The 72089-nt window shown below is 36.8% G+C and overlaps 4 protein-coding genes and 1 pseudogene across 4 annotated transcripts; 1 reads left to right on the top strand and 4 right to left on the bottom strand.

Annotated features, from left to right (window-relative positions):
* Positions 1-1849: 1849 nt before the first annotated feature.
* LOC114524175 lies at positions 1850-3382 on the bottom strand (annotated as a pseudogene).
* A 1432-nt stretch (positions 3383-4814) lies between these two features.
* On the bottom strand, positions 4815-22771 carry LOC114524174 (terminal uridylyltransferase 7-like). Its single transcript, XM_028545304.1, has 21 exons — positions 21963-22771; positions 20548-20713; positions 19951-20039; positions 19320-19371; positions 19020-19089; positions 18742-18778; positions 18271-18360; positions 18057-18173; positions 17467-17526; positions 17306-17367; positions 16362-16474; positions 15667-15717; positions 14895-14969; positions 13402-14022; positions 12962-13048; positions 11966-12315; positions 11047-11238; positions 9203-9374; positions 8138-8632; positions 6583-7535; positions 4815-6211 (listed from the first exon to the last, which is right to left on the bottom strand). The coding sequence occupies exons 1-21, from the start codon at positions 22125-22127 to the stop codon at positions 5174-5176; spliced, it is 5055 nt and encodes a 1684-aa protein (XP_028401105.1). The 5' UTR covers positions 22128-22771; the 3' UTR covers positions 4815-5173.
* An 18171-nt stretch (positions 22772-40942) lies between these two features.
* On the bottom strand, positions 40943-49019 carry LOC114524231 (kelch-like ECH-associated protein 1). The gene is made up of 6 exons (XM_028545371.1): positions 48323-49019; positions 47456-47635; positions 45786-45972; positions 44602-44874; positions 44042-44114; positions 40943-42374 (listed from the first exon to the last, which is right to left on the bottom strand). Exons 1-6 carry the CDS (start codon positions 48893-48895, stop codon positions 41987-41989), a joined length of 1674 nt encoding a protein of 557 aa, XP_028401172.1. The 5' UTR covers positions 48896-49019; the 3' UTR covers positions 40943-41986.
* Positions 49020-50613: 1594 nt separating this feature from the next.
* Positions 50614-61044, bottom strand: LOC114524141 (succinyl-CoA:3-ketoacid coenzyme A transferase 1, mitochondrial-like). Its single transcript, XM_028545261.1, has 18 exons — positions 59445-61044; positions 58322-58433; positions 57845-57935; positions 57608-57650; positions 57392-57484; positions 56751-56900; positions 55960-56066; positions 55736-55796; positions 55312-55419; positions 54775-54886; positions 54184-54278; positions 54027-54075; positions 53864-53936; positions 53520-53595; positions 52764-52853; positions 52009-52089; positions 51780-51881; positions 50614-51380 (listed from the first exon to the last, which is right to left on the bottom strand). Exons 1-18 carry the CDS (start codon positions 59526-59528, stop codon positions 51333-51335), a joined length of 1575 nt encoding a protein of 524 aa, XP_028401062.1. The 5' UTR covers positions 59529-61044; the 3' UTR covers positions 50614-51332.
* A 1824-nt stretch (positions 61045-62868) lies between these two features.
* On the top strand, positions 62869-64024 carry LOC114524142 (tropomyosin-like). The gene has a single exon (XM_028545262.1). The coding sequence runs from the start codon at positions 63119-63121 to the stop codon at positions 63854-63856; it is 738 nt and encodes a 245-aa protein (XP_028401063.1). The 5' UTR covers positions 62869-63118; the 3' UTR covers positions 63857-64024.
* Positions 64025-72089: the final 8065 nt, after the last annotated feature.

The following is a 72089-nucleotide window of genomic DNA, read 5'->3' as shown; positions in this document are numbered from 1 at the left end:
GATTTTCTTTCTAAATAGCTCGTGTGCTCTTTGTATTGAATGGTTTTTAGACTCACTTGGAATATACATATGCATGCATTAATATTCAGTAGAATAGTGGAGTATCTGAGTACTTAATGCAGCCAATGCAAATACAATTAAACAGCTGCATGCACGGATGGCTTGCAAACGTATTGCACAGTATCATAAAATAGAGTTAAAAAACCGCCATAAAAAAGATAAAAAACTGCTTTTCTGAATACCGGTTAACAGTTGAACCGTTCTATGCATGGATTTAACACTACCGAGTATATGCTTTGGAAATTTTAACTGAAAATTATTTAAAATATCAAGAACAATCTGAATATTTAACACTATTTTGGCGGGTCGTGCCAATAAATTGACTGCCGTGTATCAGACGAGAGATTATAGCTTTTCTGAATTGAACAAAAGTTTCTTCAGTGCGTGAGCGTGTGTATGTGATGTTCAATGTATAGATTATGAAGATTAGTATAAGATAGATTAGAAATTACATAATAAGGGAATCGCTAATTAAAGGTGACATTTTTCTCTGTCACGCAATATGTCCTTAAAACCTTGCATCATCAGCCAACAGCTAGTACTTAAAATTTTTTCATCATTAAAAAGGTTTAAAGAAGGATGTGTACTATATACATAATCTTGAAACGATGCCAAAATGAAGAAATTCCCTCGGTACGCCTAGAAAGAAAGGACACTTAAATCGAAGCTACTTTTGTATTCATCGCAGTGATAATAACGATGATATTCAGATATTTATATTTGGAACCACTATAAAAACTAGCTCTTCAAGACTTAGTTCACTACATGATGTAAAAAACATTAAAGCTAAACAAGACTTCAATGCTTATCATCTTATTCGTAGCTTGTAATATCAACCATTTATATTGACGCTAAGATATCACACACAGGTATGCAGTCCCTATAAGCAAAGAATGACTCTCTTACCATAAACTAGTTATATTTCCGACCTTGGTGAAGCTAATGGTTACGGTGCGATTGTTTTGTATTTTCAATGACGTTAAGCCCAATTTCACAGGTCACAAATTAAAATTTAAGGGGATATGGTAATTAATTTGGTAGTTTCATTAGAATGTTTCAACATTTTCATAATTCTACAGCTAAAGTGTACTCAAGAGTCCAAGTCTCCAACAGATATTAAATAACTCTACTTCTCTTCAATGCCCTAATGAATTAGCATCCAGTAATTTTGAAATGTTGAGCTCGCTATTGACGATCCAAAAACCGCTCTCAAAATCTTTATGAGTATTAAATAATGCTGACGAGCTATTCAACATTTTCCACTAACTACCCGTTAAGTACCGTTTTTCGGTTAAATTCTAAATTTGCATGAGCTGTGGAATAAACGAGGCTTAAAAATTAGCTCTGAAACTGCTCGAAAGTAATGGTCGTCTCTTTCAGTCAATGTTCCTAAAACGTCAAAAAATGTGATCGTAAGTATGATCGTTTAAACATTTTACAGACATGTTAACACAAAAAATATGGTCATTTTTGCTCTAAATGGTATAAGGGCTGTTTTTAAGACCTTAGGGAATATTTCCCTATACGGACCTCCAATCTGGTAAATAACACATATATATATATATATATATATATATATATATATATATATATATATATATATATATATATATATATAAAATTTCAGGCTTTAAACTTTGCTCTGGGATCGACGGACGTTTCTTTCTTATTGCAATACTTCGTATAATCTCTTAAAATCGTCATTCTATACAAAAATCCTTATTACCTTTGTTAATTAATACCTTTGTTACAGTTTGATTAAGAGAAACTGACGCTATAATTATACAACTTAATCTGTAGTTTTGGGTCCCTGAACGAGCGGTGAACTCGCTCCGGAATACTCCAGTGCAGTGCAATGCCACATTGGCTCTTGATGTGTCTCCAGCATTCCGTCTTTCCTCACGAATACATCAGTCATTATATATTCCCCGTGCTGTTGACATCCTTCGAAAACCATTTTTCCAGGCCCCTGTGGCAAGTCATTGCCGAAACGTCCCTGATAAGTGTAGTGCTGGTTCGTCACATCTGCATATCCCTCACGTTTTCCACATGACCATGAGCCTTTGAGAATAAGAATGCATTTTTTCTCACACGGACGTTAATTTTACAATCGCTCGCGTGAAACAAAGAAATTTCGTTTCAGACGAATCAGCAAATTAATCTTGCTTGCATGTTCAGTAAACTAATTAGAACGCTAAAAAGCTGAACTGAGAGCTTATTTTCTTCGACAGAAGAAATGCACAATTAGAAATATGGAAAATGTGCGTCAAAGAAAGAAAGATAATAATTGCAATTCTAGAATCCACGAGTATAATACCAACTTTATTTCTTACCTAACTGATGATTAACCCTAAAAGATTACATTAAGAAATAAATTCGTGAATTCTGGACATGGAATTATTGCCAAAAGAGCAATGGTATCACATAATTAAAGAATGTCTTATATGGATGGGAAATCTCTCACAGAAAAATTGTTTCTACGGCAAGTCTGAAACCTGCTGGCATTTCAGTGGATGTAGACCAACAACCGATCAAAGGAGACAGTACTATACCTCTATACTGTGTATCAGTTTTCTTGTGATAATACACTCCCTGTCCGTCTTTCAAGTTTTGTTTCCAGGATCCTTCGTACCAGTCTCCATTAGCATACGTGTATTTTCCCTTTCCACATCTTTCTCCTGCATTCCATTCTCCCTCGTACATTGACCCGTCTGGGTAGATAAACGTACCCTTTCCGTGCTTTCTTCCACGAGAGTACTCTCCCTCGTATCTATTATAAAGCAACAATGAAGGTTTAATTTTAATTTTTTATTTTTTCACAGGCCCGTAGGGCGAGGTAGGCAAGGGCAAACGAACTAGCGAAACTTTCAATCTAACACTGCAAGATAAACCAAAAACGTTGATTCGAATTCAAACCTTATGATATGGCCCGTATAGGGAAATATTTACCGAGCTCTCGAAAACGACCCGAGGCCAAAGGACAGTTTTGTGAATACGGAAGATCACCGTATGGTTGGCTTGTTTGCACAATTTTTACTGTGCAATTATATTAATCTATACCGATCTTGTTTGTAGGATTTTCATTTTTCATAGTACAAAATTAATCTATTATTTACCACACGAACCTTGCTCCATTTTTAAACTTGTATTTCCCAAAGCCGTGTCTCTTCCCTTCGCGATACTCGCCGACATATTCATCCCCAGTTCTTAGCGTTGCTTCGCCCAAACCGTGCCTTTGACCCTCTTCATTCCGAGCACCGTTGTATATGCCAAAACGTAATGCGGGGTCTAAATCGCCATCAGCACTATCATAATCAGACATTTTCGAAGCTTTCAAACTATCGCCACTTTCGCCACGCGACTAATTACATTAAATGGAACAAAAGAATCGTTACGTGCGATAATTAGAAGAGTTAATTAGCTGGAAGAACATTTCTGTCACAAATGTCGCGTATGCGCGCGCATCACCTGACCGAGGATAATGAATTTGTTTATTAAATGTGTAACAGGGCACTGTAAAAAACGGGCGGGGAAACGGCTGTACTACCCCTGATCTATTTGCGATCGCGTACTCCCCGATATTGACGACAATTAAATTTTTTTGAATAATGAAACTAATTTGGACCAGCCTACCAACAATAAGTTGGATTGTTATATACATAGGTGCTTTGTATTTTAAATGTGATTGGTTCATTCGTAGTCACATGACATTAAATATAACGATAACAAAACTTGTTGCAGTGCCAGTACTATAGGAGAATGAGTCGTCAAATTTGCAAAAATATACTCTTGCTGCTTTAACAATCTGCGTAGACACAGAAAAAATACTGTTCACAACAATAGCGAAACGTGTCTCAATTCAATTAGGAATTGAAGCCTTGCACATGATTTGACCACGTCAAGTTTGACGAAGACTGATTGAAACACTACAAAAGAAAAAGATCCTTGGATACCGCGGCTAATAGAAGCAAAGCGATGAAGTAATACAGCTGTATGCAAGAAAGCTTTATTTGCAGTGCTTTCAATGAGCACTTGAATAATAGAGACCTTTAGCTTAACCAATATGACAAACCGCAAACAGCTAATTTCAAATAACATTTAAAATTAGATTTTTGGCAGTTTCTCGGCCACAATTTTTCTCAGTAGTTATACTCTATATGTTTGAAAATAATGCACCAATTTTCTCGGTCTCAGAAACCTAGCATTTGTTTTGAAAATTCGAAATGAATTACTCTGTTTGCCGTTGGGTTGTCGTAAACGTCAAGCTAAAGATCTCTATTATCATGCATAAACTCCAGAAAGAATTTCTATAGAGCGCATTTTGTAGATGGGACACCGGAAGAAAGATCCGGCAGATACGAAGGAAATTCAGATAGATATGGTTGTGACTTGAGTAGATGTATGACTTACGCCTTCTGCGTATAGATACACCCAGTGGCGTAGCCAGCCCGACAATTTAGTCATGCTATGCTAATATTTTGGTGTTCATCGATTGTGAAAACAATGAGTTTCTAAAGAAATGAATAATGATAATAACATAAAATTTACATAGCATGACTAAATCGTCAAGCTGGCTACGCCACTGGATACACCTGTGAAGTCGTTATGCGTAGAAAACGCATAGACATTTAAAAAATCTACAAACATGCATTCTGGCATTCTCGAAAATACAGTTTCTAAAATCATTTTCTATCTTTTGACCTTGTTTACTTCTATTAATGGAAACATATACACAAACATAATAAAAGCGATGGGATCTAAACTATAATTTATTTCCTGTTAATATTTACACACAACTTCAACGATGTTAATAAAGAGATTGCAGTTGGACATTTTTCTGATTAAATTTCGTTAGCTTGAAAAATGTTCGAATCAAAATATTCTTGGTGAAATAGTGCGTGGGGGAATCTACGGTTATACTGTAAAATTCCTGCTGAACACACCGACTTCAAGTTTTGATAAAAAATTCCTGGTTTTAAAGTCACAGCTAAAAACATGGTAACGTCTATTCAATAAAATGGATGATTTTGTGTAGCGAGGTAAAAAAGGAACAAAATATGAACTAAAAAAGTCAACTTTCCTCTTTCTATATAGGCTAGCTTTTTGCGTAACATCATTTGGCGTCATCAGTTTTAGGTGATTTCTTTTGTCGCGATCTTTTTCGCCTGGGGTTTCTATTTAAATTACCCCCAGGACTTTGCTCGTGAGGCATCTTGGCATTCACCTCCCGGAGATCTCCGGTAACTTTCACAACCAGTTGGGTTTTATCCACGGTCGGCGTGTTCTCATTATCACCTGTCGTTATGAAATGCCTTCCATTTGGTGTATTTTGGTTTTGCCTCTGTTGTTGTTTTGAATGTTTTTGTTGTTTATGCGCGTCTTGGTTTTCCTGTTTTTGATGCTTGCCTGGTGATTGTTGTTGTTGTTGTTGTTGTTGTTGTTGTTGTTGTTGCTGCTGTTGTTTTTGTTGCTGTGATTGTTGTTGGTTTTGTTCCGGAGCTTGTCGTCGAGGTTGCTGTTGTTGTTGTTTTTGTTTCCGTGATTGTTGTTGTTTTTGCTTTTGTTGCTGTGATTGTTGCTCTTGTTGCGGTGATTGTGATTGTTGTGGTTGGTGTTGTTTTTGTCTGTCTTGCTGTGACTGTTGTTGTTTTTGTTGCAGTAGCTGTTGCTGTGGTTGTTCCTGTTGTAGCTGCTGCTGATGTTGTTGATGCTGACGAGAATGTTGCTGATGCGTTTCATGTTGCTGTTGCGGATGCGACTTCTGTAAAAATGCGGGTGCTAATGGTCGTGGATTTCTATAACGAATCCTAATCTCTCGTGGTTTCCTCCGTTCTCTTTTTTGCCCTACTGGCAATTGCTCGCCGTGTTGAACATTTTGAACATGTGTTTGGTTTTCTGGTTCGCTAGACTTTTTCTCTTGCGGTGAAACGTTATTGGAGTGAGTTGAAAGCTTCGATATTTCTCCTTCTTCATCTGGATTATGAGATGGTAGTCCCCGATGGAATGCAATGTTGTCTTTAACAAGATCATTTTCTTTCATACAACCGCTATCCTTCTCCGCTTGGCCGCCTTCCTGTTTCCGTTTGTTTTTCTGTCTATTTTTTGAATTCAACGTGAACGTGTCACCTTTGTTGGTGGTTTTTGGATTCATCTACATCAAAATAAATCACCTTGGATAACTTTTTAGGCACAAGAAAAAGAATCACTATTGCTATGTAAAGGCAAATGCAATGATTTATACCGTTCAGGGAATCGATATAAACGTTTTCTTCGCACATATTTATATAACTTCAAAAATACAACAAGAAATTGAAACAAAATAATAACACTTCCTCCTCATGATAAAACACTGTTCGACATAGCAATTTGTTGAATTTTGGATTCTTGCAGGAAAAAGTGTAGAGTTCAAAGGTCACAGACCACACCAAAAATTCAGGGCAAAGTTGTGGAGGATGGCAAATTCATAATATCTCGTTTGTTTCTTGAGATTGGATATGAGTATATGAATCTACATATTCTTACCGTAGCTATATTTTGGACCTTCGGGGGTTGTCTGAATTCGACGTTTGCGTCATCACTGCCAAGTCCATCGTCTCTACTTGCCTTTTTCAAGGCCGAACTTTCGTCTTGATCAGCACTCTGATCGGGAGAACTCCCCTCATTTACATTCATCGTGCGTAGTGCATCTAACAAAGAGGGGATTATATCCGGTACTTTTTCAGTTGGAACAGGGATTGTCTCGCCTTTTTCTGCTACTTGGAAACCATAAGTCTTGTCCTCCTGTGGAGATTGAGGATGGTCATATCTTTCTAACTCCTCGCATGAGATGACACGCGGACTACGGCTCACTGGTGACAAGGGATTGTGCTCGACTCGTTGGGGAGATTCAAATGGTTGGTAAACAGGCGGGGAGTTGATCAGAAGCATGTTATCTCTCTGGAATGCGTCAAACTGAAAGGGATTGTCTGGACTTCCAAATAGCTGCGCACCTGGACCTATTGCACATTGGGGACCAGCAGGTACGAATCGAGGTCCACTGGAAACCTCAGAAAATATCGGCCGAGTGCATGGGATCATAGAATTAGACGGGTGCAGTCCACTTAAGGGTGACATTGGTGGTCTAACAGGCAAAGACTGTTTGTCAGGAGGTGACCCTGGCGCCATATTCCTGGGCATCATGTCGTGTGATGGATATGGCAAACGGTTTCTCGGAAACATACCCAGAGGTGGCATTGCCGCGACTGGAGAGCGAAGTCTCACGGCCGAAGGGGGTTGCAAATAATTCCACATGCCGGGAGGGGAGTTCATTCGCATCGGGCGTGGTTGCGTGGCCGAAAAAGGGAACGTAGGTAATATTGTCTGTTGTGGCTGTGGATAGGCTGTAGAATTTTGGAAAACTGGAATGTTGCTCGGGTTGTTTACTTTTGTAGGGGGTGTCTGTCTCACGGGAGGATGTTGAACAACTTTGGTTGCTTCTTATATAAAACAAAGACAAGAAGAGCACATTTGAGCATTTTTTCTTCGATTAGCAATATCAAGGTCGACTACATATGCAACCCATAAAATATTTCTGTGGCGATAATTAGAATGTAATGATCGAGTTTAGGTAGTTTAAGGTATTTTAAAAAACTTTGCAATACATTATGTAATTGAAAAAGTTTGTATTGGTGTATTTATTAGCCTTTTGACGGACATGATGTCAAATCGGGAATTGCCAAATCAGTTTTCTTTTGTTTCAGTTGCACGAAATTCCCGATTTGACGTGACTTTAAAGGCTAATGAATCCATCAAGACAATTGTTTTCAATCACAAAATGCATTGTAAAGTTTTTTAAAATACTTTAAACTTTCTATATATCACAAATCCGCAACCATGATATAGGCACTTTGAATCTTGGCCTGCAAATTCTATTATAATGCCTATATAATGGAGTTAATATAACTTCTCATAAGTAATTGCAAATTCCTAATACCGTAAAGAGAACTATGAGGCAGTACCCCTGCTGTAGGTATAGGATTATATAATGAGTTTATAAATCGCGCAACCGATTATTTTGCCATAAAGGGATAGTGTATACCTTGGATTTTGCTTTTGTTCAACATTTCTTGCTTAATTCCTTCTGGAGGTCTCTCAATGCTTTTCCGATCGTTGTTCTGTTCCTTTTTCTCGGGTGCGCTTTGTGCATCTCCCTCGCGGTTGCCTTTGGAGGCTTTCTCATTTTGTTCACCTTTTTCCGCTTTCTCCTGATGAACCTTCTCTTGCTTACCTTGTTCGCCTTTTTCATCCTTTGTCTTCTGGCCTTTCCCTCGCTTTGATCTATTATTAAAGGGACATTCCTTAGCCAAATGACCGATCTTTCCGCAGATGTTGCAATTTCTTCCAGTCGGAGGCAGGCGTCCATCGGTGAGGTAAACCGTGTCGAAGAAAAAGCGCTGTCGATCCTGAATACCTCGTGGTATATCTTCACGCGCGGTTCCGAAGCGCTGACGAGCCCTCTCGAACGTTGAACGAATGTATTTCACCATGCCCAGAGTGAGGGCGGCTCCAAGGTTGTGCGATAAAACAAAGGGATCTATAAGTAGAACGATATTGTGTTTAAAGTTTAATTTACGAAAAATGTAGCTGCGCGCCAGAGGTAGCTAGGCACTAGGTGTCAGCATTTTCACATTCTAGAAAGCTACACGCGAATACAGGATCGTAAACCGTTTACTTTCACATCTGAAGATGATTAACCAAAAACATTGGTCTGACGCTGTGATTACATTATGATGAGGCGGAAACTGAGCTACAATAGTGTTAAAAACCGTGTGTTTCGAGAAGTTTCTGTCAGTGATAAAAAGCACGCAATAAAACATTCAATAATTTGATTTTTATCTTTTAACATGTTACATTTTGTAAGGGAATCCGAAAATTCGCATATTTAACCAAAAGCGCAGTGACCACAAAGCCATGTGCTCATATAGTATAGCTGTACGTCGATAAGATATATGTTTACTGGAAACATTTAATTTTAAAATGTTTGCTTTTTACGGAGAGGCTAATATTTGTGATCTTTTGACTATACATGCACTCTAATTGATGCTGTATGGTTGGTCATGTTACTTCCATGTATATACACTATACAAAAGCTTCGAACGCTAACCTTCAATACATATTTGTCTCCCATTCCAGAGCTTTTCAAACTTCGTCAGGGGCCTGAGGTAACGAACACACACAACATTGCGACGATAATCAAATTCTTCTGTGTAATAACGAAGAAATCCCAGCCATAATTCACCGAAACTCTCCTTATTTTGTGCTGTCCATTTTGTTCTCTGAAAATAGTTAGTGAGAAGATTCAGCTAGCGTCGTTTATTAGAGAGTTTAAGATTAATAAATAAAACGCCAAACGCCAGGCAAAGAAAAATTTTGTCTCAGAAGTATTAAAGAGCAAATTGACTCTAAAACTCCAGGTACAACAAATGTTACAAATTATCGGAAAGAACTGAGTATTAAACGAAGAAGAACGAACAAAAATTATCAGAAGACGTTATCATACGTCCAGGGTTTGGGGACAGATTTTACTAAATTGTTAGAAACAGCTAGGACGTTTCAATTTATCTACGAAGCTCAAGGGTAAAAAGAAATAGTTCAACAAACATTCCAACACAATTTGAGGGAACAAAAAAAATTTCTCGTATTTTGACCGGTTTGATGATACTATATAATAATTAACGCAGCTTCAGTTTTTTATGAGACACCCTGTATGTATGACAGGATTGCTATAAGAAAGTCAATAGTATATGAATTCTATAACCCAAGGATACAAATATTAATTCTTTGTCATTAAAGTGCCCCTGACACAAAATGCGATTTTTACACTGTGGAAAGGACTCCGAGTATGTGTCCGAGTATTTCGCTGAAAGAATTTTTCGATTTCATGAAAACGTCGCAATTTTAGAGACGTTTGAAAGCCTCAAAATTGGGGGTTTCGGTGGTACATGTTCGTGGTAATAAGGAAACTGGAACGAGGGTAATTTTTGACGTCACACAAGTGAGTCTGAGTGCTTCGTGTTTCTGTATCATATGTATAAGCATACTGACTTATTTATGTCGATCGTTGAGAGAATATGGCATAGGAAACATGTGTTAAACAACAACATGTGTTAAATTCGCGTCCTGGTCGCATACAAGTGACTCCGTAACATTTACTGTATCTATCTGCAAAACTATAAACAGACATTTCGCTTAGTGACGACATTTATGGATTCCGCACTTTCACCTTTATAAGGACAAAAGTCAACACATCGCGGTCAATATGTGGCGACATTTGACTATTGTGATGACTGGCAATATTCGCTATATATTACTCGTCTACCGATATTTCAAACGTTATACGCAGTTTGTTATGAGTTTGCTCTGTGCCTTTTGATAGGTTTCTGGCCATTTCTGACCGTCATCTAGCGGCTTTTCACAACATGCTAAACCGGGTATAAATCTAAGTCGTTGTCAACCTATCATATAGCATGCGCGCATCAAACCTGAACGCTGGTATTCTTCACATCTTCTTTTTCGACGGTGCAAGGTATAAACTTTGACCCTAACCCTGATAGCTAGTATAAAAATTGGATCCTGCGGTCGACAATATTTGAAATACTGTGTATTAAAAACAGCATAGGACCTTAGTGAGTTTGCAGCGAACCACTTGCGTGACGCCACTAAAATCGCTAGTTCCAGTGTTCTGTTACGACGTCCATGGGTTCAAAAATATATCGATTCAAACGGCTCTCGTTTTTACAAAATCGAAAAATTCTTTCACCATAACACTCGGACAAATGCGTACTTTCCATGGTGCAAAAATTGCATTTTGCGTCAGGGGCACTTTAAACAACACATTGATTACTTTGTCTTTAAAGAAATAATCAAAAGTAAATAAACGGCGAAAAGTTGCTGTACGCAACAATCCTAGTTGTTCAAAAACTTAACACTGCTGAAGGATTCGCTTACCAAGTTTTTTAAATCGGAAAAGAACCAGCAGTTGTGTCCTTCAACAATATTCTGTGGTTGTTCTTTGCCATCATACAGCTCTTGCAAAACAGGTAAAACTGGTGGGCGACGTTGTTGCAGAAAATGTAATAGCATCAGAATGTAGGCGTACGACGAGAGACTGCCTTTTGAAGCATCACCGATATCACATAGCTGTATATACAAACAATTAGAAATCGTAAACTTTCCCTCTAAGCAGATACGGCGCAACGTTGACATAGGAATATAAGGATGATCGTAATGTACTAAATATCCTGACCTGTAGGAAAATCTCGTGCATGATATAATTTATAAGATAGTAACTCTTCTAAGGTTTTCCGCCATCCCCTCTTTTCGGCAATGGCAAAGAAGAATATCATGCTGCGAAATGCTTGAGCAATTAGATTGGGGTTTTTCACAAGTGGTTAGCTAGTTCAAAAAGGTTAGCAATGTAATCCGCTCCTAGCAATACGCAGTGCAATGAGGAGAAAAAGGAGAATGCAGGTATACAATCTGAAGTATGCAGTAGACCATTCTCAAGATAATCGTTCCCGGCCCTTCTGCACGTTTCTGGACAGTACGTTGGCTAAATAGTGCAGATACAGTTGACCTAACAAGTGCAGTTCACTTTCTTAACACCCTTGGGAGCTTGAGAATGAAAGATGGTCAAGACTGATCCAGTTTGCTACTCTAAAATTTGTCTAAAAAATAGCAACCATTGACTATGCGCTATCGCTATTGGAAGATAGTTCAGACTAATCAGGTTTGCTTGTCCATAATTTGGCCAAAGAATATAGACTACTCTGTTACTTGAAATATGGTTTAAAAATCGAAAAATAGAACGATCATCCTGCATGGGAAAGGCTATACCATATGCATGGTGAATAATGTTGCAACTAACCTTTACAAAAATCTTGAGTGTACACCCCAGGACATGGACACGAGGATCAATTTGAACGTATGCCGCTAACAACTTTGTGTTCCACAGAGCTACTTCGTTATACAAACTAATATCTGCTTCAACCTTCGCATGTTTGATGAAAAATTTTACAATGGGCACTTTGGCGCCAGTGATGGGGATTACGTCCGAGCACTCGGGGTTCTTCCTAAGCATTGCCGCGAGTCGTGTGATGTATTCGATGCAGTCTATATCGCTCTTTTTCTTGCCTTCCAATGTCATACAAAGATCCATATCACTGCCCGTGAAACCAAAGCCATTGCAAGACGAGCCAAACAAATGCAGCATAGCGTCTAGAAGATAAAAGATGCACAGTAAGCATTATATACCATTTTACAAGCGAAACATAAACATTGCATATAAAAATTAACCAGATCTGCTATGAAAGTTTCCATGCCTCTAATACCTAAGCAGCTAGACGTTGGTCCCAAGATAAACGAGTCGCGTTTTAACTTCTGCCAGTAACAATATACTGACGTTTCCAGCAACACTCGTCGCTCCTCGTTTCTTTACATCGTGAATATTGATTAAGGCCTGACGGCACATGCGCAGTTGCGGCGTATAATACAAAAATCGGGTGTTCCGGGGGTAGATTCTTTAAAAACAAAACCCACACCAGGGAAAAGCAATGTTTCAAAATTTACAGCAACGGGCGAGATTCTTCAACATTTTTATGAACTTAGAAAAAGGGATAGAGAATTAATACATAAAACAAGTAAACTGATTTAAAAACTTTACATTACTGATCACGTACGAAAAATTACTATAAGCATAAATCAACACTATAGTTCCCCGGAAGTTTACACCATGACTGACTGACTGCCTGCCTCGTTTATTGCGTATTGCGCGCGCTTTTCTTTATAACTCTCGCAGCATTCTCGTGTGTTAGGATCAGGCCATCCAAACACGGAAACCATAAAGTAATTGTTTAATACTTACCCGGGATATGGTTCCTAATATAGGTTTCCAGTGCACGGAGATAAAATTGCCGTTTTGTAACGTCCTCTTGAGTGATACCGAAATCCTCTAAAATAAAAACATGGAAACAGCTTATATACTCACGGAGGCGAAGGCGAATGTGGGCTTGTGATCACCGAGTCTGTGGCGATTATTTGTTTTAGTATAACTTTAGTGTTGAAAAGTTTAATTTATTAATACACTATTTTCGCAAATGAAATCATTTAGTAAATCCAAAAACTTTGCATGTATATGGTATGTGATTCACTTCGACGAATTTTAGGGAAATGTGGCTCAGAGACCGGTCGATATTACAGAATTTCTATTATGTTTAACTATTTGGGCAAAGAGCACGTGAAATTTAAGCTCGTCGTTAAGAGCAGAATCAGACGCTCGTTTTATACATGCTACCTACATCTTACCTTTGCAACAAAAACAGACTTTGGTCAAGACATCTTTAAACCAATCAGGCATAAGTGGCAACGGCTTTACCGTTCTGGTGACCTGATCAGCGGTACAGTTATCAACAATATGATCCTCCTCGCCGCAGAACGTACATGTCGTGTCAAGAGTATTTCCTTTACGAAGTACCGAATCGTCAAAAATATATTCGGCATTTTCCCAATCGCCGAGCAAATCACAAGATGGAGCGGACAATGCCTCCTTTGCAACCTTCGAATCGATATTAGCAATCTCGCGGGGAGAACAAGGATCTTCCAAAAGTGACTGGTCTGTAATGATTGTAGAATCAGCACCGTCGTTATCACTTATAGAACTGTCGTTAATCGTATCCATCGCAAAAATACCATCAATCAAATCTTCATTGTCACTTCCATTACCAGCTTCATGGCCGTTTTCATCCTCAACTTCACCATCAATTTCATCATCAAGTTCAACTTGTCGCCTATCTTCATCGCTGTCAATATGTTCAATCTCGGGATCCTGAGGGCGAATTCCGTGCTTCGAAGCACTGCCTTTTTCCATATCATTAGGATCGTTTATCCGGTGATGGTCATTGCTTTGAATTTCTTTTAACTGAGAAGCTAAATCAACAAATATTGAGAGGTACAGTCTACCTAAACTTTAGAACTGAAAGTATGTATACATATATTCTCAAACATCCTTTAAAGTCATTCTCAAAGTCTTGAAATATATTGCTAATATCATGGCAAAATTGTCGTCTTGTTTTCTCTCATATTTCGAGGTTGAGGTTAAAAGTTGTTTTCTGGAACATGTTGTTCCTGGTTATATTTCACCAAATTGCCTGCTAGTAAAGATTCGCAGAGTTTGCCATCACAATATTAATTGATGGCCTGATAGAGACGGATCATTCGTCTAGACGAACTTGGGCAAGCGAAAGATAGTTGGTCTTCTAGTTCGTCTGTGTGTAAACACGGGCAAAAATGAAGGCGGATCATCCGTCAACGCGAATTATCCTCATAGTTTGTCTATTTAGATGAATTTGAATGAGTAGTTCGCCTTGACGTGTGTTTATACTCAGACGGATAATCCGTCCCTAGTATAAATCGGGCCAATCTAAATAATTGCACTTGCCCATTTACGTATACCGTAAAATCAATGCACAAACGTTTAATTTTGGGCAATAATCAAATAGGACAAAAGTATTATTCTAGGCCTTAAGAGAAACAAAGAACAGCAAAGCGACTGCAGTTCACAATTATATACATGTACTGTACACTACGACAGCGGAAAAAACAATCAAACAAGAAATGTCGAATATATATTTCTTTGATGCATGCTTAAGCTTCTCCGTCAATAATCTATTCTATTCTGCGTAAACATCACAAGTATATTTGTGTTATGTTTGCAAGATGAAGAAGTTCTAAGATTGTTTCGTTTCATATTTAGGGCGATGTATGTATACACACGTAACGAGTTTTGTTAATTAACTAACCTGTCAATGGAAAATCGGGATGGCCAGAAAAATACACCAAAGCCACGTTCAAATGCTCGATTATATATCGATATGCTAAAAACAAGGTTGGATTGCAAGTTTTTGTATTCGACAATGCAAAAAAAATTGGTCGAGTACTATAACTCAGTTATCTACCAGCAGATACCTGAATTTTGCGTGATTGCGCAATTTAACTATTAGCCAATCAAATTGCTTTTACCAACTGCAATGTATAATAACATATTTTACTATATTGCTTTTCAAGATCCTGTATTCTGATTGGTCGACGCGCGGTCCGAAAAGCCCATATCTGGACCGTGGTCTGTATCTATATTCCCTATCTGGACTAGTGTCCCGGATGTCTTATGCAGTTCAGCCATATCATAGTCAGATTATCGACCTCGCTTGTTCGATCTGTACTGCGAAATATCAGACCAATGCTAAAAAGCCTCGGTCTGATATTCCACAGTAAAGACCGCACGCTCGGTCAATAATCAGTTAATATACCTATACATTGTATATAATTATCATATATACAAATATATTCGGACGGTTCTATGGTACCTGCCGCACATGCCGCTAAAATGAAAACAGCTCCTCCTGCATGAATTCCCCATATCTTTGTTTTTGTACATAGTGTTGGTATAAATAATAGGCACTCCCTTATTTTTCAAAAATATGTCTAACGATGCGGTCGATGCCGTATACGAATTCTCAAAGGCTTCTATTGCGCGACCACCCTGAACATAGCTCGCTTAAATTTAGGACTTACCGTTGAGTTTTATCAGTGTGCGTGCAACATTTCTTTTTAAAGAAAATGGATCTGTAAAAAATTTTGGTCGGACGATAAGAGTATGAATTACTAAGTACAAATTCCTTCGAATTAAATCAATCCCCCCCCGGCTGGGCCCGATATTTCACAATTACTTCTATTATTATATTAGCATAATATTTTCAATGAAATTTAAACCCGGTTTGGACGTATTGTTTGGGCTCATTTTCGCTTATAAGTTTAGCTCATGATATAACACGACATCGAAGCCGGGCGTAAGTGAATACACCCTTATTATTGATCAAAGTACAGTAAACCTATTCATTAAGCTATGCTATCAGCGAGGTTCATGATCATATACTGCGGTACAGTCAACAAGTGTACGCTATAGGCATGTCTGGATAAGTAATTATATCTTCTTTTTCTTAGGTGGATTTGGCTGCAGGGGATGTAGTATAGTTAGCTATACCAACTTTTTTTCATCGCTGTTTTTAATAAATATAGCAACACGACAACCCCTTATAAATCAGCATGTTGTTGATTAACGCATGACGTTGTTAACTAGCAGGTCAATCAAAACGACTGGTGATGTTTACGACGATGACTAAATTACAGATTAAAAAAGATTCAACAGAAAACAACATTCAAGCTAAGTCTATTATATACCACTTATATTATGCACCCTAGCATCGTACCTTCGATGGCTAACTTGAACTTTTTCCCCCAGGATTTTTCTGATCTTTTTAATTCTTTCTTTCGACGAACATTTACGATGCATAACTCGTTTCTTTCGTAGTTGGTGTAAAACCTGCAATACGATATATTTTTTATGACTGATTCAGAAAAGATCAAAGTGTTCATCAACAGAATAACAGAAAAAATTAAGGTGGAAATGCAAGCTAATTATTGTCGTCGACACGCTTTTCATGGCTACTTGACTTAATATAGCTACGTAGAACCTTTAAACCTTAAAAATAAAGCCCCGTTCATACTAGTCTTTATACTTTTAGCACGATACGGTGACCTTGGTACTCGTATTCGATTTCATTAGTGTTCAAAGGCCGAGTACAGGTGTACGCGGGTACCCATTTTAACACCATTTTAACAGTGCCGATAAATCGAATATACCATACAACCAGTCCAGGGGCCGGTTGCATGAAAACTGGATAGCGCTATCCACCGGATAGTGGATTTTTCCATCGCTCTAAAATCGCCTATTGTTGGTTGAAACTTTGATTAAACCTTAGTGTTCCTAAATTGAGGATCTTCTTTAATAATTGTTGCTGCCCAAGCTAAAATTTTGTTGCTTTTCAAGCATTTTTAGAACGGTTAAAAAAATCACTATCCGGTGGATAGCGCTATCCAGCCTTCGTACAACTTGCCCCAGAACAATACCTGTACAATACAGTTAACCATACACAGCATGCTGAATCGTAAAAGGCTAAGCAAAGCATGCTAAGGGCTTGTTTTCATATAATCGTAATTGTCGTGAACAAGTCATTTTGAATGTGAAAATTTGTTTTTATTCTGGTAAAGGAGGTAAATGCGAAAAACAACTATTTAGATGCAGATATAAATGCGTTCATTGATAACGAAATGCTTTTTACAGAGAAATAAAAAAAACTAGTATATAACACACCTGAGCAATCCGAGCCAAAGTTCTCCAAGAGACAGTGTATTTGTCCTCTTCCACATCTTTTGCTGAAAAGCAAGAAAAATTGCTTCCAAACGCTATTACACGCTGTATGGGAGGTTTGCTTCTCACCCTACTGTGTCATAACAATATTATTTTGAACTTACCAGAAGCACAAGTAACCCTGAGTCGCCTTCTTCGAAATATTTGGGTAATTCGTTCCCAAACTGCGAAAAAAGATCACATATTTTAGTCGTAATAGTCGACAATAGCAAGCTAAGAAAAATCAGGGGCATTAACAGATTACATACATAGAAATATGATTACATATAATATTAACCAGGCGTACGATGGCTGTATACAGTACAAAAAATGTCTGACAGTTTTTTTGTACAGACCGGAGAGTCACATTAATTAAAGCAATAGAAAACATTTTCCGTGTTTATATACAGTTATAGAAACACGCGTGGGAGTTTGGAGAAACGAGAAATAATCAGTTGGTAAAAGAGCCCGTACGTCGAGTTTTTTCACGTTACTTCGAGTTCTCCAAAACTCCTAGGCGTGCTTAGCTATAACGGTATATAAACACGGGAAAATGCTTTCCATTTCTTTTATAATAATTATAACTGAATAATATGAACTAGTGTTTATGTTCAGAAAAATTCGAAGCATGCGAAATTTTCGCAATTTTTACATCTCACATTGTTATGAGCATAACTCATGCGCAGAGCTTGACTTCGACTTAATATTTCCGTACCTTTTCATGGATGACAGGTAAAACAGGAGGTTGGATTTGTTGCAGATAATGGATAGCCATTAAAAAAAACGAGTAAGGTGGCAAGGTGCCGGCGTTTGGACGATCCACCTGACAAATCTGAAAAGATACGCAATGTATATAATGCAGGCTTTTGGTGACTGTAAAGGCACTCAAAAACATTTGTTAAGTGACATTGAAAATTATCATTGATTACCTTTGCCCATAGTCTAAAACAATGGCATAACGGTCTGACACGGCTGTCTAGGTCGCCATAAACTTTGAGGAGTGAAGTAGTAAAAAATGCCTGATGAAAAGAATATATCAGTAAAGTTCTATCCGTACGTACACTTTTCGAAGAGTGGTAGCGCCTTTTCACGCGGAATGGTACAAATTTATTTACGAAATTTGCACAGCTTTTTTTCATTTTCAACATTTCGCAACCCAACTTTCTAATTTGACAAATTTTGGGATGCTCTTTGGCTAGCTGTACATCCCGTGCAATGCATGCAGTACTGATAAATACTTGTGGTTCAGTATTTAGCTTAATCTAGGGAAATGAATTAAATATCAGTTTGGCAATTGGCAAATACTGCAATATTTGTAGCAAAGAGGGATGCGCTTCGAGCATTAATTATATAGCTATCTTAATTCTGTAATTAGCTATTAAATTACGAGAGATACTTACAGAAGTGTTTCCAGCGCTAACTTTGCATGTTAGTCCACTAAAAATCGGAAACAAATACGAGATTGATGTGAGTTAAATGACGGTAAAAAACACAACTAGTGAATTTACATAAATAGTTTCATCACGTACAGACATTGTACTTTACAGCACATTAGTACAGTTGTTATCAACTTATTGCGATGTTATGCTCTACGCCTAAACTGTTGTAACTGTATTAATATCGATGATTCGAAAAATGTCACATACATATTTTTCAACATTCTTGCATGTGGCTATACCTGTCAACATCTTTAAAATTGATAACGGGCCATTTACTTTCAAACTGTTCTTTAATTTCAGTGAATTGCTCTAAATAACAGCAAATTTCACGTTAAATGTTACCTGAGGCATATCGTTTTTAAGTTGGTCGGTATAATTGTCATGTTCCTTAGCTTCGGTCAGAACAGTTTAAACCACTGAAAACAGTGCATTTCGGTGGATCAGAAATAGACCTTTAATTTTCTAACATATTATGCCCAAAAAATTGATACCAGCCGTATTACCGGCGGAAACCAGCAGTACTACTTTAAATAACATACCGCAGCCTTGAAGTACTTTTAAAAATGCAATAAAAATTCCAGGAATTTTTTCCTGCAATTAAAGCAAAGGAAACTGGTGACAATGTGAAAATGCGCATACAGCACTAATCTGGCAATGAAAAAAAAACTACATTTTCCATTTGCTCAATAGTACAGAAAGGCCAAACAAAAGAAATCTCTAGGAAAGGTGAAGACTGCCTACAACTGCAGTTGCATGGCCTCGACCGTTTGACAGAGATTAAAAGGTGGGGAAGCCATGAAAAATTGATATAAAAATATAACATGAACAAGACACTACAAAATGTTTTTGTGCACTTGCCCCGTCTTCACAAAAAGTGAACTATTTCAGTTGAAATTAATTCAGTTGAAAAATTAATTACTATACTTTGTTGTGATTTTCCACACTGAAGTGATTTCCTTTTAAAATTTTAATGTAAGGCAGTGTATTCTTTGTTGGATTTAAGAGGTGAAAATTCCTGACATAAACTTCAGTTGCGGAATGCGGATAAAATCGGGACCCTTACTACAGGAAAAAAGAACAGATTATGGTAGTTCACAAGTTGAACTACCATAATCTGTTCTGTTTCGATCTATAGGTTCTATATTTTCTACACTTTCTTATGTACTCCACCTCATTTTCTTCATCCATGTCTATATTAACATCACTAGTTTTTAAACCAAGACCACTTTTCGAAGAACCATATAGCCGTAGAGTGCAACCTATATATTGAAGACATTGATGGTAATCAAATTTCCCGTTGTGCGGTACATAGACTTTAGAACTAGTGACCAGTTAATTAGTTCTAACTAGTCCTTGAAAAACGAAATAGTGTTTCCAATTGAAATTATAAGAGGCATTTCAATCTACATGGCTACTGTAAAAGGACTGTCATGTAAAAGGACTGTCATGCAGAAGGACTACAATTAAAGGACTGTTAGTCAAAAAGCTTTCCTAATTTATGTACGCTAATGAACAAAGTGAAATGTTTACTTTGTCAAAATGTAATTTTTTACATAATTTTTTATTGAGACATTTAAATATAATTGTATAGTTGAAATACTCTTGAAAATTTTGCTGCGGGTTCGATTAATGTGTTTAATTTCACCAATGATTTTTTTAAGAAAGAACAAAAAGTTGGGGGTGATGTTCACATGAAATAGATACACAAAAGAGATTTTTATAGGCTCTTACAGTGCATTAGAGACAAATCCATAGCAAAACCAGTACCTTTAATTTTCTGTTCAAAAAGTTTTCTGACATTATTGAAAACCATCCATCTCAAATCCAAATCTTCTTTTAACAGGCCATAGTCTGAAGATACACTGTTCAAATGCTTGCCCAGAGCAGCTAGATGCCGTGGACCTGGTACTGGCAAATTCTGTACCACAAATTCCTAAACACAAATGATATTGAGATTGCATGAAAGAAGGTGCATGATATAAATGCCATATGCCACATTAAGGCAAATGATCCTTGAAATAAGATCCGAACTCTCATTTGCATATATGATTTGCCGTCTCTGCATGAGTTTGCCATTCATGCTGTACATCTGTAACAAATCATCCAGGCTGTTTAAAATGCTTGGTGAAACTCACCAATACCAAATCAGATGGATAGATAAATAATACCAAATAGATACATCTACCATCCATTGGACGGCTATTTGTTATATCAAAATGTGATCTACAACAACATCTGCATCAGCATGACTCAAGGCTACAAAACTTGAGCTTAACTACAAGCCTTGCTTAAAGGGGTCAAAAGAATGGCCATGCTGTTGTTTGACACCACAACTTATAAATGCACCAATTTTCTTAATTCAGGTACTTTGCTTAGTGAGCATGCCATCAATAACCTTCTAATGGAAAGGTGAATAGCTACATCTGTTAGATAAACTTAATTTACCTAGAGTAGTATAGTAGCTTTCTAACATTTTGTATGTACCTGGTTACGGTACTGTAGGTGTTCTCTAGTGCCCACTTAATGTATAAAATCACAAAAAATATGATATGCATGACATTGATGACAACATTAGTAAATGGACTACCAGAAATTTACTTTAAATCAACCAAACACATTTTTCTTTTTTAAATCACCCTTCACACATCCACATTTGAAAGTTTAGTTTTGAAAAATTTCTGCTATTTTTTGCTAAGCCTAGAACGCAAGCTTGTCAACTTTTTGGCCTATAATAGTTGCGCTGGCACTGGCTAAACAGTCTTTGCAATGGCGAACAAGTGGTTCAGATGGCCAGATACAGTATATTTTTGCTCACAGGTAAAGAGAATTATTTTTCATGGTAAAGGAGGATTTTTGCATTAATATTCCTTGTCTTGGAAAAATGTCATGCGATAAGCTTTGCTTTTGTGGAGAAATTTTTTAGTTAGTTTAACTATAAAAAAGTTTTCTCTCGGTTTCTTCCTAGAGTAGAGAAACATTAGTTGAGTTGGTTTTCGAAAAACATTGTTTTGTATGAAGTGCATGTTGGGTACTAGAGCCATATAAAGGTATGGCAGCTCCTTTTAAAGATGACTTTTGGGTTGCCTATGCAAACGTTTCAATCATGACAGACTCTTTATTTCAGTTATTATCAGGTTTATAGGATTATAAGACATCACAATAAATTCCTCTCCTCAACTTACCGGTACCAACTTCAGTGGTTTCTTCTGTCTCTTTCCACCGTTTTCTTGTGTCTTCTTCTGTCCCCCATCTATTGTGTTTTCAGCATTCTCATTTCTGCTCTGCTTATTTGCCCTTCGTTTTTTATTTTTCCATGGACGTTGGTGAGTATTCGTTTCCCCTTCCATATTCGTCAACAGTACAACTCTCAAATTCCGGTCCAGTAGAAGGAATGCTTTGAAACAGCAGCCGAATCGAAGGATTCGGCCATATTGCGGTGGCTTTTAGACCGTCAATCACTTTACTGCAGTTTGTAGTTACAATAGAATATCACCGAATTTGTATGCGTATTCCAAGTTTCCAACTGAGTTGATTTCCAACGGTTTTACCTTAGCTCCATTCTGGTTAATACGAAATAATAACGAAAGAGACAAGTGTACACACTTCCAAGAAATCATGAAATTTTTATAGTTTAGTTCATTTTAGATTACAAACAACATGGCGAGTCTTGAGCCCACACACACGTCAAAGCGTATAATAGATACTTCATGTGACAAATTGCAATTACGAACAATTACTCTTTCGTTTTGTGCAAGGGCCAGAGAACTCAATTTCTTTACACAGAGGAAATGGACTAATTGAGTTCACTGACAAGGGCAGACAGAGCAAATAGATCTCGAGGCGCGGGGCCCGCGGGGGTAAAAATTACCCTATCGAACAGCTTCTTCCGTCTGCTTGTGACTTATTTGCGAAGTTTCATTCCTTTTACGTTCATGTGCACCAAGCGAAAATCCTATATAGTCGTTAGGATTTTTATATATCAGTATTACAGTCGCCAATAGAAGCGTTCCGAAAAATGTTGACCAGTTTTTCGGAACGCTTCTATTGGCACGACTGCGGGCCACAATTATTGGGCTACTATTGGTATAGCAGATCAGCCTCGTTATCATTCTTTTATGAAAAACGTGCTCAGCGTTGCCAGATCGTGAACAAAGTTCAGATTTGTGAACTTTTTGCTCTCTTCATGAACTTTTTATGAACTTCGAAGACTTGTGAACTTTTTACGAACTTTTTAAAATTGGTAAAAAGAGTTGTTTCTCATGTTTTTAAAAAGAGTTGTTTCTCATTTTTATTTGGTATTTATCATCTTTGGGGGAATTGCGGTGAATCCGGTCAATCCAATCTCCAACAATTTCCGACGATATCCCGACATATTCTGACGTTTTCCGATCTTAAAATTTAGATATGTGAACTTTTTGTCATTTTTGTGAACTTTTGACGTAAGCGAACACGAATATTTTGAAATTTCGAGGTCGGTAACAAAAGTTGTGTTTCGTATTTCGAGTTAAGCCCCGGGGCTAAACTCGAATAATGAAATTGTGTTTCGTACTTCGAGTCATAGACAATCCAGAAGACATGTCTTCTAGATTGTCTATGTTCGAGTTAAAAGTCCTCTGCAAAAGAGGGTGTGTCTCGGGCGTGGTCGGGGCTTAACTCAAAAAGGGCTTAACTCGGGGGGCTTAACTCGAAGGGCTTAACTCGAACTTTACCGACCTCTGAAATTTCATCTGGCAACACAGAACGTGCTTTCGAAGTTCGCCGGAACTCGTTTTTGCATTGCTCTTTGTTTATCTGATATCCACCTACTGTGAAGAGAAAACGGAAGGCACGTAAGATTTAGCGAAAGATATAATGTTCCAACGTATATCAAGGGGGCGAAAAAGTTAAAGAAACTAGACAAGTTCTTTCTACCTCAGGGGGTCAAAAAAGGTTAGTGTTTTTGACATTTATCTGTATTTTCTTCCTTTCATAACTTCCGACTTCATGGTAAAGTTTGTATTTGGGTTTAGTATGGCAAGATTACATACTGAAAAAAATAATCTAAGAATCTCGAAGACCTCGAAGTAATTTTCAACACTTTTTTCTGCAAATTTTAAATTTTGATATTACGTCCTTATATACCTGTTCGGGGTATTTCAAACTTGCATTTCCTTTTTGCATGGCGTTCACTGAACACTTAGATCTGCTTTTCTTTATTTTTCCACCCGAGTAAGCCTGGTTTTCCTAAAGCTTTCAACATTTTAGTTAGCTCTTTTAGCTTGAATAAAAGTGTTCTTTAATATTCGATCAATGCATGTGATTTTTCTTCGGTTGCTCTAAAAATCTAGTCCTGATGGCCGTTTGGCAAGTGAAATTCTGTCTTAATTCCAAAAAGGCTTAAAAAATTCAACTTGGATAAATATCTATATTATAAGAAATCGCTATTTATATATCATCCCGTTACGTGCATCCAAATATTCCGAGTCCGACGATTTCATTTCTAAATAGAAAGAAAGGCGAGTTGTTTAGTTTTCTAATTAAACAATATATTTTTGCGCCATAACGGCTGGAAATAATCATGTTTCAAAAAAATGCATGACGGTATTGACGGTAGGAACTAGGAAACCGTTTATTTACAGCCTCGTACCCAGGCGCTTTAATGGTTAATATATTTTCAGCTGGGGCCGGTTGTATCAAGCCCGTTTAGCTTAAACGGTGGTTAAGTGAAAATTTAATACCACTCTTACAACTCTCTTGAATGAGTTAACCTGAATATTATGTACTGAATATGTACTTGTAAACAGTATCTTTGTATTAAGGTTAAAAACATTTAGTTTGCTTCGTGAATAAAACAATAGACTTGCTTTCTATTTTGAACTTATCCAGCGTTTAAGCTAAACGGGCTTGATACAACCGACCCATGACCTCTCAGTATACAATAACTGAATGCAATTAACGTTATATATTTTACTATTAGACCCCGTTCACACGATGCCGTTTTCATTTGAATACGGTATTAAATTATGCCGTTTCGGCCTTATCGCGAAGTACGAAAACAGAACATTAACCAGTACTGGACGCCCCTTGTGGAAATGGACGCCCCTTGTGGAAACCAACTTTTGTTGACAAGGCTAGCGTCATTAAATAAGGTTTTACAACATACATACCGTGTAAACGCGTGTGCCATTAATTTTTGCCATTTAAATTTGACGGAGAGAAATGGATTTCATCCAATTTGGATGCTTGTGTGCAGCTCTTTTCATTGAATATAATTTTGATCATTTTAGCAACATAGCTGTGTATACAGCCAAGCGGAAAAACTTTCCTGTCCTGGAAGAATGGTAAGACTAAGACTAAAATTAATGTCGACTTATTAGTAATTAATCCACTTGTTCTTTCTCTCCTAGTTCTTTTCGGTGTCATGTTTTCTGGCAGCGATATTCTTGTTTAAAATCTTATTGGAGAAGAAATACCACATGACAAACCATTATAATGTTGCACCGTCATCGTGTAAACGCGATCACTAAGCGGAACATTTTCGAACCTGCAATTTTGCATGGTTTTCATATTATGCCGGCATCGTGTAAACACAGCCTAGTCCTTAGTCCTCTTTAGCGTGCATTACAGCCAGTGGACTCAAATAAGACTGGAACGCACACTCTGTCGGACGTTTGAAGCTAAGATGGCGGACAATGAAGCCTTTCTTGTAGGTACAGTGAACTCAAATAAGACTGGAACGCTCACTCTGACTTTCCCTCATTAATGAGTGAAGCCAAGATGGCGCATCATGAAGCCTTTCTTGTAGGTGTGATCCAGGCCTCTGGCGCGGAAATTTCAAGGCAAAAATCATAACTGCCGCCATTTTACCAGCGAAACTTCCGCGTGGAGGCCTGGATCATACCTACACAGTGAACTCAAATAAGACTGGAACGCTCACTCTGTCGGAAGTTTGAAGCCAAGATGGCGGACACTGAAGTCGGATAGTCCCGTCTTGATCTTGACAGATAAATCATACACGCATTAAAACACTACAGAGTATATAAAAAAGCAATAATATGTGTACGTTTAAAAACAACGCAATGATAATGGCTTTCTATTTATAGTGATAGTGCAAAGACTCAGGTGTGTCAAATGTATATGTGATGTTGCTACTCTGAGTCACCAACCGGGCAAGCTGAAAAATTAGCTTGACCGCGGTGGGAATCGAGCCTGCGACCTTTGGTTTGCTAGTCCAATGCTCTTCCAACTGAGCTACAAGATCAAGACGGTTCGAGTATAGTTGATATTTCGAAACTTTCTCAATAGACCTTTCCCCTTTTAGAAGCACGCGGCTAAGCATGACGGTAGTTGATTATCGAATTTCATTTTACATGGCGTTAAGCGTAGGAGTGATATTTTTTTCCGAAAGAAATCGTACCGATTTTAGCCCTTTTTCTAAACGAAAGTCGCATCAATTTTTTCTTACGAAAAATATGAGTCGCAGGTATACGCAAATCTAAATTTAGAAGCAATCGGGCTAGTTTAAACGACAAAACGGCCTTTCAAATACCATGGTGTGAACCGCCAATTTAACGAAAATGGCCTTCGAATCAAGCTCGTGGTGAGTTACTCTATCAATACGCGATCAAAACATTATTCTAACATGGAAATATAATTCCCATTAGATTCGAACCTAATCCGTCCGTCATTTCAAATGTCGCATTTCGCATGTGCTGAATTCAAATAGTTGCGGGCTCTATTCCTTATGATCAGCGACAGTCCATAGACGGCGATGTTCGGCGATGCTGACTTGGTAGCAGTCGGCGAGTATCGCAGAAAGGCGGTTTTCATCAACGTAATCTGTCGGTCCTTCGTGTATTTTGGACAAGAAGGCGGGACAAATGAGAACACTGGGTTCGAAATTAGGATGATTAGCATTTTACGATGGTCGGCGAAGTCCGTAAATGCGGGTTTATCAATCGCAGCCGCATTTTATCGTCGGGGACAGTCGCAGATGCATTACGATGAGCGGTTTTCACCAATTACGATGCTCGGCATCTGTCGTAATTTTGATATCAGCGAGCATCGCCGATTATCTGCGAGTGATGAAAACCAGGGGCCGGTTGTTCAAAAGCTGGTTAACTTAACCCAAGGTTAACGCAAATTTTTACATCAATTTTTTTTATCGCTTGTCCATAAAACTTGAATATTTTAACCATGAGTATTTTCTGGTTCAATAGAAATCATATTTTGTAAAGTTTTGAAACAAGCGGGGGTGCAGAAGCACGTAATTAAAAGAGCGGATTAAAATTTAACCCAGGGTTAGCGCTAACCTAGCTTTAAGCAACCGGCGCCAGGCGTAAATAAAAAATGTCATATTTCTAGAAATCCTTTTCTTGCTATTATTTTCCTCATATTCTTGCCTAAATATATTGCACTTTATGCAATATCAAACTGCTTCGCAGCCGCTTGCAGCAAGCCTTGGGATTCTTCGTTTTGTTCGTGTACTGCGCAACGATTACAAACAGACGCGGTAGGCAAATGTATTTTGTCAACTTTCATGCATACGTAATACAATACGATTGTTCTGGTTCATTTCTTTTGTCTACGGCCTCCATATTTCCTTGCGCCTTTCAATATCATAACATGCATGACGTTCTTTGCCTTTTTCTTCAAGCGAATTGAATTCGACACATGCAAAAGTGCGACCTTTGAAGCCAGGTCGCACCGAGCTCGCATAATGCGACCGGACTGGAACAGTCGAATTTAGCATCACGGTCGACCGCAATTAAAGACAGCGAATTCGATTGTTGCATACGTCGCATCTCGCGTACAGATAATTCAAACAATTGTATTCGACACATGCAAAATGCGGCGTTTGAAACAGGCCTTAGTCAGTCTACGACGTTGTATTTTCACTTGTTGGACCAGGAACTGGTCCCTAACCGCTGCTAATCTTGTTGTTGTTGTTGTTGTTGTTGTTAGGGGGCGACGCTCTTTAAAAAAACCCTAAGGCTCTACCATTACTTGTTTGATCGGAATGAAACTTGGCACAAATATTCTATATATATATTCTATATATATATATATTAATAGCGCGTGCGGAATTACGGTCATCTATTAAAATCAATTACAAGAAAAATTGGTGTTTTAATTTAACTTCTCGAAAAATGCAAATTAAAATGCTTAAATCCAGCCAAACGTTTACCAAATCAGCATCATTTTGGATCGTGTGTCTCCTGGCATCTTTCTGGCTTTCAATAAGATCTAAATCTGTTGTGAACATCATCAAAAATACTACTGGAAAAAATATTCTTATTTCCTCTGAACTTGCCATCTTGCCAGACAAAATGTGTTTCATCTGGGCTTCTACGCGTGATAGAAAGTTGCGAAAGTTGGCTCTTCCAGACAAACATCGCTACGGACTGGATTTTCAAATATCTCGCAAATGTTCTCACGTTGTACTACTTATTCTTCTTGCTGGTGACATAGCAACCAACCCAGGTCCTACAGCTGATTCCCGTGTAACGACCAACTCAAAAATACCCGGGTTAAAAGTACTGTATTTAAATACCAGAAGCCTAAAAGCATTTGTTTATCCAACTGGAGACAAATCAGTAAAAATGTGTAAAATCTCGTTACTGCAACAATTGACATATAGCGGTAATTACGACGTTGTATGTGTATGTGAGACCTGGTTAAACAATTTAATCCTAAGCAATGAGATCTTACCAAATTATGGATCTATCTTCCGATATGACAGAGCTGGCAGAATTGGTGGTGGTGTTCTTGTTGCTGTAAAGACTGGTATACAAGTGAATCGCAGACATGATCTAGAACCTGATAATACGGAACTTATCGTGACTGAATTAATGAAATCTAACAACAAACCAGTCATACTTTACACCTTTTATCGCCCTCCTGACTCTAAACCCGATGTCCTTCAACAGTTAAATGTCTCTATTCAAAAAAACCCTGAATCAAGTCGTATTGTGTTAGTAGGCGATTTTAATCTACCATCAGTTAAATGGTCGTCTGATCAAAATACACCCATCAACACCGGAGGACCTGCTGAAAATGAAACCTTTTGCGAATTAGTAGACGACAACTTCCTTGAACAATACATACTTGGCCCTACCCATATTGCTGGTAATAAACTGGATTTATTGTTGTGTAACTCTCCTGAAATCATCGGCGAGGTCTCCGTTTTCCATCCTGAGACTTGCGGTTACCCAACAGATCACTACATCGTGGAATTTGAAGTTAAGCTGAAGTTTAAAAGAGCTAAGCCAATAAAGCGCCGAATATTCGACTACGGAAAAGGAAATTTCGATGAGCTATGTAACTTTCTGACACGTTTTCCTATCAATGTTACCCCAACTGACAATATTGATGATGACTGGGAACAATGGAAGAATACTTTCTTATCTGCTGTGAGACGGTACATCCCGATGAAAACTGTCAAAGACACAAATAGTCCACCATGGATCGATAAAGAAGTGCGTCGTCTAATCCGTAAGAAGTACAAAGCCCTAAAGCAATACCGCATGAACAAATCTGCTGATCGAAAGTGTAAATTACGAAGCGTTACTCAGCAAATCAAATACCTGATTCGAAGTAAACACCGAGACTATCTGGGTAAAATAGAAAGTTCGCTCAGTGACAACCCTAAACTATTCTGGAGTTACCATAAATCAATTCTTCACCACCGAACGGGTCAGAGCAATGAAATAACATATAATGGTGTCACAGCCAAGACGGCGAAAGAAAAAGCACATCTGTTTAACACTTACTTTTCCTCAGTATTTCGTCCTCCTTCTACCACCTGCAACTACACGCCTCGAATTACTGAAAGTGAAGAGAACATCTCGGAGATAACAATTGATGTAGACGAAGTTGTGCAATTTTTGCGTGCCCTTGATACCTCGAAAGCATGTGGCCCCGACGGCATACCACCTCGCCTCTTACAAGTATGTGCCTTTGAAATTGCACCAAGCGTCTGTGAGTTGTTTAACCGTTCTTTGCATACTGGTCATGTTCCATCTGAGTGGAAATTCGCAAATATCACACCCATCCATAAAAAAGATCTTAAAGAACCGGCGGAACATTACAGACCAATATCTTTGCTGCCCATCATTGGCAAAGTTCTAGAGCGTTGCGTGTGCATCAGACTACATGATCATGTTAGGCACCTTATCACGAAAGCACAACACGGCTTTCTTAGACGGCGATCTTGCGTTACTCAACTTCTATCAGTACTACACGCTATCGGACAATCCCTTGACAAAAACGTTCAAACTGATGTTATCTATCTCGATTTTGCGAAAGCATTTGACTCTGTTGATCACCAAATTCTTCTCCACAAACTTGCTTCATATGGTGTGTCAGGCAAGTTATATGAATGGTTCGCTGATTATCTCCGTGGTCGTCGTCAAAGAGTAGTTGTTGATGGAGCTACATCAAATTGGGCGCCTGTTACATCTGGTGTGCCGCAAGGCAGTCTCCTTGGCCCTATTCTGTTTGTGTTATTCATAAACGATCTTCCCGACATATTACCAGACGAGAAATTGGCAGCTTTGTATGCAGACGACACTAAATTGTACAAGTCAATCACATCAGTACATGATTGTGAAAATTTGCAACAAGCTTTAACAGATCTTGACTGCTGGAGCCGTAACAACAACCTCGATTTTAACGAGTCGAAATGTAAGGTGTTGACAATTACAAGAAAAAAATCCCCACTGACGTACGCATATCACATGAACTCAAAGGAACTTACTCGTGTGCATAAGGAAAAAGATCTTGGTGTCATCGTAAATGACAACCTGTCATGGGACGATCATGTTCATACCATCACCACGAAAGGGAACAAGATGCTTGGGATACTTAAAAGAACTTGCCCTCTACTGACTAATGCCACAGTGAGGCGTACGCTGTACTTAGCGCTCGTTAAGTCTCAGATGAGTTACGCTACCGAAGTCTGGTCTCCACCTACCATAAAAATAAGATCCAGAGTGGAAAGTGTACAAAGGAGAGCCACATCTTGGATACTGCAAGCTAAGCGCGGAGAAATAACTTACGCAAAACGGCTAATGACACTTGGTTTACTACCCTTATGCTACGACAGAGAAATAAAAGACTTAGTGTTCTTTTTTAAAGCGCTCTATGGTCATATTGATCTTGACGTGCATACCTTTGTTTCATTCGTCAACAATGGCCGAACGCGACTTAGTCATAATCCATCCCTTACACTCAAAGTTCCTTTCTGTAAATCCAAAACATTTCAATCCTCATATTTCAATCGGCTTGTCAAGTTATGGAACCATGTCAGCAAAATTCTTCCCTCCACCACCTTCACCAGCCTCTCCTCCTTCAAAAGATCTCTGAAAGCCACATACGCAAACTTGCTTACGACAACATTTGACGTAGACATGCCATGCACGTGGACACTGGTGCGGGACTGCCCGTGCCACAAATCTTAATAAATAGTTGTATTAGACGGTTCCCATTATTGCGTTAGCTGAATACACCACATAATGCTTTGTGAGTATTATCATTATATATCATTATACCTACTCTTGAATCATTCTTGTGGTGGTGTTCACGGTGTGTAGTGGGGATCTACTTATTTATGGATATTATATATTTGTGTGTGTATTTGTGAACGTATTTCGTACGTGCAGGGGTTGCACCTTGCATGGGACTTCGCGTCCCGTTTGTGCATACTCCTTTTGAGTCAGAAACTTACTCGTTATACATAATATTAATTATATATGTAATGTACTCAATAAATATTAAAAAAAAAAAAAAAAAAAAAAAAAATATAAGCAATATTCCGCATCGATTGACGGAGTTCGAATTTTTTCTTTTGATTTATGAAGCAAGTTACAAGCAATTCTTGCCTATATTTGCAGCTATATACATATCATTAATATTCAGCCTATATACAGGGTGTCCCAAAAAAACCGAAAACTATTGAAATCACCCATAACAATGCCATTGTTAGAGTTTGAATGCCTAAACACTCTGTTGGACACAGTTCCTGGTTCACTATAGTACGATCGTACTTGTTGTGTAAAGTTTTGCTTGTTTTTGTCCTGCAATAAACTGAATAAAGTACGTTCTAAATTTATTCTTAAATTCGAGAATTTCGGCCACAAAATCCTTTTTTCGTGGTCAGATTTTTAAAATATAATTGTAGGTTAAGCTAATTTTTTTAATAAATTCTATAGTATATTGTAGGTAGCATCTAAAATGTAGTATTTTAAATTAATTGAATAGGTAAATTATTCTAGTTATTAAATAGTATAGTTTAAAATATAAGTATAGAGATATAAATTTATTTATATATATATATATATATATATACATATATATATATATATATATATATATATATATATATATATCTGGCAAAATGGGAGATGAGCCTAGCACCTCAAAGTATATAGACAATATGCAAGCTAATTGAAGCACAATAGCCTGCAAAGTTAAAAGTGGAGGGGTCAACTGCTGTGTTCTACAATGCAATAATAACAAAATATGAAATCCTGAAATTTCATTTCACAAAATTCCAAAGCATGAGGTAATAAAAAAATGGATTAAATTACTAAAGACAAAAGGTTTGAAAAACATTCATCCAAATTGTTAAAGCTCGCAGACAGCTCTTTAGGTCAGAAATTGTCTCCACTACAATTGAGGATAAAACATCTACTATAAATGTTAATGAAAATGTACGCACACACAGTAAATACATAAGTACATGTTACTAAAGATTGTGCCCCTATTTCAAATGAAATTAAAATGAGAGAGGAAATAAATACTTTACAAGCGAAGTGTGACTCTCTTCAAAAAAGAGTCGACGAAGCGAAAAAGCGTTTATTTAGACTGACTAGAAAGATTTGTTGGAACTGACCAGGGGCCGATTGTTCAAAAGCAGGTTAAATTTAACCCTGGGTTAGCGTTAACCGGCTTTTGAACAACCGGCCCCATGACTTCAAGTTTTAATACAGGATTTCCGGACTATGCAACGTTTAGTGCCTTTTTTTATTACCTTTCACCAACATGCCACAATTTGAAATATTATGGGTCCAATAACTGCCAATTTGTGAGATTTTCATATACAATAAAATTCTATCTGTTCATTCGTGGAAAAAAAACTCAAAATAGAATTCTGTTAACCCTGGTAACATTGTTTTCTGACAAAGTTCCATGTCTCCATAAATTCTTTCAATATAAAAGTCTTTTTCTGTATAAACAACAAAATCAGCCCATTGGAGCTCCAGTGTGGCCAAACCTCCTTGAATTTGATAACAATAATTATGATTCTTTTTCAGCTGAATTTTATCATTAATTTTAGAAAGGTAAAAGTTTCTGTCCTTGCAAGCTTCATCAATAGTGATATCAGTTTTTGAATATGGACATTTAATTTCTCCAAGTCCGATTGGTTGACTATACATCATGCACAAAGAAATCTGGGCTGGCCCCTAACCAAGGTGATGTTTTATTAACAATAAAACCACAAGATGAGCAGACATTCACACAATTTTGTTTATGTGAAATATACTTCAATGCTTCACTTTCATTTTGTTTTCCCCATGCACAAGGCTTAGGACATGATGATGACTTTGCACCACTTGTTAGTGTTTTAATGATTGATTTTGGCAAAATTGTTTTTTAATCACCAATCCAAAATTTGAGGCAGTGATATGATGGTTTCTTTCATTATGCCACCTATCACAAGAGACCTGTCCGCACGTATTTCTTTCTATTTCCAAAAACTGGCCATGGTTTACTTCCAAACCAGCAGCATGTGCTTTATGTTTTGAAGGAACATCTGTTAAATCAATATTTTTGGGTCCCAATTGCTTCAGTATTTGGTTTCTAACATGAGTGTCATTTAGGTTGCATGGAGCTTGTTTAGTGCAATGTTTTTTAGAAGGAAGCTTATTGTGTGTTTCTTCAAACAAAACTGGTTGACAATCATTAGATTGTAAAACAGTACTTAAGTACTCAGCCTTTCCTTTGCATTTAAAACTATCAACCAATGTTTTGATGTTGTTTTGTGAAATAGATTCATTAGATGGTGTTGGATTAAAGTCAGAATTTTTCTTATTTCTATGTTTTCGCTTTGAATCTTTTTGATAGGTTGATTATTTTTAATATTATATCTTCAAAAAGTACAGTGTCATCAGTGACTTGCCCACTAGGAACATTCTATTATTGCAAAACCTGGGTACATGTCAAAACATCTGGGAGTTCTAGTAGTTCTATTTGTACATATAATCAATAATTTGATATAGCATAGCAGCAACATGTTTACATCAGCCTCCCTTTTCTGCCTTACATGAACAACATCTCCAGTAACTTGGTTTAGGTGCACATAAACATAACTTAACTTCTTCATAGATGCATGTACATTCGCTTTCAGTAAAAACAATTTTTCCTTTGCAAATTCTGTTGAAATATTAGGCTTTGCTTGTACATTGCTAATATATCCTTCTTTGAATAGCCGATATCCTAACTTCTCATCTTTTTAGTGCCAGATTGCTGAGACTCCAGGCTTAAGTGTTCTTGGAGTTTATTGTGTGTAAATGGAGGGAGTAACTTGAGATCATTGGTCCATGGTTGAGTTTCTACTTGCATATTATATATATATATATATATATATATATATTAATATATATATATATATAAAAAAATGTGTAGGTTGATAACACAAGTAGCTGTATATAAAAAAAGGTTGTCTCGAAAGCAATGAAGATCAGACAAAGGATATCAAACAACACTAAATCTAATCATTTTGCAAAATGATTAGATTTAGTGTTGTTTGATATCCTTTGTCTGATCTTCATTGCTTCCGAGACAAACTTTATATATATATATTAATATATAATTATATATATATATATATATAATATAATATATATATATATATTAAATTATATATAATATATATATATATATATATATATATATATATATATATAAATTTATATTATATATCTCTATATTTATATTTTAAACTATAAACATATATATATATATATATATATATATATATATATATATATATATATATAAATTTTATATTATATATCTCTATATTTATATTTTAAACTATACTATTTAATAGCTAGAATAATTTACCTACATTCAATTAATTTAAAATGTATTTAAAATGCTACCTACAATATACTATAGAATTTATTAAAAAAAATTAGCTTAACCTACAATTATATTTTAAAAATCGGACTACGAAAAAAGGATTTTGTGGCCAAAATTCTCGAATTAAGAATAAATTTAGAATGTACTTTATGCTGGCAAATATAGAAAGAAGAACCAAGACTTCTACAAAGATTTGCAGGACAAACACAAGCAAAACTTTACACAACAAGTGAAAATACAACGTCGTAGACTGACTAACGCAAATTTGACTGCGTTTGTTTACATTTTTCGCGCCAAAAATATCCAAAGCCATTGAAGCAAGCCTAGATCTGTATGAAATAGCCACCGAAGTCGGTGGTAGAAAGAACATGCCATGTTCAAAGCTCGAAAAACAGGGGAAGAAAAGCGTTAATAATTCTAAAAATTGCAAAGTTTAGCGATACAATATGAGGGATTATTTCCATATTAGAATAATGTTTTGATCGCGTATTGATAGAGTAACTCACCACTTTGACGTGACTGGGAGCTTGATTCGAAGGCCATTTTCGTTAAATTGGCGGTTCACACCATGGTATTTGAAAGGCCGTTTTGTCGTTTAAACAAGCCCGATTGCTTCTAAATTTAAATTTGCGTATACCTGCGGCTCATATTTTTCGTAAGCAACAACTGATGTGACTTTCGTTTAGAAAAAGGGCTAAAATCGACAGGATTTCTTTCGGGAAAAATATCGCTTAAAAGGAAATACAACTACCGTCATGCTTAGCGCGCGTGCTTCTAAAAGGGAAAGGTCACTGTTCACTGAGCGCTGAGCGATATGTGGGAAAGGTCTATTGAGAAACTTTCGAAATATCAACTTTACTCGAACCATCTTGACCTTGTAGCTCAGTTGGAAGAGGATTGGTCTAGCAAACCTAAAGGTCGCGGGTTCGATTCCACCGTGGTCAAGCTAATTTTTCAGCTTGCCCGGTTGGTGCCTTACTGCCTTTATATTTGATGTCAAAAGATCGAATTATCGTGAATATGATTATGAATATTTAAGTTTTTGCGTTTTAATATATTCACTTTGTTCCGCCTTCAATCGGGCAAATGTTATTTCGATCAGAAACAGAGTTGCAAAAAAGCTGCGGGTACGCGGGTACCACCCGTAGGAAGGTTTGCTTTGAATGAGGTTTCTGAGGAAGGTTCAAAGTTGGACACTCTAATTGATCACATGCATGTACCAAAAAACCAAATATTTCTTTATGCTGGTTGCCACTTGACTCAATGACGTAACGTCATTTTGAGGAAGGTTTTCAAAACTTGAAATCTTACTGGAGGAAGGTTAAACTCTTTTTGCAACTCTGATCAGAAAACCTGGCCAGAATGCGTTATGCTTTCACACAACATATGCTTCATGCGACCGAGCGTGAACACACTGCTTTATGCGACACGCACGTGTGATAATTATATACAATCATATCAGAGGATTCCGATAAGTCCCTTTTTTTTGTCCTCTCGTTATTCTATACATCAGTGCTTTTAACATGACGGCTGACGTGGATACCGGTAGCTAGTGTATCTAAACAGAGAAATCAACTGGTCCCAACTATGACGTGTTGCTATTTTCTTCTGTTGTTCTAAATAAAGTAACTTGATTTCTGCGTGTATAATGATATTTGATACTACACCAGCAGTATGTATACGTAACGTATATACACCTATTTTAGAGGGAATTTTAGTATCTATCTGTGAAGAAAGTTTACAGCTTTTCCCACCATAATTTAAACGTGAGTATTTTATTAAATAAATCTTTGCAGGGGTCGTTGGTGCATGACTATGCTCGTGTTTAAACAAATTTTACGATTAAATTTTTACAATGAAATTCCGTCTTAAAATCAAAATGTCGAATGTCGTGCGTGCAATTTTCTCAGCCGCTATTTTATAGAATTTCTTCAAACCTCAGTATTTGGTAGATGATAACAGGCTCTTTTAACCGGCGTTTAACATGAAATTATTTTATTCGTAGAAAAATATACTAATCAATATTTCCAATTAGAGCGCAGCAAAGCCGAAGAACAGTACAAAACGAAGAATCGCAATCTGTTTCTCAAAAAAGAAAATATATTAAAAATTTAGAAATAAATGTTTACTGATTTTTGAAAAATTTTTCACAAAAATCTACCAATATGAAATATATGATTGCAAATTAGAGCATGAGCAGTAATATATTCTGACTTTCACTGGATCCGCCACTGGTCAACCGAATGGCAGGTAAAGAGAAACTCTGCAACAGACCTAAGTCTGCCTAGGCCGAATCGAGAGTATCTTAAAAAAAGTTTCAAATATAGCGGCGCTATATGCATTGGAATCAGCTCCCAAACGAAGCAAAATCAGCCGAGTCGCTTCGTTTGTTTAAATCAATTGCTGTTGGACACTGAAACGCATCCTACTTATTCATATAATCTATCTATGTGTGAAACTGTCTGTGTGTATATTGTTCTGTTTTGTAGTCATATTAACTGGTTTTTTTTTTAATTTAAACACGCCCCTCATGGAAACCAGCCTAGAGTTGATGGGGCTAGCGTGTTTCTTGGTTTTAAATAAAGTTTACCTACCTACCTACCTACAAAATTAGTTTTCAGCTTATTGAAATTAGGCCATTTTCTTTGCATTGTAGGAAAAAGCTGACGATGTGTGTTCGGAAATCATTAGCCAAGATAGGATTTTTTGCTCTATTTGTTATCACATTGTACCGCCTTAATACCAGCTTTAATTCACATGGGAGTTATAGCTTTAAAAAACATTACCGCTCCGAAAACAGCTCTGGAAAACATCTCGCTTTAAATCGAAGGAGAAATTTTACAATTCTTGATTGGTGTCCCACTTTCTTCAGCAAATTAAACGGCCAGCCAGTTAATGCATTTTTCGACAACTGTCTCGTAACTAGAAATAGGTCACTACTGGTATCCAGCGATGTTATCGTTGTTGACGTTAGGAGATTAGGCAATAACCTCCAATTTATGCCACAAAAAAGATCACCTTGGCAACGATGGGTATACTTCAACATAGAATCGCCGTTCCATGCCATTATAGATGCCGTTAATTACAAGATGAGCGATTTTAGGCGTAAGTTTGCGTTCAACTGGACAATGACGTATCGTACGGATGCAGATGTCCCAATGTTGCATGGTTGGAAGGTGAATAAAAGCGAAATTGAGAAAAAAGAAACAGATATAGACGGCATTGTGCGAAATAAAACCAAACTTGCGGCCGCGTTAATAAGTAACTGTCACTTAGTAAAAAATGGAAGAGGTCAGTATGTAAAGGAGCTACAAAAATACATCGAGGTCGACATCTATGGACAGTGCGGTGATAAAAATCTCAAATGTGCTGGCCACTACACTAAAAAAGCCTGCGATAAAATTAAAGATTATAAGTTCTTCCTAGCATTCGAAAACTCGAACTGCCGCGACTACATCAGTTTTAAAATGTGGATGCAAGGATTTGGAAACAATGCTGTCCCAGTTGTCATGGGCGCTTATAAAGAAGACTATATTGAGCATGTTCGTGCACCTCCAAACTCAATCATCCATGTGGATGATTTCGAATCGCCGCAAGAGCTGGCAGAATATATGAAAATACTTGACAAAAACGAAACAGCTTATAGAGAGCTGCACAAGTGGCGCGAATCTTACAAGATTGATTACGACTATCGCTTTTTGGGCACATTCGCTTGGAACACCCTCTGTTCAAAGCTGAACAGTCGGTACAACGAACCACCAAGATGGCACGAAACTATCACAGATTTTGAACATCCGAGCAAAGATTGTTACCTGAATAAGTGGGTGAAAAAGAAATGTAACAAAAACCCATACAAATGTCTTTAGAGTTCCCAAACGATGCTTACTCGTAAAATTTTAGAACGAGAACCTATATATGAATGTAGTTATTATAGAGAAATTTAGCAAACACCTGGCGCCTATATCCACGCCATTTTCACGGCGTCTTAGCCGTCACGTCGTGTTTGTAAATTTCGCTATTAACAGAACTTGTTCGTGTGTGGAATGCTAAAAATTGCCTTAAATAGTTGTCAACAACACATAGTTGTCGACAACAGACAAAAAACCGGTCGTCTGTCGATGCTCTTAGCAAGTATATGCGTGCATGGGTTGAAAACAAGGTATTCGGTTCTTTACCACGCAGAATGGAAGGAAAACAACAATCGGTATAGAAAGATTCGGTAGTAGAGGAGGAAATGGGCAAATAACACATTAAAGTACAGGGACATTCTCCAGAAAGTCCTATAATCACTCGAGTCGGGAGAACGCAATATCGGTATGAGTCCAGTAGACGTGAACGGACACTTTCGGAACTTGAGGTCCGGTCATGCAGCAGATAGTTTTAAAAGTGATATTTGAAGAATATATATATCAAAGGCCTTCAGATCGAGTTACCAGACGAGTGCTCTAATTCAAACAATCTTACAAAAGCATCATTTTATCAGTGCTGCTACAAAGCATATTCAAAAATCCAGAAAATATATAAAAAGAACGCGAGAATTAAACAAAAAGTTTTATTAATTAGAGTTTTACCCCGAGCAAACAAAAGGGGTCGATTGGCTTATTCTATTATTTCATTGTTCTATTTTGTTCTGTATAATTTATGAATATAAAATGATGCAAAACTTTTTTCGTCGCTTTTCTTAGCAAACTCAAATTCTCATTCCCCTTATACTTTCATGCACGATCGCGATAACTCAAAAAGTAATAAAGCTAACTTGATAAAATTTTCATGGTTGACTTTAAAGACAATTGGGTCGGAGGTAAACTAAAATTGGTGTACTCCGTTCAGTCTAAGTAAAATAGCGACTGTTTATTTCAGATAGATCGTAGAAGTTTTATATTAATAGCCTGCAAAACGTTTAATACTGGAAACGTTTTTTAATTCTAAGTTCAGCTTCGAGGCAAAAATATTTAGACCTAAATTTATAACCATTGTTCTAGAGTTAAAAACTAGTTAGTTAAAAACTAGTTAGCAAAAACAATTTTGTGATAAACAGAATTTCCTGATAAAACCCTGGGTACGAAATTGAGAATTTCCTACCTTTTAAATTAAAAACTTTTAAATTTTAATTAAGATGTGCAGTGTTGATGTTGGATTTAAAACTATCTATTTCAGATTATACTTCATTAACTGGGTGAATTCAAAGCGTCTGCACTGCCGGTCACCACTTTGCTGACACGACATTTGACCGAGAAGACATTTCGGGGATTGTAGATTAGAAAAGCGTTCTTAATGTGAAGTTAAAAGGTGATTTAATTAAAGTAATCAACGTAGCTATCTCACTTTTGTGAAGTCGAACTGATTATAACAGTAAATAAATAATTTAGATTAGTTTGGTAGTTAATACGGTATACAGCATCTTTTTTGTTCATCTCATTAGATACTGACGTTATTTATAGGATATAGCGATATTAGCGAATACATTTGGGAACCAATATTCATGTTTGTGATTGGATGTAATGGAACGTTAAAGTAACTAACAACAAGTTATAAAAGAAATGCTTTGACTAAAGAATGTTGATTTTTTTTTCATTGATTAAATTAAATAAAGCACTTCTGGCTCAGCTTGGACTGATGTCCACTTTTTAGGGAGGGAATACCTTCGTATTTGTATGCTAGTATTTGTCTTGAAGTATATTTTTTATTTTGCAAAAAATAACATCGGAAAAATTGTGACAATCCCATTCTATACCTGTTAAAAAAATACCCGTTGCAGCTGTCACATCATGCATAAGGCGCCGGACAAATCGCAGGGTCGATACAGGCAAAAGGCGTGCGGCCTAGAAAATTTTAGGGCGGCACGCGAATGATTTCAGCAGATTTCATCCAACATTACATTCGATGCTGCCCACCTCCCCTCCTCGTACGTCTATGGCGACAGTGGAGATCCGGGGTTGTCGCTAGGGCGTATTTTATCCATAGTCAAAATGTTTTATCAAGTAATCTACAAGAATATTATTATAGGATAAGATTTATTTGCTTTTGGAAAATACAAAACGTTAAAAACTCGCGCCGCGTTGCCAAATCGCGTCCTGCCTGTGTGGGCCAGCCGTGACGCGTGTAATATAGAACAGAAAAGAAGTGAGAAAGTTGTTTGGGTCTAGGCCAATTCCCTTTGTGAATAGTTTAACATGCAAAATTGAAAAACTGGCAAAAGGTAAGTATGTAGACAAATGTAAGCTGTTGTATTTTAATATTGTGGTGTTGCTACAATTAGTTAACTAACCGGACAAGCTGAAGAATTAACGCGAGGATTCCAACGTGCGACCTCTTAGGTTTGCAACAACAGGGGCGCCGGGACGATGCGAGAGCAGATTTGGTGAAAATGCACTCCTGTAACAGAGCATATATAATAATTTAAGCATGTTTGCAAAACATAATGTGTTGAATTGAGTTTTTCACCAGAATGTTATTTCAAAACTGAAAATTGAGTTTTTCACCAGACCAACTTGTTAGAAAATCTGAGCCGGCGCCCCCTGGCTACATCACAATATTACTTCATATACCAGTATCATATGCACTATCACTATCAGTTGTAATTGTTTCTTATTACGCACAGGTTGAAACATTATTGACACGTCTATACAAACAACGGTAACAAGATATTAATTCCACCACATTAACACAATAATATTAATTCCTAACACTGTACTTTCAAGTTTGTACCAAGATTAATTCATTCAATTATTGCACATTTTATGTGTAATGACATCTTTCGGCGAGGATATAAAAATCTGTGTCGTTAGTAAGGAAAACGTTAATTTTTAATTTATCAGGGATTTATCGCGGGAAAAGGTATAGATTTACCACGAGCCGGGTCCAAAGAGAGGACCCGTCCTTGTAATAGGAATGTCCTGACTTCAGATAAATCTGTTGTCATATGACATCAAATTGACTTTGTCTTCCTTCCAAAGCTTCTCTGGAATGTTACGCATCGCAATCAAGTTGTAATACACGATAAGCCGTCGGATCCCCCGTCGAATCCCTAATTTGAAACCGACCTTGCACCCTGCCTGACGAGGCTATAGATATTGAACTCTCAGAAAGCAGGTCGCACGCCCACCACTACAGCAGCTCCACTACGGCCCATACTCATGGCAGCCGCTACCTCCCACCGATCCTGTACACAGTCATAAACCTCGACAGAGTCGTGGAATTTCTCCCCGTCGTACCCTCCAAACACATACAGTTTGTTCTCAAACGAGGCGACGCTCAGGGCGCTACGGTGATCCAACATACTTGAGACGAGTGTCCATTCGTCTGCCACTGGATCGTATCTTTCAACGCTACTCAACTGAGTTGTCCCGTCATATCCCCCCAAGGCGTAAATATATTTACTGGCCGCTGTTACAGCAGCACCACTACGAGCTGAGTTCATTGACGCGACCAGCGTCCACTTGTCCAATGTTGAATCGTAGCATTCGACACTGTAAAAATGACAAGGATTTCACGTATATGAAAAAAAAATGTTTCGGGAATTTTTATAGAAAACCTAGTTTAATTAGCTTGACCACGGTGGGAATCGAGCCCGCGACCTTCGGCTTGCTGGTCAAATGCTCTTCCAATTGAGCTACTAGGTCGAGACGGTTCGAATAGGTGATATTTCTAAACTCAATCTATAGTCCCTACCACATAAGTGTTCCTTAATGAGTCATGTATGTGTATGGACTACACCTATTTTCCAAGATGTTATTCTTCGAATATTGATTCGTAAAGTCCGTACACATGTATGGTATGTATGCATGCATGGGGTGATTTATATCGCGTCAATACAGACAGATTCATCACAGGTTGTCATTCCATGAAATTATTGCATGGAAATTACTTTTAATAAGTATACACCACGTATATTGACTACTTAAATACTCATGTCCAGTTAAAACCAAAGCCTTTATCAGTGCAATTGAAGACTTCAAGGCAATGCAAACTAATAACTATATATAGTTGTTCGTACACCAGTCGTTAAAACAACTATATAGCTACAGTTTAGTTTCTAAGTTATTCTTCGAAGAACAACGTCTTTTCTTTCTTCAATTTAAGTGATCTTAGGAGTCAAGAAGAACTGAATACGTTCATTTTAACCTGAAGGTGAACAATATCACAATCTATTTCTATACGTACGCGTACTTGTAAATATTAACTAAACGGAGGCAAGCTATATTGTGTATAAAATCACGTACAGTAGTACAAACAAGCAAACCAATGTAAGTATAGTTGTATTGTATAGTACAGTACATAATACAGTTTTTGATCGCGTCGCGTAGCGACAGCGATCTATAGTTTCGGCTTGGTTTTTTTTTTTTTTATTTTCCTCTCGGGTCGACCCCCAGCGTCGCTAGCTGCGGGCCATATCACCCTAATCGGGAACCTGCGCACAGGTAAGTTGCTAGTTATATCACGTGTTGTATTCACTTTGGGCATATTTCGTTTCACCTTCGAACTTCGAAGCAGTAAAGTAGAATCAATAAAGCGATCAAAATGCTAGCAAGTGTTATCTTTATCTTTACACTCATTACACATACAACTAACTGCACACGTTGAGCAGAGTAAGCCTGCACTAAAGGATTTCAAGCAGTTTCGAAATGGGCTGTTTTGTGTTTCTCCTGCTTTCAACATGCGACTATAGTTCGGTATATTGTTCATTTTTATTATTAAGAACATTTACGACACAAAATTTGCATAGCTGGGCTGGCTACGCCGCTGTGAACGACGCGATCATATAACGCCTAGTAGGCGTCTTGTTTTTTTTAAAGCATGCACAGAACCAACGCTAAAATATCAATTCGGACCGCCAGAAGAAAAAAAAAGTATTATTCACCAGTTTAGTCGGTCCGAATAGGTAAATATTTCCCTCGGTCTCAAAAACCTCCCTAGGCCTTTAGCCTCAGGCTGTTTTTGAGACCTTGGGAAATATTTCCCTATACGGACCTCCAATCTGGTAAATAACTTATATATATATATATATATATATATATATATATATATATATATATATATATATATATATATATCGAATACAAAAGAGTTTTAGTGTTTCTCACCTATCCAGACGACGTACTCATTTCGAATACAAAAGAGTTTTAGTGTTTCTCACCTATCAAGACGACGTACTCCATCGTATCCTCCAACGGCGTAAAGCTTCCTGTCGATCACAGCAACTCCGACTCCTGAAAAGAACGGCCGAAAGTAAAGTTTGAAGTATATTTTCCTCAGCATCGTCAGAACTAATAGCCGACTTGGCACTATTAATATATACTGTGGGACAATACCGCACAGCCGGTAAGGACAATAATTGAAAGAGAAAACAAAAAACCAACGGAATCGTTTTTCGCGACATTATTGGGTTACAGTGACAAACATGCAGTACGACAGATTGCGTAAAATTTATAATTGAACGCGTAGAAATTACAGTATTCAATTTCTTTTGAATATTTACTATTAATATTGATTATGGGTCTTTATCCGAATCTAATATATATAATCTGCACATAGTATTCTTTGACTGAAAAAGTTGGATTGAAATATACTTTTTGTCGACACACCATAGTTATGAACAAATCCTTGGGAGATAGGCTTTAAGAGGAAACTAGGGAAATCTGCAGAATATTTCTGCAAACATTGTTTAATTCTCATTCAAGAAATCAATTGCTGTACCTATCCTTGGGACCGTTAGTGGAGAAACTTCGACCCAGCAATCTTCGTCCGCATCGTATTTTTCAACATGATTTAGGTACAAGTTACCATGACTACCACCGATAGCATAAACGAAACCGTCAATGACGCCAATGCCGACCCGATTGCGCGGAACTGTTAGGGACCGTACGGATTTCCATTCATCCAAGAGAGGATCGTAACGGTCGACGGAGTCACAGTCAACATTGCCACTTAACGAGTTGTTACGTCCACCAATGATATATAACATACCACCTACGATGAAACATAACAATATCGTCAATCCAACGGTTTATGAGAGATGGGTGTTTCTCAGATATTTTTCTACGAAGAGCACTTTTGTTAACGAAACACCTTTCTTATAACGTTATACACAAAGTTCGATTGATCGACTCCGAAAAACTAACGGGCCATTCAAACTTCGGATAATATTAGACTTAATTCCGTGCTCGGTGTCATGATGAGAAGGGTCTAATGTCGATTTAAAAAAATTAAGATGTTAAATAGCTATAGCTATATTCACGCATTATAATAATTCAGAAAGATTTCACTGTTCATTTGGGCAACCAGACGACCCAACGTTTCGACACTCCCCGTCTACTCACTCAGGGCTGTTCTGATGTGGAACTGTCGATCCTTATACACTCTGAAATCGTCTTTAAATAGGAATCACAGAAGCTGCTTGCGAAAAGAATATTTCATTTCATTGGCAGACGACGACATGTCAGAGGATAGAAGGATCAACGGTTCAACATCAGATCACCCTGATGAAGACACTACACGGGAGTGTCGTTTCGTTGGGTCGTGAATGTAATCTTTGGGCGAAGATTTCTTTCATTATTTGAAACCAGAGTAACAATAATAGCGATGGACCTTTTAATAACATTTGGTCTTGTTTGTTCCAGATCTTGCACAAAAAGTTTTTCCAGTAGAACCTATATCTCTTCCTAATTTATCAGAATTAAGATGGACTGTCAAACTGAATACAATCCGGATTTTTTAGGAAAGTATCACTTCATATTATTGTATAAAACAGAATAAAAAAATTATTGTAATAAAAACAATTACCTCAATGTATTATAAAAACATTATTTCAGTCATTATTTGTGTAAAAGAACTCGCCCGATAATCGCTACCACTACAGAATTTCAGGTTACAGCACTTACCAACAAAAGCTGCGCCTGCGCCACTTCTTGGTTGCTGTAACGACTTGAGTAAACTCCACGAATTATGACGCGGGGAAAAACATTCAACAACTCTTAACGATTGCCGCAGATAACCGCCAACAATGTACATAACCTGGGACCCTGTTGGAGATCTCTTCTTTACGTGAACTGCCCGAGAACAGCGACTCTATTTGGAAGAAAGATGAAGTCAGGGCGAGAAATATCCTTAATCTGCGTAATTTGAATTTCTACGTGCGTAGCATTCATATAGCTAATTATCACAATTCACAAACCCATATGAAAACTAAGGATGGCTCTATCGTATTTGTAAACTGAATCTATATTCCAATTGGAAGAGTTGCGTATACTATAAACATCAACTCCCACCCCCCGAAGAAAGAATAAAATACAAGTAGTTATTTTATTCAAAACCATGTTGCTTTAAAACGGCACGACTTGGTCACTCAAAACGTTAATCTTCCCCCGAGGTACTGATACAAGGTAATTCAGCCTTGAGACTGCCGAAAAAATCTTTAACACAATCTTTGAAAAAATCTCGAGTAATACGTGTAAGCTTGCAGTTTAAAACGTTTACCAAAGCCAAAGGGAAAAAAAGTGTTTCAGTTAAGCATCAGGAAAATTTTTAGGGTAAGTGTCGATCGGAAAATGTCAATATTTCCACTGCAATTGCCATACACGCTAATCCTAACTGCTTTATACGCCGATCATCCAGAAATGGGAATGTTTGGACTCATCAAATTTTGTTTGTACTTGCAATATAAAAAAATATAAAATGCACCTTTAATAGACCAGGTTAACTGCACCACTGAGCTGCACTGACTGAAAATAGTATCAGTATGCAATGTTTTGATCACTATTTCTCTTGAAATCTACTAATCAATTATTGGACGACGTCGAACAAAATATCGTGATTTGTCGGTGGCAAACAGGCCAAATTATTTGCCCAGGCCGAAGGCAGAGCATAGGAATGAGCATAGGAAGCCCAGGAAACAAATGAAACAATGTTGGTTCGTAAGGTTATAAAGGTTAAATCATTAATGTTTGCTGGGCTGCCTATGGGCAGAGGCAATTAAATAATTGACCTGCAAGCCACCGACAAATCGATAATTGTTTTATTATTCACTTTCCGCTTTTTTTCTTCGAGTAAGCAATACAACTCATTTTCCGAAAGTTCAGCAAAGCATACGCATGCTCAGAGCAGAGCAGTTAAAAAATTGAGAATACGATAAAGTGAATGACCTAAATGCATGCCTTTAAGACTATAAGTGCTCCCAACCTAATACATTGCTTCATGTTTTTCTAAGCAAATTTAAAAAATAAAACACCCTTTTCACATAGTCAACTAAAATAAACAGGCAGCAACATCATATATCAGGTACATAATTTAACTTGCTCTGCATAGTTCAATATAATAATCGCACATTGTATATGCCAATGTGCAAAGGCAATGAACAATTGAATGTTTACATTATTTTTTGGATGTTTTTTTATGACTAGCACTATTGTTATAAAGATTTAGGGAGTCAAATAATTTAAATTAAATTTATGAGGCCCAATCATGTAGACAAAACTGTGCATTTTACCTGCAGTTTAAATGAAAGCAGAAAACTACATACTGCTACTAATATTATTGGAAAAAAATTACTCACAGTGCAAATATCTGATATCAATTGCAGTAACATAACATCATTTGGGTCCGTTGATTTACATAATGACTGAACAAAACCAGGAGAGACAAAGGGCAAACGAACATGGGACAGTATTCGACATAAAGAATGCCTTCGGTTTTCCATATCATGTTTTATCCATCGAATAGCAGCTAATAAAACCTGGAATTGAGAAATATAATATGTTGCTTGTATTAGTTCCAGTTAAAAGATGGCCAACTGCCTGTATACAAAAGATTTCATTATTAATTTGATATTGCAACTTCTTTACTTGCAATCTTGATTAGAATGCAAGAGACAGAAGCAGCTAGGCCAGCTAGGACTGTACCGGTACACAACAATGTTGTGTTTTAACTGTTTGTTATGATAATAAACAGGCCATAGTAGATTGCATCAGCCAGGTAACTGATATGCAGACTATTTTTCTTAGTGAAATGAAATAATGGTGTTACTGAAAAATGTCACAAAAATCGAGTTCACAGCAACTGTGTTAATGAGCCTCTCCTGAAAGTTCAAGCTTTAAATTACCAAAATGTCATTTCCAACATGCATAACATTGGAAACAGAGCTAAACTGACTACCCTTGTGTACTATTTTCATATACAATTGTTTTTGAAACAAATCCCATCAGCTATAAGATGAATATATGAATAAGGCACTTAATAATCATTAGGCTTTTGCATAGAAATTAAACAATTGTTCACACACAGGTCAAAAGCTGGACAGCACGAAAATGTTCTCAGAACTTCTGGGATGTATTAAACTGAAGATTAGATCCCGAGTGTTTTGATCATTACACTGTTGGAAATGACTCCAATCCTACTCAATTGATTTCAACCTATACCCCACCTCGTCTTCATTTTTTACACACAACCCGTCGCCATCCATTAGTGAGCATAACCTGTCTTCAGTGATGGAAAGAAACTCTTCTGCTCTCGCAACTTTTGAAAAATACCGAGTACAATAATGGCGCGACTTCAACGCGAGTTCGTCGCATCCGTGTAGCTCTCCAAAGGACAGTATACCTAAACAGTTTGACGGATCTAACTGGCCCACCAAGAAAGCGCAACACGCCTTCAGGACGGATGAAATTTGCAACAAGGAGGCGACAGGCAAAAGAGCTTGAACATTGCTCTCGTTTACAGTAATGTCTGCCGTATAGGCAAAGTTTACCAAGATCTCTACGCAGTTCGCGTCCACATCTTTTAATGTCACAACCGACTGTTTGCTTTCCGCTAAGTTATTTGTAAACATAGCGTAGAAGTAGGGACTACACGATGCTAGAACAATACGGTGTGCATGAATTTCAATATTCTCTACACATAACACGATGTCACAAAGTTCTTGATGATTTCGTAGCGTATTCATCGTCGTAAAGGCCTCAAGTAAATGTTCCTCGATATGAAGCACACCCTCGTTCATCGTTAATCACAAAGGGCAACAGTTTAGTTAAAGAATCTTTGGTTTTACATCTTGCATGTTTACTTTTCTTCTTAATTTTCCTTCGAAGGAATGAGAACGAAAAGTGTTAGCGGTGAATTGTCTGCATAGTACGTCATGTTACTGCAGTTCAATGCAACTTTCGTAAGAGAACTCTGGGAAACTGTTACCACTTACCAGTTACCACAGATTTTCGAATCTCGTTTCATATGTTCGAGATGGATGGATAAGCACATGGTCGCAACTTGCCTAGAATCACAAGCCACTACTACATTCGTACCAAATCTAAAATTGAACATGCATAGCGTGCAAACATCATAGACTTCATTGGAAGTATTTATATGCCACACAGCTCAGTTCAATCTACATATACAGGTAACGATTTCGCAGCATGCAAATATGCGTGTTTATGATACGGTAGAATTAATAAACTGACTTTATATGCACTTTTTAATGCATACAACGGGTTATTCACGCACGTAATATGGGAAGAACGCATCATCTCTTGCATACTGCGGAAGCGAATAAGCCTAATAGCCTGCAACTTTCATATAACTGCAGTCTGACAGTCTGTCCTGTCCACTGGTCCTGTCCTGTCCTGTTGATATTCATTTCCATGCCCATTCCCAATTTACGTTATAACACGTGTAATTCATAGCGACAGTAAGGTCGCTAATTTTGCAGGGTTATGACATTTTCTACGTTTGTTTCTACTCATTCCCAGATTCCCTTTAAAGTAATGGATTTCACTCTTCTTTCCCATATCAACCCGTCTCTAGGGCAACAAATTGTCGAAGATATTTTCGTGCATTACCTACTTCGTAAAAAAAGAGTTCCATATTTGCTATAAATAGCAGTTAGCACGGCAATCTATAATACAAATATTCATGCAAGCAACGTTTTTCAAATATATCTAGCAAAGCGAAGTGTAGGTTTTTATTTCGTGAACTTAATATAGGAGTGAAATATTTGAAACGGTTTTACATAATTCTGATATCGCTGATGACAAAAACCTTCTCAAAAGACTTTAACAAGTCTGAAGATCATTGTTATATGATAGTGAGACTTATTTTTACACAACGGTAGCATGTACCACGCCCAAAGCCTTGACAGAGCACAGACAGAGCTGTCTGTGGAGGTGTGATTCAAATGTCAAACGTATTGTAAAACTGGCCAATAGGCAAGCATATGGGCTAATAGTTATTATGTTAATGCGCTTAGTCAGGTGATATTTTATCCCAGCAATCTACTGCACAGTCACTTTATAATCTAATGATTAGAGAAAACCAATATAGACAATTGATATCCCGTTTTACCACCGATAACAGAACATTGATTGATCAAATATATACAAACTTAATTGAGCAGAGAATTCATGCACGCACTCTAGGGAGCTACTTCAGTGATCATAAAAGCAATATAAGCTTCTCTAAGCAGTAAAAAATAATGAAACACCTCCATATCTACTCTCGGTAGTCAGAAAATGTTATAAATATTAAAGAATATAGAAAACCAATCACTTCCTTTTCCTCGCTAAAAACTAAAAATTTCGTAAACATCAAACACCACGGCTTGCAACAGGTACGCACCGCGTACCTATTTTTTATTTTCTGATCGTTTGAGAAGATCAGATATACAGGGTTCGTATGTCATATAAACCAAAGGCAACCTCTTCGAACAAAAGAGAAAAATTTAATTTTTCATATATTTTCAGTATATGCATTTTACAAATAAATATGCATTTTATACATTGTTTTTTCCCGATGGAGTTAAAAGTTATATTTCTTTTATACCAAATCGGAACTATCAAAGCTACTTTAGCAGACAAGCATTCTTCAAAAACAATGAACTGAGACCCGTTGTACAAACCTGTCCAGTTACCCGCCCCGAGAGCAAGGGACGTACCGAACTGCAAGAGAAGGGGCAAGTTTCGTTTACTCAAATATAATGTATCGATCCGTTTTAAAATCAACCCAGCACGCAGCAGAGGCAACTGATATGTTTCCAACACTTTTCTTCAGTTCAATAGAACAAATTTGGATATAAGAATGAAAAAAAGTGGACAGGTTTGTGCAACAGGTCCTATGTAACAATTAAATCGTTAGAGTGACGGTTAGACTCAATATTTAAAGCAATACGCGCGGGTGTTAAAGGTATGGTCAGGTACATTACCTAATTAAGTTTGTTCGGGTTACTCTTCGTTTGAAGTGTGCTACCTATGTCTATTACTTTCAAAGCTGGTTAAAAATGATCAATTTGACAACCCCCCTTTCATTGTTATTTCCCGTAAATCATTGTAGGCTATTGCCACCAAAAGATTACCCTGCAGCAGCAGCCAGGCTACGACGTAGTAGGAGCTATACAGGACAGCCCAATTTCAGATATATCAATGGTGGCAACGACGCGTACCAGTGACTTTTTATTTGTGCCATTCAGCTTGTTTCATTTCGTCAAGATTGTCAGCGACCTGCAAAATCATGAAAACAGTCTTTCACCAATTTGACAAGCTTTACCAAATGAATGAAGTTGTAAGTTGTAACACAAAATTTTAGACGCTCATTCTAACGTTTGTAACTGTATATTTCAGTGAAAACATGCACGTCCACTCATATAGAGATAAATGGACGAAAACTTTGTCAAAAAACCAAAAACAACATCTGTTGATCTATACGTACAACCACGAAGTCAAAGATCAAACATTAGATTGGTCATAATTCTACAACTGAATTTGCTTAAAAAGAGGCCGACTAATTAATTTTCCACATTTTGGGGAAAAATCACGGTAATTTAAATCGAGTGCATGATACTCTGAATGCCTTATGTGAATAAGGAAAACACTACTTTTCAGCCTTTTCAGGACACTCACAGAAAATTGACATCCTGTATTCACTTGGATTTCATGAATACTCGTTCCAGGCCAAAGTTCCACCAGAGTCAAACCGTGTTCACGATCAACTTTGAAGACGCACTAAAATGTCAAGAGAATGTTCAAAATGCAGGAATGAAAATACTTCCGGTAAAATATACATAAAACATCAGAGTAGAACTTCGTGGTTTCCTTAATAAGTCAAGGCTGAACCGAGAACTTAACATACCTTTTCCGTGATTATGGAGTCTACACACCGCTCACCAGTTAACGGTAAGGTGCACTCCTCGAGAATTTTGTGCTTTCCGCCCTACAGTAAAAATGTAAATGTACTTGGGTCAACATCCGTATAATGCAGAGCAAGCGAGAACGGTCTGGTGCGTACAGGAAAAATTGGTATTGGTGCACTACCTAGCTAGTCAAATTTCACCGCACCAATTTTATCCGTTACAATCAGTTTAATGCTTCCAGAAACTTTTCACACAAATATTCGAAACTTCGTTTGGAAGTTCGCATATGCTCGTTGCGAAGTTCAAAAATTCATAAATTAACATTTCGCTCTGTAAACAACGCACTTGATTGGACCCTAAACCAATGGAAAGCTTTATTCACGAAGCAATATAATTCAATTTTGATTTTTGAACTTTGTAGAGAACTTTAGTGAGAAAAGTTACTCTGTAATTGTTGGTAATTTTAGGTTTGGTACGGATAAAATTAAGATTGATAAAATTTGGACTATATAAATAGATGGTCTAAATTTCATCCGCACCAGACTTCAATTTGCGCATCCTGTAAATGCAGTTTAAATGAGTGTTTTAAGAATTTTAACTGAGGTACAGGCTACCGATAATATAAGACCATCAAAAACCTGTCTTATGAAATGCTTAATTATACTCTCTAGCATAGTTTACTAACAGTGTTTAACCACGCGAGCCTATGTATGCAGTACTTAGGAGAACGTAACGTGATACAGAATGTTGTAACCTTAGCTGTATGTTCCATGGTAACTACAACTTTAGTTCCCGGAGACGAGACAAGGTCCATTGCTCCTCCCATTCCTTTCACCATTTTCCCCTGAAAAAATAGCGCAAAAACATAAACTAATAGCGAAATGCAGATTAAGTGTAAATATCATATGAATACTTACTTGTTTTTCAAAAAATGTACATGCATGTCTGATAAAGCAAGCGGAATACAGAATAATTATAGACACGGCAAATGTTTTCTCCTTTGCTTTAAAGCATCAACTGAAATGACTTCAGTGCAACGATGCCGAAAACATCGATAAATATCACTAAATATCACTACGTATTGCATGTACCAAATTAGCTGGTACGCATGCAGTTTTTCATCATTTTTTCATTATACCCTTTTCATAACACAGATGCAAAAAATATGGCGAGTATATATGAAGCTGCAAACAAATTAAGCGCAATTTAAAATGTATTTGCACTCTTGAAAGGTGATACCTTGCATGCATGCATTGCTTGCTCGTGCAATTGGATGAACTGGCATTGCTTGCCAGGCATAGGTTGGGTTACAAGCACTGGTATGCAGATGTCATGAATATTAGAATATATGTTTGTTCGAAAAAAATCTAAAAATGAGACGATAAGATGCTACCTAGATTGTCAAAGGCCGCAGAAAAATTTCTTCCGCTCCATCCCTGGACTGAGTTAATAAGACTATGAAAGTCATAATTGAATACCGATTTAAAAGAACGCACAAGGAAACACTAACCGGGATCATCCAGTTTGCAAGATCACCATATTGCGAAACTTGCATACCACCCAGGACTGTCACATCAACGTGTCCTCTGCAGAAGGGGAAATAATATCGTCAGAAAAAATATTTAGTTTGTCTAATTAAGCATGTTGGGCTCGGATCAGTTGTGGTTCTGGTATGTATGGTTCAATACTCGCTCCATTACTCAGCACATGCCTAGTTTTAGGTCGAAGTTATCAAGGAACATCAATATTAGGTTTTAGGTCGAAGTTATCAGGGACGTTTTGTGATCAGTCTGATTGCAGGCTTGACAAGAAAGAGATAAATTTAGAATGATATAACCAGAATGGCTAACCTACCCACGAATCATAGCAAAAGACTCGTCACTGCCGAAAAACGCTGCCCCAGGTAAAGCGGTTACAGTCTCCTTCCCTTGAGTTGCAAACAGAACAAATAATTGCATCAAGGAACGGCACAACGTAATTGTACATGCACATCATCACTATTTCAAATGCGACCTACCAGCGTTTATAAGATCAGGATCAATTTCATCTTCGTTGGGAAAGGGTCCCTATGGGATAATTATTTTCCAGATTATAGAATGCTTTACGATTTATCCAATGCATACGAAATCTACATGTCAAGACGAGCTATATGCGGTCCCAGGAGACGAACTCACCAGTCCTAGAATGCCATTCTCGCTTTGCAAATGTACGGTGATTTCGGGTTTTATAAAATTGCTTGCCAACATGGGCATACCAATACCAAGGTTAACTACACAGTTGTTAAGGATTTGCAGAAAAATGAAAAGTTTGTAATCTGGCTGCAAATGTATGTAAGTATAAATTATGCCTGCATTTTGATTGTACTGTACAAAATGGCGTTTGAATCAAATTGCTTTCCGACAGCATCAAATGTGGTATAACAACGGCCTAAAATAGACAAGAACACTTCTCGACGTTTCGACCTGAGGGCAAAAAAAACATGTGTTCAAACATTTGTGAAACATGTATTCTCCCCTATTTATTTTCATACTCTCCTGTCGAGACGTCGAGAAGTGTTTTGTCTATTTTATACCCCATTTGATGCTAGGCTGTTTGATTTGACTAAAAATTAAAATTAAACTAAATGGTTATTTCATGTACTGAAATTCCATTCCATCTAACAAAAAATTAGCAACTATTCTAGGGCGGAGCTAATCATGCACGTTTATGAAGATTGGATAAGTAGAGTTAGGCTAGGAACAGGAGATGGATTGAGAAAAGGATACCGAACATGCCATCTTCAAACTCCAGCGCGGCACGACGTATGATTCTTTCTCTAAGAAGATCAGCTTCGGATTGTGCTTTATTATCGCCGCTTTCTTTGAATATTCGGACCCGCTGCATGTATAAAAATAAATTAACGCAATTTACTATAAATATTCCATAAAACATTGACCATTCCTATATAACATTTCGAATGAATCCGACTATTTTAGCGAAAAATGTCATTACAATCGTTAAACATATGTCCAAAAACCTTTTAGTAAAAAACATTTTGGCGAGACGTACTGTGGGACATTTATTATATATACTTTGCATAAAATGTCAGCAACTTCATGCTCTCCATTTTCAACCAATACTGCTGTTGTTCGGACATTCTCTTGTTCGATATGAAAACAACATTTTTTTTTGAAAGTTTAAAAGTTCTCTTTCAGCTTGAACCGTACGCATGCATGCATGCAGGCGCACTCTAAGATGCCAAGTATTTCCTAAAGTCAAATGTGTCTTCTGCGAGCTAATATTTGATGCAATCATTACGGTACCTCGATCCTTTTCTCGTACTTTTCTCCTTTTACAACTCTATCAACATAAATTCCAGGCACGTGAATTTGGTCTGCTGGAATCTCGTCTATTTCCACAATTTCTTCAACCTGTAGGAAAAGAATTTTATATTTATTGGCACCCGTAATCCAAAGTGGCTCAAGCTCAAGCTTTCAAGCTTTTGTGAACGAGCGCAACGAACAAGCCCAGGATGAGGGTCCATTCAGTAGCTAAGAACTTTAGAGAAAAATTATTGAATTTTGCATGTCTGGTCACATGAAAACAAGGGCCACATAAATGTGCCCAAAATAGTGCTTGCAAAACAGACATGGTCTAACCATTGGAAAAACACTAAGTTTTTCACTCCTTGCATACCAAATGACTTATAGGAACGTGTTAGGTTAATATAGAATTCACTGAATGTACCTCAACAATGGTTATCTTCGCCGCTTTTGCCATTGGTGGATTAAAGTTGGCTGCTGTCTTCCTACAACACAAAACATTGATAGCAATGTTAGTTCAGTGTGTTATTCTCTTAAGTCGGCGACAAAATTTGATGTAAATAATTAAATGTTATACTTTTACGCGGTTCTCGTCTTTATCTAACAAGCGGTATAGTATATTGCAAAAAGCTATATAAATACTAATACCTAAATATTAGGTTTCCTTTCTTGTCAGCTTTCCACGCCTTTATTAAACCAAAGTCACCTCGAATTGCCTCCTCCATTATGTATGGTGTACCATCGAAATCCCTAGACTAACATTTTTAGGTTAATAGTAATATATAGTTATAATATGTAGTCATAATAGTCATAATATATATGTTATTTGCAAAAACAGTTTTTGAGACCGAGGGAAATATTTCCCTATACGGACCGACTTAACTGGTAAATAATAGTTTTTTTTCTTGCGGTCTGAATTCATATTTTAGCGTTGGCTCTGTGCTGTAAAATTTCGCGCAGTCCGTACGGCCTCATACTGACCGCTCGCGTAGCCAATCAGATTGCAGGAAACGCTAAAATATGAATTCGGACCGCAAGGAAAAAAATAAACGCTCTTATTTACGATATGTGCATGGCTGAACATTACACTGGATATGTATTTGATCGAGCTAGATAATGTCGCATTATGCGAATAGTTTAATACTAGCTTTCCACTATCTATTTTGTAAAACTTTAAAACTCGGGGTAAAGATAAAGTAAATTAATTTAAGTGGTCCAAACACGGCAATTCCATTAATTTTAAAGTTGTTTTTCAGCGTATGATTCTGTTATATGATGGATGCAAAAAAGAAATGCAAATTAATCGAGAAATGAATCGAGAAAAACGACGGGCACATGCAAACAATGCACAGACAGCATACCTCCATTAACCTTTTTGGGTATATACATGTATATCTCTATCTACAAAAGAGACTTCTAATCCACATTCTGCCATATACCTCTCTTGGCGTACTGACGATTTCAACACTTCCATCTTTGTTGTACTTGATTGGTGCTCCACCTTTGTGTATCACAGTTCCAAACGCGGTAGGTGTGAAGAACGCGGGAATACCTGCCCCACCTGCTCTTAGTCTTTCAGCTAGCGTACCCTTGAAAGAAGCCAAGATTGTTTGTGTGAGTGCTTTACCCAGTTTACGGAAATTAATTATCCAATATTTACGACGACATAAAACTTTACCAAATTGTTGTGACTTAATTAGCTATTTATATATTACCATATGTTGCAATAAAAGTTTCTATTGTACAGTGTAGCCTTAAAAATAGGAAGCTTTAGTACACTGCAGTTCTCCCAAAACTCCCCCTATCATTCTGCCAAAACTCCCACGTGTGTTTCTTTAACTGTATAGAAACACGGAAAATGTTTTCTATTTCTTAATTATCATACCTACCATACCACACTAGCTATATTCTCACACAAAACCACCCCACATCATATACAATACCATGTCACATCATACCAAACCAGACTATACAACAATACCATATCATACCATACCACAATATACTGTATCATACCATACCATATGCCTATTGTACCATATTATACCATACAATAACATGCATACCAATATTACCATACCTGGGGGGTTAATTCAACTTCTAATTCTCCAGTCAAGAATTGTCTTTCGAACTCCTTGTTTTCACCAACATAAGAGGATATCATTCTTTTAATCTTGAATGCACCAAAATAAATAAATTGAAACTACCTATCCTAGATATTATGAATTTGGGAGACACAGAAAATTTGGGAAATTTTATTCACTATACATATATATATATATATACTCATACATACCTGTTTAGACCCTAATAAAAGGCCAAGGCCAAAGTCATCAACCCTAAATATATAATTGCATGGCTATAAAAAATGGGTATAAAAATATATTATGGTATAGGGTACCGTAGTCAGCTAGGCTACAGTATTTGTGCCAGTGCGAGAATATAGTCATTGTGAAACTTTAGGAAGAAACTTAATTTACTGGCAGATTATCAAAGCAATTGATCATCAGGCCTGTTTAAGGCAAAGTCATACCCAGCATTGTTGCTGACGACGGTAAGCCCTTTGACTTTTGTTTGTAGCAAACCTTGAATAAGATTTTCTGGAATGCCGCACAAGCCAAATCCTAAAAATGATAATTCAAACATATGAACAAAATAAGTATTTCAATGAGGAATAATAAATTCGATTTATAATAAACTATTTATACAATTAATAGACGTAGTGCTGTGCACAAAGTACATCAAAGTTGCAATGTTGCGACTTGTCAGTATTTGAGTAATTTTAGTTCACAAATACCTTAATAAACTACAAGCAAAAAACTCGGATAAATAATTGAAATCTTCTAAATCTTAGCACAAAAGTCATTCAATTGTCATTCTCACTCAAGTTCTATTCGACTGTTAATTTTCTGTTATCTATATTTTAATTCAATTACCACTAATGGCAACAGGCTACATATATGCACTATGATGTAACTTGCAAGAGCTTGATAAATACACAAACAGATACCTCCAACTAAAACCTTTGAATCATCTTTAATATCCTTGACAGCTTCATATGTACTTGAAAAAAATTCAGCATTTGCCACTGAGGTTGTTGAAAGGGCATGTGAGAGCTTCCACTAAATAAATTAACACTATTGTTGATAAAAACAAAAATAAACAAATTTCATTTTGGAATGCTACAGTTATATATAAGAGAAAACATACTCCAAAGAACATCTTATAAACCTTAAGATTTGAGTTTGAAAACAATTAATTAGAAATAATTACTAATATTAATTAATTATTTTTCTGATAATGTAATTATTGAATTAAAATATAGGCCTTGATAAATTCTTACTGTTTATTTTAGTAATTGGCAATTCAAGGCTGGCTCTCAAAAAATCCATCACATCACTAATATACATGTAAAAGTCAATATGGTTTTTCCTGGTTGACTGAACAATGTTGTACTGCACCCAACAAACATGCGTGGTTGTATAGCAACTTCTTGAAGTCACCAAGTTGCTAAAACTTGGTTGATAAGAACCATGTTCCTGCTGTACAGCACACCATTGTCTCAGTCCTGTTTTCATCAACCAGGAACAACGTATAAATAATTTTTTGCCATACATAGTCTTTCAGACCTTTTGTTATTAGAAAAGTCATATCTCAAAGATATATTGCCACATGTGGAAATGCCAATAATTAATTATTAATGAATGAATGGTCAACGGTATTCATTAGGATTTAGGAAACAGTAAAATCGTGCCAGGTATAAATAAACAAAGCTACTAACATTTATGACCATTGACGAAGCGTTAATTGATACGTTTCATAATTATTTACATAAAATTAAGTTTAGGTAACCGCATATACACGTCGTGTTTTAAATGGAAATTTGTAAAAATTAAAGTAATAAAATATTAACTGAAAAGGAAGACATATTCAAAAGCTAAGATATATAATAAAAACAAGATGTAATATTTCAATAACGCGAAAGTTGTGATCTTGAACATAAGAATCATCACGCTGTCTGATAAACTATATTCGAATGTCAATTGCTCACGCGGTACGCCTGATGCCACATCATAGAACATTGCTTCTGCTGCAAACTATGCAATGTCCACTATTGAAAAAAAACGACTTACACTAATTGGCCGCGATCGTACACCAACATAAGGCACAGAGCCATACAATCTTCCCAATCGAACAATTGTGGACACCATGGCCATGTTTATTTCTGTGTTTATTTGCTGAATCTTGGAGACTGGGAATTAGTAAACTGGAGACTGGGTCACATCTATGGTCACACATCTTACACACCCCCAAGGCAGATTAGGATTTAAGGTGGAATGTGGATAGTTATGGATGTTCTGATGTATATGGGACCCGTAGCTCCGTATTAAACTTTCCACTTGTCAAAGAAGAAAATGTGGTTGCGCTAAAACTAAGGGCCTGTTTATATGATCCCGTTTAGCCGGGACGGGATGTTTTCATCCCGCTTAGCCGGGAAACTCGCCTAGGCGGGATGGCGTGTTTATATGGAGTTCATTTTGTAGTGCAGGTTCCTTCGACGGCATGTTTTATTGTAGAAAACGAATATGCCAATATATACACATGCTCCTAATGTATGTTAATCGCGAATCATCCCGGCCAAGCGGGATGGAGTGTTTATATGGCAATTTCTCGTCCCGTCTAAGCGGGATCCCGGCAAGAAGTGCCGGGATCCCGCCTAGGCGGGATGGAAAAGTGGTCATGTAAACACTAATTAGTGTTTGTATTACAAGCGGGATCTCGGAAACTGTCCCGTCCCGGCTAGGCGGGATCATATAAACAGGCCCTAAGAGCGTATGGTAACAATAATTGCGATATCTTCTGATGGTCAATTTTATAGGAACGCAATTATTCACGTTGTGAACTTAACCAAAAAAAATTGGAACCGTGATGCATCACTGAAAAGCACAGTCTATTGTTTTCGAGCACAAAATAAATATATTTGTTCCCGTTCAAAATTCTGTTACACGGTTCATTTTTAATGTAACTGTTTCGGTACTTTGTGCAACGCTTGATAGATGCAAGTTGTCACGATTTTTGCCATTGCAAGGTAGTAAGTAATCTTGCTCGTTTTAGAATATTTGCGATTTCCTGGGTTGTCTATGTTTATAGCTGTCGGCAATCCAACGACCTCGCGTGATGTGATGAGTCTGTACGGTCTTATATAACGATGCATGCAAGGTGCGCTGTTCTCACCTTGAGTCCAAATGCCCGGCGGTGCATAGGATGGGCGTTGCATAAATAAAATATTTATCATACCGAAAAACGTATATATATTTCACATGGAGAAAAACGTATGTTTTTCAATGTGCATGATATTTTTTTGGTGTGTAAAAAAGTTCTCATTGTTTTTAAATGAATAGCCATTTTGCTATGAGTGTAGCTTAGGTATATATAAAGTGGTTAATATTAGGCCAGGCAATGGATTGGCCAACAAAAAACCAATTTTTACCAATATTTACATTCACTTCAAATAGCATTGTATTATGAATAATGAATGTTTTAAAATTGCAATTTAAGCCACATGATGCAAGGCAAAATTGCTTAACCCGGACGAAACCATGTTAGTTATATTCACTTTATGTTTCAACGTTCGATATATACTATGATAGCTTTGATTTTCCTTTAACGATTTGCCTTTAGCAAATAGAAAGTGTTCATGTAAAAATCTGTAAACGTATCCAGCCTTCCTTGGAAATGTATTTTCTCTGCAGAGAAAAAAGACGCCGATTAAAGCCACAAAAAAGTGTATAATTGTTAAAAGATAGTGAATGAATGAACTCCTATATTAAAATTGGTTCGTCTAAATTGTTGAGATTTATATATTTGAAAGTACTGCGGAATATCCCAAATCTACGCCAGTCTGACATCTCGCCTCCAGCGATAAAATAACAAGTTTACATGGTTATATAAACACCCATGCATGTTGGTAATGCAGTGAATGCTTGTATGCACTGATCAAAACTTATATAAAACTTGTATGCACTGATTAAAAGCTTTAAAACCACTTTCTTCACGGCTGCTGTTATAAAGAATGTACTATACGTACAGACTGACTCTACAGCTACAGATAAGTCGAGATAACTCGAGTAATTGTCTTAGAACTAAGATAACTGCATGAGAAAAATCATATTTGAACGAAGGGCGATATGGAATATGTTTGACCAATCGTAGATGTTGTAACGTAAAGATTTCTAATAATATAATATTTATATAATAAACAGCGTATTACATCGAAAATTTGCCGTCCTTACTTCTCGTGCTACGGTCATGGCACTCGTGAGTATATAAATTCATTTTGACACAAATAAAATCCATATAGCACAACATGTAACATTCTTTGCATATATTTTGACTCGAATTAATTCTTTTGCTTTCTATAAGCAAAACATTTCATTTTCGTGCTTGATTCCATATAAAATGATCATACTACGCAATATGGAAACTGAAATATTTAATCTCCTCATAAGCGCGTGTTCGCAACTATTTCATCACTTTATATTATCATTAAAAAACCTATCAATATACATGCACCTATTTACTGGTCTAAATAACCAAGCCATGATTAATCCAGTTTAAATGGCTGCTGCTATAAAAAAACACACCATGGATTGCCGTGGGGTGCTTCCCATTTACCTTGGAAATTCCTGTCGGAAAAAAATGCTACAAAGCAGTAGAATGGTACAAGCACTTCCTATCGGAACTTTCCGAACTTATCTATCGCAGTCAAGATATGAAAATAAACCTGATTGCGTATTGTTGAACAGTTAATTAATTATAAGCGAATCGCGGGTCCAGGTATAACGACACCCGATTCGGTATTTTCCCGAGTCGTTGGCGAAGGATAAAATTTTGGCGGAACCTGAATAACGATATATGCACACTGCTGGTTCTGAATTTTTAAAGAATGTTTCAACTCAAATCTGGATTTATCTTTAAGGCATGTTGAATCTGAACTGTTATAATTGATTTTGACTAATTCATAATACTAACTAATAATTCGCCACGACGCCACGAGGGCAATCAATAAAATTAACCAATTCAAGTACGCATCATTGGAAACTCGGCCTGTACTACATATTGCCTTTATTATTGGGTGAAAACGTCTTACCGATGGGTTGGTAAATTAAGAAGAACAATTCCAAACTCCGCATGAGTCATTGCCAATATTAAGTAATAAAATGTTATGAATTTAAGATGTTTTCCAATTTGCATAAATTTGTACTCGTTATCCGGCGGAAAATGCAAGTGCCGTTCCGCATCAAGTGCTAGATTGCCACCACAAATATCAGGTGCTCTTGTGGAATCTTAACTAATTCGTCGATTTTACGATATCAATAGGTTGTATTTAATCTACCTAAACGGGGCAAATCGACAAAGTCAACTTATTAAATCATTTGTTGTCTCTAAATTTCGAAAGTTTGTTCGGGCCCTTGACTGTTTGCAGGAACACTTAAGTGTTCATGAATATTCGACAATAGCATTATGCATTCTTATGCAGGTAGTTTATGACGTGTAGCGGATCCAACTTAACACTCCTACACAAATCCTGGTTTTGTTTTGTGTAAAATTAGGGCGAGAAAAGCGCCTCCTTACAGTGGCATTTCCTTTAGTATTATCTTGGCAAGAAGCAACAGCCTGCCCATCTTTCGACGAAATTAATTGACGTTTTCGGCTGTAAACATCGTTTAATATCTATCAGTAAACGGTCTATCCATAAGCGAACGTCTATAAACAAATATTCGAAGCATCGCAACTGAAGTTCAAAATGAGCAGGGGACGTTCCTTGGAGAGTATCAAACAGCGGATAAGCGACCTGAAAGTTTCGATCGAAGAGGCCGAAGAACGGGAATCGAAGGCAAAGTCGGATCTCTTAGTTGCCACTGAGCGGGAAAGGAAGAGCGAAACCGATGCGAGATCGCTGAGAAATCGGATTGCGACCTTAACAGCCGAGCTCGAACGGGTGAATACAAATGTTGAAGCAATCATTAATCAGGTAGATCAAAATGCCGTTCGATCTGAGGAATCGGAAAGCAATCGCAAACGGCTTGAAGAAAAAGAAGAAGAAGGTTTTGAGATGTCGAAAGAGATCGAGGAAAATGCAAAACAACAAAAGTATGATCTGGAAGAGAAGGAAAATCGGTATAAGGAGGCCTCACTTCGAGAAAAGGCGCTCAACGCTGATTTGAAACGTGTTGAAACAAAGTTACAGAGGGCCGAAGAAAAAGAGGGGAACTTCCTACAGCAATTGAGCGAATTTTCAGATCAAACCGCTTCTTTGGAGAACAACGTGAACGCTTTGCATGAGAAAGAAGACGACTTCAAGGAGAAGATCACGTATCTAGACGATCAAATAAAGCAAGTCACCGCTCTGAATGAAGAGAAGAGCGCCAAGATTAAGATAACCGAACGCATGAAGGAAAGTCTAAACAAAGAGATTAAAAGCAAGCAGGAAAAGTTAAAAGATATCGAGAAACAATTTGAAGAAATTGAGCAGGGAATGTGAACAAGTCTGGCACAAAACAAATATTTGCATATAAATGCTATAGTGCATGCCTGCAATGACACTTTGTTTTAGATATAGTTTACTTGTCATCCATATTGTGATAATTTGTATAGGTTTTATCATTTCTAGTTTACTGCATGGGAACTCAATATATTTTTAACAACTTTGTATGCTCGTGGTTTAGTACGCCCTTCGGCTGATTGAACAGTATATGTTTAGTTATAATCGACAATATGCACCGAAAAAATGCGCCTTTCGAAGGCCCATATACATTGTCACGAAAATTTTTATTAGATTTTTTTACAAGAATTAAGTGAACTTATTATTGTCCAAACTTAACTGCATTTACATGTATTTGCACCGCATAGGTCGAAGACTCGAAAATGTGCTAAACGGAATAGGTGATCTCTAATGAATTGTTTTCTTAAATAATCTTCCAAATTTCAAACTCCTTTTAATAACCGATTAAACTGAATTTCTGGAGCCGTTCATGTGATCTGTCTATCCAAATAACCGAATCTGTGACAGAAGCTCCAGCATATGGAATTTGCACTGTATAAATAAGTCTTGCCAGATGCAAATCTCATAAAGCATGCTGCCTGATGCTGCGGGACCCAATTATCTCCAGTCTTGGAATAAATTTGATGATAAAACATTTTTGAACTAGAAATGTTTTCTCAGCTTTACCTACATTCAGTCAGAGTTATACGTTGTGAACATTTTACTCGCATCACCGCGGATATTAGAGTGGTCTCACTGTTGATTTTATTCGACGTCTCTCCTTTGTTTGCAACTCAAAGTCACGCGTGTGAATCAAGCCATTCAGGCGCATGGGTCCCAGTGAGCTCCACACATACCTGGAGTATGAACCTGTCATAGTGAGCTCTATATTTGGAGTAGCACCAGTCATTTGGTTTATGTGAAAGTGAATCCGAAGATGGCCGAAACTTGCAGGAGCCATTGGGAAATTTTGGAGCATATTCCGTGAAGAAAATGTCGTTTGGGGTTTACGAAATATTATAGAGAGTGCTCAATACCATATATATAGATACAGCAGATATAAAAGTATTGCTTACCAAAAATCGTCCACTACAGTCCATATACAGTGTTTCATCCGTATGGAAAGAGACTTTCACAATTTAAGTGAGAATTTTAGATTTAATTTTAGAGTTAATCCTTCACTATAGCTAAATTTCAATTTAAAACATCAAAACAGCACAAATAATTTAAATTTATGCAGACATTGCAGTTGACGATATAAAAGCTTTTAAAAGTGATATTTCATATTTGCTATATCAAAAGTTAAAACGATGATGTGGACTGATGCCTTTAATAGTCGGTTAGGATATCGCAAAACAACATACCAAGCTCATACTCAAATAACTCAATGAAAATAAGTGCATTCTTACAGCAATTCGAAATAAACAAAACCTGCCACTTCAAGAAATAAGGATTATAAACTAGGAGCATAGGCAGCCCGGTTAATGCGGGTACTGCATACTATCTTATGTATATAATTATCTTAAGGCTGCCAAATCTCTGACAAAAAATACAATATATACATATACACTAACACCATATAGCTTGAAACATAAAAATTACGCAAGTTTCTTAAAAAAAAATAGATGCGAAACACCTTCGGTATATTTACGAAATTTATCCGTCATTTTTAGACTTGAAAATAACCCTATTATAGCTTATCAAATTTCGTTAAACAGAGACGGAATGCAATTCACTCAAACATCATCATCAGAAAAATCGTCGGCAGATTTCTGATTGACAGTTGAAAGTTCGGAAAATCACGAAGACATCTTTTCTTCATTGAGTTGGCCTTTGTAATTCTCTGAACTTTTCGATAAAGATACACTTTTTATTTGCAAAATTTAGGCATTTTTAGGTTGTTTTCAAGTCTAAAAATGACAGATAAATTTAGTAAGTATATATCTTCTTTTTCACCGCTAGTAATGATTTTTTTATTTTTTCTTAGTGTTATATCATTTTGTTTGATTTCACATCAATTTTCATTTGTGTTCATGTGTTTACGAAACAATTAAAAAAAAGAGTTTCAAAAATTGACAGTTACAGTCGTGCCAATAGAAGCGTTCCGAAAAATGTTGACCAGTTCATTTTCTAACTTGAAGCAACACATCTGAACATATCCTCAACAATTTGAAAAGTTCCTTCAAAGTTTCTAACTTCCTGTTTCATTGACCAATCAGATTTTATATTTTATTTTTGAAACAAGTTAGGAAATGAACTGGTCAACATTTTTTGGAACGCTTCTATTGGCACGACTGTAAATTGCTGACGTTTTTCATTGAAATACAACCTTTTAAAAACACATTAACATTACAATATAGATCAGAATATCATAGAATGTATACTAGTAAAACTTGTAAAATGAAGTGCTACATTGCAATAGTCAATGTAGCCACATGCAGGTAGCTATTTAAAATGTAATTTAAAAGTACTTAAAGAATTAGCTTCCTTCACAGCAGTTGGTAGTGTATTAAAATCTTTGCGCGATAAATAACTAAAAGTTTGTGTGCCTTAATTAATTTTTACTATTTGAAGCTAGGTGAGAGTCGTTTTTACTTCCTGTGTTGTACTGATGAACGTCGCTGTTTATTACAAAGTCGAACTGACAATCAACTTGTTCATTCTTTATCTTATATATTAACAGACAACGATGGTAGAATCTCCTTTCACTGAGCGGCTTGAATTTCAGAGTACTTAGGGCATCGGTCGACAAAGCATACATTGGCAAATCAAGTATGGTCTCGGCTGCCTTATTCTGGACTATTTGTAGCATGTCATGTTCATTAACGACGTGTTAATATCTTTATCGTCCGAAACAATATAGTCCGTCCAAAATAGGTAATATAAGAGCGTTGTATAAAGTGACCCTAGCATGACGTAAAGTCTTGACACGCCGTAAAAGGCCAATAATATTAATACGCTGGTTTGCCTTTGATATTATATAGATTCAATGTGATTCCAAGGTAGTTAAATGTATCTACACGGCCCAACATTGTCCCATTGATACCGATGGAAACACCAGAGCATGCAAGATCGTTCATGGCCACCAATTAGCATGAATTTAGATTCTTCTCATTCAAGATTAGGAGATTGTCGATCCGTGAACTATACTTTTGAACATTTGCCAGATCTTCGTTTAATTTTTCTCAATATCGTTGACAGTCTTTGAAGAAAAGTAAATGACAGTATCATCCGCATACATAGAGATATTACATGACTTGATACAATTGGGTAGATTTTTCACATAGATAATCAATAAAAGTGGCCCAAAAATACTTCTTTGTGGGACCCCTACATTCACAGGCTTTACAGAGGACTTTTCACTTTTTATTTATTATTAACTCTTATTTTAAACCAGTAGCCCTTCAACACACTTGTTTTCCAAGTGACCATTTTAATATTGACAAAGTATTACATGTAATAAATGTATGGATGCATAAAGACACATGCATAAAAAAATCAAAGTATGACATGCAAGAAAGCTGTTAGAGAGATATTTACCGAAAAAGAATTCAAGAGACAAGAATAGTCACACATTATTTGCGGTTAAGTTAGCCTTCTCCGCAAGCATCTCTTATGTATTAATTTTTTCCCGCCCATCCGACACAGCTAGCCCAAACCATATATGCATATTTTCAATACATAAGAGATAGGCTACGGTAAAGGCAGCCTTAAATTGGCCTATTGACATGTTTGTTGTTTCTATTTTATTTGACAAATTGTTCCACGCTCTTGCTTTATTATATAAATAATACTTTTTCATATAATTGGTTTTTGTTTTCGTAAGAAAAAATCATTACCCTTACTACGTAAATTATAGCTTTAGTTATTAGAAATTTGGGACAATGTTTTTATAATTTCCAGTAACTCGCTATTTTTCACTTGATACATAAATAATATATACTTTATTTTTCTCTCATTGGTCTGCTAAAGTTTGCCAATTTATTTCCTTAAAAAGATCTTTTGTTTCTATTTCATACGAACTGCCAGCATTTTGCATTTTTTGCAAATTTTCGCGCAGATATTCACTGCAGTTATTCTAAACACGGCTAAAGTAATCAAAATATGGCAGTATTATCGCATTATAAACATTCATCAAAGCTGTTTTAGGGGCAAAACTTTTATTCTTCTCAGCATACCTATGCCTTTAAACACCTTATACATGCAGGGTAGTTTTCACTTGTTTTTTTCCATAAAAGTTGATCAACAATGATAATGTCTAACGTTTTTGGATATTTGGAAATTTTTGCATAATTTTTGTTTCACCTAGTTCTATTGGGGCAGTTTCAATCATTGATAATCTCTGTCGTAAACCAATAATCATATACTCCGTTTTATCCTTATTCAAAGTTAATTTAGTCGCTAAAGTTAATAACCATTGATGAATAATATGCTCTAAATTAATACACACGTTTGAATATCTTCGGCGTTAAAACCTTTTGTCGATATGTTGGTGTCATCTGCAACCATATTCGCAATTGTATGCGATAAACAGTTCGGTACATCGTTTATATGCAGGAGAAACAGTAGTTGTCCCAACTTAGATCCTTGGGGTACTCCACAACGGATTATGTTATGTTGCGACCTATCTTACACATTTGAAAGCAAATTTGTTAAATATGATTTAAGCCAGTTATAGCCTATTCCTTTTATACCATAAAGCTGTAATTTTTTAACAAAATACTGCGGTTTACGCAATCAAATGCGAAATGCTTTCTTTAAATAAAAAAATATAACCCCTTTCAAATAGCCATCAGTAAGCGCGGTTGCATAGCATGAGTGCATAGCAGTGAGCTCTCTCTCTATATATATTATATGGAGTAGGAACTTCGCTCATTTGGCTAATGTTCAAGTAAAGCTAAAGATGGCGCGAAAATGCAGAGAAAAAGATATAATATAATATAAAATAAATTAAATCTGTTTCCATTCATGCTCTTTTAAAATGAAGAAAACAACAAAAATCTAAGATTTCGTTTCATATGACTTCAGCTGTCACTGAAAAAGTTTAGTAATTTTAGTAATATTATTTTTATGCGAAAACAACGTTTGTTTTTCCCAACTGGAAATTAAAATTTCAATTTTTCGCCTTTTGTACTATTAGTTGGAAAAACGGAGACGAATAACTGCAGTCGCGTGATTACTCGGTTTTGTCGAGGCACCTAATGACGTCATGATCCCAGTTCAGCTGGTTTTTCGGCATACGCATTTTAGGCATGGATCCAAGTAACCCGAAAAACGGCCTCCAACTTCCAACCATAGAAATAATAGATATAATATCTATATAATCTCTATTATTTCTATGCTATCAACACAGGTAAGTTTAGGGCGTCGACAGATGTTAATTTTTATTATTCATGGTTCACAGTACAGTTGATTTCACGAAACTTTGGCTTACGTAAAGTAAACACGATTCATTAGGTTTGAAACGTAAACAGTTTGGTGAAATAGTTCACGCTTTACACTTTAGCTGAAATAGTAATAAGACGTAAAACAATTAATTGGGAAGAAAATTATGATAAAAAAGTGCAAGTTCAATCACATATAAAAATATGATTACACAATTTACAGTAAACAAGCGTGATGATATACTAGGAGAACAATTTAACTGGCTAAAAAAATAAAGCCAAAAAGCTGAATTTATAAGGTGAAATACAAAATAAACTGACTCATTAATATAAGGTTTGAAGAGTTGAAATGCGGCATACTGTATATAGATCAGCTAGATAAACGGATTCTTTTAAAATTAATCTTTTTCTTTCTTTCTATCTGAAAATGAGAGGGGAGCAGGAGCTACCAATCCCTGTCACAAAATTTGGCTGCCTGGGTTAGGAGAGTATATATTTAGTGAACTCGAAATTTCAATATCGCACTCGGCCAACGGCTCCATATTGAAAGTTCTCCTTCATTTTATGGTCAGCGTGTGCGTTTACTCACAACAGTCTCTAACCCTTAATTAACTTACAGTAAGCATTAATTTATTATGAGTTTTCACTAACTTGCACTCAGCATTCGCTATGTCTAAACCATTAGAGCTAAAATGACTGGTTGATACTTTTTCAGTAGCTACTACTATTACTACTACTACTAATAATGATGATGATGACGAGGACGACGACGACGATGACGACGACGATGACGACGACGACGACAACGACGACAATGAGGATGACGACGATGATGATGATGATGATGATGATGATGATGATGATGATGATGATGATGATGATGATGATGATGATGATGATGATGATGATGATGATGATGATGATGATATGATGATGATGATGATGATGATGATGATGATGATGATGATGATGATGATGATGATGATGATGAGATGATGATGATGATGATGATGATGATGATGGATGATGATGATGATGATGATGATGTGAATATGATGATGATGATGATGATGATGATGATGATGATTGATGATGATGATGATGATGATGATGATGATGATGATGATGATGATGATGATGATGATGATGATGATGATGATGAGATGATGATGATGATGATGAATGAATGATGATGATGATGATGATGATGATGATGATGATGAAATGATTGATGAATTTTTGTAAATTTTGATTTTATATTGAAGAACAGAACACACTATAATTGTAAAACTTTTAGCCGTCGACTGAATCCAAGAATAAAACAAGTACGATCGTACTATAGGGACCAGGAACTGCGTAACCGAGTTTAATTTCTGAACTGCATTGTATTTATAACAATGGAGAGGACAATGTATTTCTAATTGTTTGCGTTTACTTATATATAGGCTGAATATTAATGATATGTATATATTATTTGCTGCAAATATATCAAGAATTGCTTGTAACTTGCTTCAAAGGTCAAAAATAAAAATTCGAACTCCGTCAATCGATGCGGAATATTGCTTAGAATAATTGTGCCAAGTTTCATTCCGATCAAACAAGTAATGCTAGAGCCTCTGGGTTTTTTTAAAGAGCGTCGCCCCCTAACAACAACAACAAGAAGAAGATTAGCAGCGGTTAGGGACCAGTTCCTGGTCCAACAACGTTTGAGGTTTTTTCTATGTTTCTGACGTTTTTGTATAACTGTTTTAATAGTTTGAAACTCGTGTTAAAGCATTATTTAATTGCTGTCATGGTATAATACAGCAGAATTGAACGGCCAATGTTTACACTAGCTTTGTGATTATTTTTTGAATCTAATGATGGAAACAATAATGTACTCGATAAAATATAACACAGCCGATTGATTTGAGTTTTGTGTCATTTCATAAGTCAGGTTGGCTCAAGGCCAACCAAATAGATTAGAGTGATGGACTGTGTAAAACGTTCCAGGAAGGATTGACAACCAGCAACAACGTGCAGTAATGATTCTGGGTTGAGGCAAAAGGAACATTCTGGACTTCAATAATATTCCCCATGAAGATTTTCTCACGTGGGAAGAGAGTTGTTTATATAGCGTATGGTAAAGTTGGAATTGATTTTAGGAAGTCTTGTTTGAGAAAATGACCAGATCTCTGTTGAGATTTGGTATGGCGAACTTGGTAATACTTGAGAAAAAGGATCATTGGTTAGGCAGGTGGTTTTGAAGTCTATCTGCATGCCCAGAGCGTTTCTATTTTTTTAATACGTCTTTGGCGGAGTTGTATCTGTCGTATATTGGTTATTACTTTGATTGTTGGTGGATTTCCACAATTCACTAAAATTTTTGCTCGTTAGAAGAGTGTTTTATGGCATTTCGAAAAACGGCTTGGTACTGAGTAAATTTGACAGAAGGAGTCAAGGAAGATAGAAGTTTTGACCAAATTTATTGCGGGTTAAGTAAACAGTATACTCAGCGTTGCTGTATGGTATTGGGATTTCAAGCCATTTACTAATGTATAATTGATTGGCTACAGAGTCAATATTCTCGGAGATCCAAGTTCTTGACATGCAGTGTCGCAACCGTTGCGACGGTGAAATGCCAAGATAGTTTGGATAGAACGTAGCGGCTATAGAGCTTATATTTAGGGTGAAGTGCATGGTTTGAGTCAATGACATCAGTTCATCCATAAGCCAAAGGCACTAACTGACAATAATGTAACTATAATAGGTACAAGTACCAAATTATATAAGTACTATTAAGAGTTATAAAAAGACTAAACGTAAATAATTGAATAAATGAAAATATATCTAAAAAAAATATGGAATTC

Source organism: Dendronephthya gigantea, unplaced genomic scaffold (assembly GCF_004324835.1).
Source record: "Dendronephthya gigantea isolate DGI-Jeju-01 unplaced genomic scaffold, DenGig_1.0 000030F, whole genome shotgun sequence".
NCBI lineage: Eukaryota > Metazoa > Cnidaria > Anthozoa > Malacalcyonacea > Nephtheidae > Dendronephthya > Dendronephthya gigantea.
The sequence above is the reverse complement of the archived record's forward strand: the minus strand, read 5'-3'. Positions and strand labels throughout refer to the sequence as shown.

Bases quoted from the DNA above. Each gene is read 5' to 3' on its own strand.
- LOC114524174 (XM_028545304.1), bottom strand. From the start codon at position 22,127: ATGGAAGGGGAAACGAATACTCACCAACGTCCATGGAAAAATAAAAAA. The intron at 19,090-19,319 runs GTATGTTATTTA...GCTGTTATTTAG, and splicing joins AAAAGTACTTCAAGGCTGCG to AGCAATTCACTGAAATTAAA. The intron at 6,212-6,582 runs GTAAGAATATGT...ATTTTGATGTAG, and splicing joins AGGTCCAAAATATAGCTACG to ATGAATCCAAAAACCACCAA.
- LOC114524231 (XM_028545371.1), bottom strand. From the start codon at position 48,895: ATGAACGAGGGTGTGCTTCATATCGAGGAACATTTACTTGAGGCCTTT. The intron at 47,636-48,322 runs GTGGGGTATAGG...TCTCAATTCCAG, and splicing joins GTGTAAAAAATGAAGACGAG to GTTTTATTAGCTGCTATTCG. The intron at 45,973-47,455 runs GTGAGTAATTTT...TCTTCCAAATAG, and splicing joins TGATATCAGATATTTGCACT to AGTCGCTGTTCTCGGGCAGT.
- LOC114524141 (XM_028545261.1), bottom strand. From the start codon at position 59,528: ATGGCCATGGTGTCCACAATTGTTCGATTGGGAAGATTGTATGGCTCT. The intron at 57,485-57,607 runs GTATGTATGAGT...GGTGCATTCAAG, and splicing joins TTTTATTAGGGTCTAAACAG to ATTAAAAGAATGATATCCTC. The intron at 54,279-54,774 runs GTATCCTTTTCT...ACAACTGTGTAG, and splicing joins GTTTGAAGATGGCATGTTCG to TTAACCTTGGTATTGGTATG.
- LOC114524142 (XM_028545262.1), top strand. From the start codon at position 63,119: ATGAGCAGGGGACGTTCCTTGGAGAGTATCAAACAGCGGATAAGCGAC.